The sequence below is a fragment of the Athene noctua genome, chromosome 3 (genome assembly GCF_965140245.1).
Source record: "Athene noctua chromosome 3, bAthNoc1.hap1.1, whole genome shotgun sequence".
In the NCBI taxonomy this organism is placed as follows: Eukaryota; Metazoa; Chordata; class Aves; order Strigiformes; family Strigidae; genus Athene; species Athene noctua.
The window spans coordinates 58,189,461-58,252,435 of NC_134039.1; the positions used below are offsets into that span (position 1 = coordinate 58,189,461).

Here is a 62,975-nt window from a genome sequence, read left to right on the forward strand (position 1 = left end):
GTTGTTCCTGGAACTCTGGAAGTGTTCAAGGCCAGGCTGGATGGAGCTTTGAGCAAACCCGATCTGGGGGAAGGTGTCCCTGCCCATGACGGGGGGGGGTTGGAATTAGATGATCTCAAGTCCCTTCCAACTCAAACCATTCTCTGATTCTATGAAGTTTGCCACCAGAGGGAGTCGTGGGAATACGGTACATGTGGTTGTATTGGCACAGGAAAGGTCATTAGATATTTTAGCGATAAGGCTCAACGATCAAAGTTTTCTCTTTGGCCACAGGTAATTTTCTACCAATTCAACATGTAAAGAAAATCAGCTTTAAGGTTTGGCTTTTGTCTAAAACTGCCTGGCTGCAAAATTCGCTTGTTAAAAATGCTCCCTTGATGCTTCATATTCAACCTTCATAATTTGTACAAAGTATGATCTTGCTCAATAAAACAAAATTGCTAAGTAAGCCACCCAAATTTAATGCTTGAAAATACAACTCTGGGACTGAAAATCAAGACATGCTTTAAATATAATGTACACTTTCACTGAATTAGTATAAAAATTGTGGTAATCTGAAATTTTCCTGGCAAGAGTTTTGCTAGTGATAAAGCAGATTACATCTGATTGCTGTAATGGCTCTGCATTGCTGATAGCAGAATGAGCTAGAGAGCATCATGTAACAAATACTTTGGCTCTAGTGGTGAGTAGAGGGTGGAAGAAATACAGTGTTGTTATCATAGAATTATTATTTTGACTAGATAGAATGTTTAAAGAGGTATAGGATCTATTCCAAATAATACTGAAGTCCTTTGAACTGCCAGTATGGTTTAAAAGAGCCTTATAACAAGCAAGAACAGAAGCTGATACGATCTGATGCTTCAGCAAGAAAAAGAGAAGTCTGTCCATTTAGTGCCTTCTTTGGTCTTACTTACTATGCTTTAACTCCCAGTATTTCTGATATGTCATTTAATATGGAGATGCATGTACACCTCTCCCTGAAGTAACTAACCTATTAAAATTTTAGGAACCTATTCATCACTCATTAAAAAACAGCTTCCCATAGCTGCACAGGGTTAAATGATGTATGTCAGAAATACGAAGAAACAGCAGACCAAAAAAGAACTCAAATAGCTGAGAAATAGCAATTTCAAGACCTGAGGGTGCCCACAAATACCCCATAATGCTATGTGGCAGGTAAGGGGTGATATTAGGTTATTTTATATACATATATATATATATATTTGCCTCTGCTTTTCCCTGCCTGCTGCCTATTCCCCCTTCCTACTAACCCACTCACTGCTGATTCTCTGTAGCACTTACACAATTTTTCTGCAGCTCTCTGCCAAACTAAAGTTCATTTTAAGGCTAGAGTATGTCACAGAGTTGGTGCTGCTGAGTCTTTATGTATTCTTTTTCAGTGTGGGTGAATACTTTATAAGCTTACAGATTTCCTGACTTTCAGGAATTATGACATTTTTCCTTCTACAGAACAAACATCCTTATGATCTTACAGTAAATTTGAGGTGTAGAACTTGAAAAACACAAACCAAATCATGAGGATCTTGCTTTTTGTCTTCCTTTCCATATCTAGCAGAATGGAGCTGCTCTGGTAGCAACCTAGTAACTCTTTCACTTTGAATTATGGCACATGCAGAATACCACCTGTTCATAAACACAAATATAGCAATTAAGTAAAAAAATATTTATAAAATTTTAGTTTTTACGACCTTCATACTTGCAGGAAAAATTTAAAAATAATTAGAAAAAAATAATTTTAAAAGGAACAATTGAATATATAATTTGGCTCAACTAGGTTATTGTTAGTATTTCAGACTATTGATACTACTCTCATTCATTTTTCTGGGGCATGAACATGGAGTTTCTTGTAAGGATCCATGGAGGGAATTTCATCACAGTTTGCAGGAGTAGTAGTGAATATAGTTTGCTGCTGATCCTATACTATAACTCAAGCAAACTTTGTAGGTGTTGCTTTTCTTGCACTTTGTACTGGAGAACAGCAGATTCTGCAAAGATTCATTGATCCTGTTGTACATTCTTCTCTTTCCTGCATTTTGTGCTTTGCTCCAACAAACTGTCATGGGATTCATCTATATATCACAGCTCCCTAGTGTTTGTGGGGGCTTTTATAGGACATATGTAATGGAGCTGCAGTATTGTGCCTTCCGGAGCTCTAGAACACAGATATAATTGTGGAGGGAAGGAAAATAACTTGACTTTTCTTTAAAATCACATTGAATAGTGTTTACATGGCTCCATAATGCAATGTTAAATACACTTATTGCCCTTACCTGCCCCTTTGAAAATGAAGAGGTATAGTCACATCATTTTAAATTGTCCACATGGAAACTTGTGGCCTATTTCAATTCACAGGCTCAAAATAGATGTTGAAAGTTGCAGCTGAGCAGGTATTTAAATGATTATTTTACTTTAAATTGATCAGAAAGGTTTTTCATCAAACAACTTCTGACTATAGTTTTATTCATTTTCAAGTGTTAGTAGAACACGTTTCTCCAATTTTATCAGAGAATGTCTTTAAATTGATTAAATTTAATTAAGTACAAGTGAAGAAAGTGGCTCATTTTTATTATATAAAATTCTTAGTTTTACTATCATTTTAATTCACTCTAGACTTCAAAGATAGAGTATCCATTTGAATATGATATTTTTTATATATAACACTTTATAATGTCTTTATATAAAATATTAAGTGTTCCAATATTAAAAAATCATATTACTTCAGCACAAATACAATTTTGATTTTACATTTTTATCCCTGTTTGTTTCGAGTGATACAGTGTGAAATATTAAATTTTTTCACAGAAATGAACATTCTATTTTCTTACAGGTTGTATTTTACTTGTTTGAAAAATGCCACTAAAATCCATTTAAGCCTGAAAATACTCCATGTCATGAACAAGAAGTTGATAATGACATGCTTGGTGCCTTGTTAGCTTGAAGATAGTGAATCAGATTCTGTAAAATGCTTAGTTTTATAAGTGATCCTTAAAAACATGACTAGGCCACTTTGTCTTTAGTAATATTTTAGCCAACAGAAGAATTCTGCGTATTAAAATATTGCTCCTAAAGCTATTTATTTCCCTAAGTCAAATGGGAAATGTAAAGATTAGGGGTTTTTTGTATGTTTCCTTCTAATTTAGCAAGAAAAACAATATGAAAGATGGGCCATCTTCAGAGCTGATGAAAAAACCCTGAGATATCAGGGAAGAACATGGCTTTTTTAAGAAAAGAAGAATATTAAGTAGCCTTTGAGCTGCACTGCAATGTGACATTTTTACAAGGAACTAATTTGGAAAAAAGTAAAGAGCAGATACTCAGAAGAGACTCAGAAGAGTGCAGCTATTATGCTTTCCTATCAGCTGGAAAATGTGATAACTTGTTATTCTTATCCACAAGAAAGTATCCCTTAGTAGAATCAAATGCCAGCAAAACAGATATTGTCTGCTGAGCCTGTCTTCTTAATTCTCCCCCTTTATTTTCAGTAGCATTTATTGTTCCTAAGGCCTTGCTTCTAATCTCCTTGGAAAATTAACCAAGATGTTAACAGCTGAGAAAAGATACGAATTCTCATAGGAGGAGATATGAACACAGTCATAGATCCACTCATGAGCAGCTCTTGGATACTAAAGAGCAATTTCCACAGGCAATGAGGTGAATACCAGTACGTCGAACATTTTATGCAAGAAAAGCCTCTGCAGTATTACAGAAGTATTTCTACCCAAAAGGCCACCTGAAAAAATATCCATAAAGATGTTTATAATGCATTCATTATTGGTGTGTTCTATGGGAGCTGGATTTTGTGCAGCTCTGAACATCCACAGGAGCCACCCTCATTTCTAGCAGGTCTGTTGGGGTACGCAGACACCCATGGAGAGCTGGTGACTTCCCCCAGACCCTGAGCTGCTGCACTGAAATGCTGCTGTCACCCCTGAGTGAGGCTCATCTGGATCATACCTGCTGGGAGAAGGACCTGAGAGAAGGGCAGACTGGACCTGCACAGACATCCCTGTGTAACCCCCAGCCTGGTGGGGAAGCAGAAGTGCTTGCATACATGGTACAATTCATGTCTCTCACAAGCACTGCCCATTGCAATACCTTCCTTCACATTGACTGAAGTCATATAGGTGTGTAATGCATATATGGCAGCTGCACAGGATGCCCTGAAAAAGCATGCCCATTTCATCACTATTAAAAGGCAGACCAGTTTTTTGGGATTCATGGCTGCTATGTGAAACCACGGGTTTTGATTCTCATTCAGGGATGCTGTAAGGAGAAATCCCACTGGAATTCATTTGAAAACTGGGTAAATGTGAGAAGAATCAGGCTCATTTTATGCAGTTATTTCCTGAATGTAGATAAATGCAGATCACCTCATGCTCTTTATAAATTGCATTATTCAGCTGATGACCCACTCCCTTGTGGAAAGCTGCAGTCTGCTGAAGTGAGTAGAGATACAGTCTCAGCTGTTTTAATTTGCCTTGCACCTGTCCACTCACATAGATATTAAAGGACAAAGTTTTACAAACCTAAACCTATTCTTGATGGCTTAAGTAAGAAAACAGCCCTTGGGTCTATTTGCCTAACTGAAGTAGCAACATCTTCTGCCTGCACACCTTGAGAGCCTTATATCAGAGATATTGCCATCCCTCTTGGAATGAAAACCGTTTTCTGGTTAGGTACCAGCAGGGTTACTAATGGCTACATTTCTTCCCTTTGTTTGCTTGTTTTGTGTCATCTCCATTGTGCACTGTCTGAGCAATGAGCTGTGAAACTGCGTTTGTTCATAAAATGAAACCCAAGTGATTTGGTCCCAATGCAGCAGAAATTCAGACATTTGCCTTTACCTGTAAAAGAAGCTTTGTCCCAAGAGTTACAAAGCTGTATTGGGTTCGTGTGGCAAGGTTTTGGTAGCAGGGGACTAGGGGGGCTACAGTGGTGGCTTCTGTGAGAAGCTGCTAGAAGCTTCCCCTATGTCCAACAGAGAAAATGCCAGCTGGCGACAAGATGGACCCACTGCTGGCCAAGGCCTATCCCAGCAGTGGTAGCGTCTTTGTAATAACATTTGAGAAGGGAGAAAAAAAACCTGTGCAGCAGTGATCAGAAGAGAGGTGTGAGAATATCTGAGAGAATCAACCGTGCAGACACGCAGGTCAGTGAGGAAGGAGGGGGAGTTGTTGCTCCAGGCTCTGGAGCAGAGATTCCCCTGCAGCCCGCGGTGCAGCCCGTGGTGAGGCAGCTGTGCCCTGCAGCCCGTGGAGGCCCATGGTGGGGCAGATCTCCACCTGCAGCCCATGGAGGACCCCACGCCAGGGCAGGTGGATGCCCGAAGGAGGCTGTGACCCCGTGGGAAGCCCACGCTGGAGCAGGCTCCTGGCAGGACCTGTGGCCCCGTGGGAGGGAACCACACTGGAGCAACTAATGAAGAACTTGCAGCCCATGGGAAGGACTCTTGCTGGAGAATTTCATGGAGGACTGTCTCTTGTGAAAGGGACCCCACACTGGAGCAGGAGAAGAGTGTGAGGAGTCCTGCCCCTGAGGAGGAAGGAGCAAAAGAAACAACATGAGATGAATTGACCACAACTCCTGTTCCCTGTCCCCCTGTGCTGATGGGGAGCAGATATGGAAATTTGGAGTAAAGTCAAGCACAGGAAGAAGAGAGTGGTGGGGGGACGTGTTTTAACACTGTTTTTTTCTCATTAATGTACTCTGTTTTGATTGGTAATAAATTAAATTAATTTTACCCAAGTCAAGTCTGTTTTATATGTGATGGCAATTGGTGAGTGATCTCTCCCTGTCCTCCTCTCAACCCACGAGCCTTTGGTTATATTTTCTCTCCCCTGTTCAGCTGAGGAGGGGCAATTATAGAGTGGCTTTACTGGGCACCTGACAACCCACCACAAAGGCAAGATAAAAATAAATGGCAAACAAATAGCAAGAGCCAAATATATGGAATCCAAGTGTGGTCTACAGTAGGGATTTGTAAAACTTTATTTGTTTGAAAAAACAAACAAGCAAATGAAGAAAAGAGAAGATAGTCCCTGAATTCTGTGATGCACCTCTAAGTGCAAACAACAAACCCCTTTCCATTGGTATTGTCATACAGCAACAGCTCAAAATCCAGAAACAGCTTGTTGTCCGCACTAGGAAAAAAAAAAAAAAAGACAGAACCACAATTAACAGAGCCTGGGAGTAGAATTGGTCAATATTTTCGTCAAGGTGAGCACACTGACAAATCAGAAGCCTCCCAGACTTGGCATAATGCAGGCTAATAAACTACAGCCAGTTAACTCTCCAAGAAGCCAACTGGAATATGCATTAAATACAAGGATTTGAAAACAAATCTCCCAGCATCTTTTCAGGACAAGGCTTTTCTTCCAGTCTCACTTCCAATACAGATCCCTTTGTAGGGGCTTCTCTGAGTTCCCTAGGAAGCTTCCTGCTTTCCACCACCCCTGAGTTTACCATCATTTCTGCTCCTTTTAAGCATCTCATGGATTGTGTTGACTCCCTCCTACCTGCCTCAGTCTGCAAACCAAAAGCTTTCTCCAACTGAGCAAGCAGAGCTGAGTTTGAGGAAAGCAGCTTCTTTCCATCTTTCCCTCTCTTCTGCTGGTTCCACCTCACCATCTGTGGTACTTTCCCCTCTGCCATAGAGCCACTGGATTCTTTTATATAAAACATACACTTTACTGCACCATTTACTATAAAGAAACACAGATCAAACATCACAGAGGGCAGAAAACAGGGCAGGGGAGCCCTATGCATAGTTGTGAACAGCCAAGCATCCTGCCTCTATGGAGGAAGGTAGTATGGAGGCAGTTAAAGTGAACTGGCATTTGAAGGAAAAACTACTTCCCTTTTTCTCCCTTGCCCAGCCACACTTCTCAGCTGGATGCACAAAATATTTTAGCCTGGGGGAGACATATGAAAAAAAGGAGAAAGATTATGGAGACATCATGCTGATGGAATATAAAGGTTAAGACTGAAATAGGTTTCTAATCCAAATATTTAGCCCTTTTAATTTTCTGACAAAATTTTGTATTTTAGCCCGAGTGTTTTTCAGGGCAAGCCTTGAACAAGTTTGCTGTTTGATCTACAAAGACAAAGGCTAAGCCATGTAAAAGCCTTTCGTGTCATCTCAGATATCCACCAAATGCTGTGCTCTTCCAGGATCACCAAGCAAAGACACGCAGTAGTTGTGGCAATCTCATGCAGATGGCTAACTCTCATGCATGATGCTCCTGCATCATTCTTGTTTGGAGAGTAGATAAGTGTTTGGGAATATGTCCCCCTGCAGAAGAATTCTTCCAGGAAAGGCACAACTTGGTTCATGTCAGAACTGTGTTTTGGTGTAAGGCTAGTTGGAAGCTTACCCTTTATATACATTTTGTGAATGAAGACAAGCACAAGGCTATATATGTAAAGTTAGGTGTCAAAAAACAGGACCTCTGAGTACAAATTATGCAAATGACCCAGTTTTCCTAATCACCAGGGACCTATACTCTGATTGCCTCTGGTGTATTATCTAGTAAACAATCCATGGGAAAAACATTTGACCAGTACCTTAATTAGACCACTTGTATTTAGGTGAATTTTGGCAGGCATTCAGCTTGAATAATTTTTTTGCAAAGTTCTAAGCTTGCCAAGGTGATATTTAGTGAGGAACATTTCATCAGGTCTAACACTTTCTAAACTCTCAGAGAAGTTTCTCCCTTATTTTGTTGGAAGCTGCCTTGGGTAGAGTGGAACTTTGGATAAGATGTTAGTGCTGTTAGCTTGAGACCCAGGAGAACCAATTTCAATTTTCAGCTCCACCATAATCTTCCCACATGACAGCTCATTGTTTCTGCTTCAGTTCATCATTTTTATTACTTTTGAAACAGAGCTGAATAACTTTCTAGATTTATTTTCAGACCATGAGTTGCTCAGCTCAGTCTAGGAGTCATTAAATGAAACTGAATGGCCTAAAAATATGGGAGGATAGAATGGGAAGGTTTTGTGTCTCTGGGAAATAGGGATGACACTATTTCCTTACTTAGAGCTGTAAAACATACTGAGATATCAGTAGCTTGGCCATTAAAGTACAATAGCTAAAAATAGTTTGGTTAAACATCTGATACAACAACAACAACAAATTCTTTTAAAATGAAAATCTTTAGTATTTGCTATGGAAAAGAGAAAATTTCCAATTTTTCCAATTTTTGGAAATACCATGTCAATGGGTATAGAGTTCCTAAGACATCGAAGTTCATGCTTATATAAAAATACACACAGTGAATAATTGCAGAAGATTGGTCCAAATTTTATTGTAAGAAACCTCACTTTTAATACACTTGTGTGGACTTAACAATTTTACAATGTAACCAGGTAACTAAGAAAATAGCCACTGAAGTTGTAAAAAATCCCAAGAATTTGTAATCTTAGTGAATCAATGACAAATCATCCATCCATCCATCCATCCATCCATCCATCCATCCATCCATCCATCCATCTCCTAGTTTAAAAATAAGGCTGACATTTCATATGGAAGAATTATGGAGCACAAATTAATCTTAAACATGTTTAAGATTACAAACATCTCTGTGTAATAAAATGGAGGTTTAAAGGCATTGTGAGACATAGTCTTTGGTTGTTTACATAATTTCAATGACTTTACATGAATATATTAACTTTTATGTGGGCTTAATACAAATCACAAATCTGTAGCAAGTTTTAACTGTTTGAAATTTTGGAATTAATTAATTAATAAGTAATTAATCTGCAGTTGTGACCTGTCCAGTTACACTGTAATGGAAGAACATTATGTAATCATAAATTACAACAGAAACCAAATTCTGGGACTGGTCTGACTTCCATATTTTGAGCATGACTGAAGTTTTCTGTCTTACCTTGCATCATCAACAATGTAACTCTTCCAGGAGCCATCTCAGGAGGAAATTGAGTTAAAGTTCTTCATTAACACGTCGTTCACCTTACGGAGGATGGAATGAAAACCTATTACATCCTTTTTTGGGTCTTATTTTACTTCTGAAAAGACTCTGCACTCCCTATTCATCTATACAGGTGTCCTTCTGAGCCACGTCTCACAAGTTAATTTCTCACTAGGGGTGGAAATTAATATTTCATATTTGTATTTTTGGTTGTGTCCTAGGAACCAGTCAACAGTGATCTGCAACACTTAAGAAAACCAAAACAAACCAAACAAAAGAAACCATACAACATGATTTGGTTAAAAAAAAAAATGACTCACTAAAACATGAGGTACTTGCTTGAAGCAGGAGAAAATTGTTAAAATAAGTTTCATAGGTGTTCCGAAAATAGGTTAACAGTTATATACAATCATGTAGACAAGAGGTATGGAAAAAATTGCCTACTCTGCTGAGTCAAAATAACAGGGCTGTCTTACTTTTCCTAATATTCCATTAATGTTAACAGATAGCGGTTAAATCAGTCCACAGATATGACAAGCTCCACACCTAATACCAAAGTTCTACAGAATTTAATTTGGACTATATTTACAGACTTTTTTTAACTAAATGCATGGAATTTTGAATGATTTACCATAGTCCATTACATTCCAAAAGTGTTTAGAATCACTTAGTTGGACTGTTATCAATGGTTCTCTTGGTCTCTAATTATACAGTTCTACAGGACTTGACAGACCTTGTCAATGACAAAAAACAGCCTCACTGACACTGAAAATGCAACAGTCTCTATGAAATAACATGGTCTTATTAATGTTTGTTCCAGAACAGCATCCAGATGCTGTCATTAGTCATGATGGACTTTTACTTAGAGTGCAATGAAGAAACACAATATGGTGCAAAGACAAAGAGTAAAATTAATATTCTTCATGGCAAAATTGTGATTTTACTTACAACTTTCATCATGATATACTTACAATTGAACTTGAGTTTACCGACTTACCTTCAGGCTTTTGCAGAGTCCCACCAAGCTAGTAGTATGACCCTACACAGGATTTCTACAGTAGGTAGCAGCACGAGGTATAAGACAAAATAGTGAAATAGATGTAACTAGCAAGATGATGTAATCATTCTTAAACTCTTAAATAACAGTTGTTGTTAGATTCTTAGATTCTTAAAAGCATACTCTTAAAAAAATATAAAAAGTGCATAAATCCATCTCTTTTTAGGTCGACACTCATATGTGCTTTAATTTCAGTCTGTGTTTGAATCCTCTTGGGTCCAATAAAATCTATCACACTGATGCTTTCCTAGGCAGAAGTCTGCAAGTGCATGAGGGCAGATGCAAGCCAAAATACAGGAATGTGCTGCTATCAGAATTTAAGTTTAATTTTCATGGCAAAATATTATCAAGCAAATAAAACAAGTAGACAGCTGTAATGCCTATTGCCTACCCTTCATAACCAATATGATGCATTATTTCTTCTTTATTTTCCCAAACACAAATAAATTAATATTATTAATAGAAGCAGTAATACGTACACACAGAACTTCTCACCTTCAAAACAGTTTCATGAATATGAATTAAACTAAAAAGAAATATGCCCTTTGAAAATATCATGAAACATGGTCTTTACCTCTTTTGACATATTTTATAACTTCATACTGTCACATCTTGGGGAGTTCGGTAAATTGTTGGCATTAACATCTTGACAAAGTACTTGTCTATAGAAATTTCATATACTTTGGTAAAGGAAAAAAAAGAACTGAGATTTTGCAAGCTGTATCCTACTCTATGATACAACAGTTTTGCATCTGAAAATTTTAGTGAAAATTAAGAAAAATGAGATGGTGAGTACTAACATATATTTCTTTTGACACTGTAAGTGTAATTTCTGGAGTTCATGCTAATATTTTTTTTCCATGATCTCTAAGGTAGCATGACTTTCAATCACCCAGGCAATTCTACAGGTCTTAAGTATCACTTAATAGGAGTTTTATTGAATGAAATAAAGGTTGTTCTCCCTCTCTCAATATTTAAGACAAATTAATGGTTAAAATCAACACATATAAAAATTGGTTATTTTCTTTCAACACTGGGCAGATACTAATCAGGAGGGGAAATAGATGAGGTCTGGTGCCTAGGACCTCCAAGTATATGAGGCCATGTTTTCCATTTTATATATGAGAAAAAACACATGGACGGAGAAATGTGGAGAGGGGCTCAGGGAAGAAACCAGCCATCATGTGTCCGAGTTGAGCAAGCAGAATATGACATATTCAGAATTAGCGGTTGTTTCTGAAAATGTTGACTCATTTTCAAAAGTGTGTGTTTTCCTTCTCTATACAGAGCATACTGTAAGATGATTCTATTCCTAGACAAACAGATGCCAGTAACTTAATTTATTCTTCTTAGATTTCACATCTTATACTGTGTTTGTGAAAGTTGTGCCCAGTTCTCCGTGCTGTTTTTGCTACTGCTGTAGATACTCTAAAAATAACATATGTGAGTGTGATATTTTTAGTGATCAATTTAAATTACCTTGTCATTGGTTGCAATCACATTAATCATGTTGAAAGTTTTTGGGTGCTCAAATAAATGTATGTTCCTCCATAGGAGCACTGTTATAATTTAATATAAACATCCTTTTAATACAGGCCTTAGTTTTAATGAGAGAAATGTAATATATCATTTGTGTGTGAGACTGAGGTGAATTTTTGGAAAAGATTAACGTCTATTATTTTTCTCAAGTGAGGATGACAGAATAAAAAATAATATGAAACTGTAGTAGTCTAGAGAAAGACAAAAAAAGTTTGCTGTGGACAAAAGCACCAATGAGAGTTACAAATCTTGCACCCTGAGATCATTGTCTGTATTTCCTATCTTCATCTCTACTGGGAACTGGCCATTTTAGGAGGGACAGAGGTTGGGACATGTTCTATGTTATTGGCAGGGCTTCAACAAAACCTGGGTAAAATATAGCTTTTGTCCCCCAGTGGAAGCCCACAGAGAATAGTTACACAGCTGTCGCTTGCCATCACTGGGAGAATCAATCCCCCACCAAGGAGAGCTGCTTGCATGGGGATGTAATTTGCATATAAGCACTGCTCCCATGGGTAAATTGCCATTATGTAAAATAAACCTTCACAAAGGTCTTCCTTATGTTATTCACATAGCACAATATGTATTAATAAAAACTCTCTGTTTAACAAAGGGATCTGTCTGTAGCCCAGCTCTTTGCTACATTGCCATAAGCTTCGAATTTAATGGAGGATTCCCAAGTTAACAGTGTTTTCTTATTTAAGGACAAGGTGGTCATTTTCTGTCTTGAAAATGTCTCACACTAAATTCCTATCCCATCAGTTAAGAGATACTTTTTGACATCTTTAAGCCACTGATATAATAATTTCTGACAGCATCAGTGTACTTTAGCCATTGCATCCTGGAATGCTACTACTTCTGAAAATGTAAAAAATGGCCATGATTTTTTACAGTACATTGGAGGTAAATAACCATATATATTTATTTTAAAGGCATTTTAAGAGTTTAGAAATGCTGGTTGTACTTCAGCATCTTTTGTTGTGAAAAAGCAAGCTGTTATTTCTGCCACTTGCTGAGAACTGCTGTCTTAATGATACAGACCTGTGCTTTGTGTCAGATTCCTGAGCCTCACACAGATTAGGCTGAAAACATTCACATCCTTTTCAGAATTTGGAAAACCTGTCTGTCTCAAAATTATCATAGTTTGTGCTATTAAAAAAATATCATAGCAAGGAGATTGCATGCTGCTCTGCTTGTTTTGTTTAATGCAACATAAAGGCTATCCTTAAAAATACTTTGTAAAACCTTGCAGAGGGACAGGATTTTTTTTCACTGCCAGTATCTTGTCTAAATAGGAGCACTCCAACCATACATTTTTTGTTGTTGTACATAGAAATTTTTTTTTCACTATCTGGACTCATTTAATTAACTCCTTTTTTTAATGAGTGAAGATATCAAATAAGTAAACATGGTTAATGAAACCCAGTATGACAACACTCCCATCAAGGAAACGAAAATCTGTGCATCAAGGAAAGTTGAGGCATTTGTTAGGAGCTGGTAATCATCATGGCTCCTTGCTCATAGAAGCTCTATGAATTTGTAATCTACCAATATAAAATCGCAATTCAAATATTTCCTTGCTTTGTATCACCGTGCACAATCCCTTGTATAAATGCTGAGTAAACAGCAAATTTACACCCCATTTACTTGCTGCACTACCTTAGACATCAGAAAAGGCTTTAGTTAATAACAGCACTCCTATAAAATATGTTGTAGGGGATCACCTTCCTCTATGAAATCCACTGCACTCTGGTGCAGTATATTTTTTTTTCCATATTATTCATCTCGTCCAACACATTCACCCATCCCACTCCTTGTAAAATATCTTTTAAATCAAATCACAGTTCCCAGAAATGTATTTGCAAAGTCTCCTAAAACATTTCTTCCAGGAGTGAAAACTGTATCTTACCAAATTTCATCAGCATAGCACTGCCTGTAATTCTACAAGTCTAAATAATTAAATGAACTCTTGAAAGAAAAATGTACCCTGTTTATTGTGGCAATCTGAAAGTCTGAGTGTTAAAAGGTACTTCTTACTACAAACTGATCACAAAAGTTATTGGAAATCGAGCTGCTTTACTCATGAGCTCTATAACAATCTTCAAGGGGAAATTGTGACAATGCCTGTGGTGACATTATAGCGCTTTCAGTACTGTAGTTCATGAGTAAGGCCTCCAGGCTATCTGAAGTGAAGGACTATAATTCAGCAATATGTGAGGTGTTTTTATGAATACAATAAAACATGAAGCTTGTCCCAGACCTTTTCTCTCTGTAAAATATTCTGGACAGGGCTCCGGTCATCCCCCTCTCTCCCAATTGTCACCGTGTTTCTGATCCTCCTAATCTCTACTTACTATTTTGTGAAGGTTAGCCAAGGATGTGGATTAGAAATATTGTTGATTATTTTCTATGCCTTCTAAAATGAAAGCTACTTTTTTCTTTATTTTTTTCTTCTCTCCAAAATACATAAACAGAACACCTAGACATTTCTCTTGTATGGTTACAGCTAATCTAGAAGCCATCACCGTGCCTTTGCATTCCAGAGTATTCAGCTGAAAGTACCGTGAAGTTCCAAAATCTGACTCTTCTTCCCAGAGCAAATAGTCCAAAACCACAGTGAAACTAGTAAATATATAAATATAACAAACTTGCCTTTATATCATCTATAAACAAATAATTCTAATAGATTTAAGAGGCATAATAATGTTTATTTATGGGTGGGGTTTTTTTTTGTTTTTTTTTTTTTTTTTGAATGATGGATCTGTGTTGTCACTACCATAGTGGGATTATTTTTGTTTTGGTTTTAATTATTTCTTGCATTTAGAATGACCTTGAACTGGATTAAGTCTTATTGATCTGTAATTCTTGGGTTCACCCTTCAAATGTCTTCTTAAAAGAGCAGTAAAACACTTGCTCTACTCTAATCCTCCAATAAAGATTTTAGCAACAGATTATACACCTCTGTTTGCATCTCCTCTTCTTAAACATTCACCTCGATTTTTGTCAATAAAATCAGATCTCAGAAATACTTAACAAGTAAGACAATTATTTTGATCAGAACTTTGGAGCTGGGGAAATAGAAGGATGGGGTGGTGAAGTGACTGTCTCAAAATCAGCCAGGTGACCAGTGAGAGGACTGCCATGTTCCTTTTGACTTTTCACTACAAATTCATTCTGGATTGTGTGACTACTTTTTCCTTAATTTATTAATTTATTTTAGTGCTGTTTTGGACAAATGACTTTAATACTGTCTAATCTATAAGAACGAGGAGGTGCTTCCGTTTTCTCTCTGATGAACTGCAATGTAAAAAAGTATAACTTCTCAGCAACACCTGTAGGCTTCTCAATAGTTTTCTTTCAAAGTCTTTCAGTCTAGCTCATTTTTCCCCAAAGTATGACCCATCAGATGGATCCAGCCTGCCTAACAGTTTTCCTGCAGCCTCTTTTCCAAGCATCCGCAGGCATGAACAAGGAGTGGGATGGTGGTTGAATTCACGGTTTTGCCAGCCTGTGACGTGTTCCCTGCCTCCTTCGTTCCCTCTCTCCACAGCCGCTTCATCAACACATGACTACATGTGCCTATATCACATGGCAAAAATGATATCATGTCCCATTAAATTAGGCATGTGTTTCTGCTTCTAGGATTGTACTGGCGAAGTGGCTAGATGTCTTGATGTTCTTCTCCCGTGATACCGGTGCCTGTTGATGTTAGTTTGTATGGTGCCTCCTTTACCTTTTACATACAGGGTACAGTACTTACTGCTCCACTGTTAGCAAGGTGCCTCACATGAGAGATGTCTTACCAGATTTGCAAGGTAAATCTGATATGAAAATGTTTGCTTGGCTGCCTTCATAGAAAATAATAAATAAAAGTATTAAGCCAGATCTCTCATTTAGATTAATATTCCTGTCTGGTTCAGAGAACATGGCTTGTCCTTCTGTTCTTCCAGCAAAGTCCTACTGCATGCAAAAGCAATTCCATACCCATATCAGGCTTTCACTCTGCCAGTCTTTTTACTCAGTACCTCACTTAGGCACACTCTGAAAGTTTAAAACTTGTTTAAATATTTTCCTTTTGATGTGTTTATTTTAGTCTGAAAGTAGGAAAATGAACATTTTTATTAGATGGCCTACTTTAAAAAATAGCTTATTTTAAAAGAAGCCGTGACGCATTTTTCATATAATCCTTACTCCCTTCCTAAATATTCCTGTTTCTTGGAAAGATTCTCATTCCCTTAGTTCCGCTTACCTCTTTACTTGCAAGTTGCTGGAACCAGGGAGAACTGTGTACTGAACTGGGAAACCCAAAAGACTCACTTTCGCAAATCACTTCTGTAAAGACGGATGGGTTTAGATGTGCATTGAAGTACTTCCTGAATTTCATTTCACTGAGAATTTTGTTTTCAAAAGAGACTATCAGATCTTTTCTTTATATACCAACCTTTGTTGTAATTTACTATAGCTGTTCCCATTCCATCAATAAAAGTAAAATGATAATTTTAAGGTTAAAACAGATTTGAGATTCAGTATATCTAGATCTTTTTCTCATTCTAACAAGGATTTTCCCTGGGACTTTGCTATAAATCACTTGTAAGTACGTCTGTATCCAAACCACAGGCAACTATTGCCAGGAATACACGATACCTTAGTAAATGGCAGACTTTCTTCTTATGGCCTCATTTTACCCACATATAAAAAGGAGATAACATATTTTCTGGAATACTGACGTGTTTAATTTGCCATTCTCTGGGGAGAACTTTTGGAGCCTCCAGAAAATGTTATAGCAATGCTATAGAAATGTGGAATTATTATTTTTCAGAATAATCATCCTTGCTTATAAAGTTGCATGGAATTTAGTAGATTTGAAATGACAAATGTTCCACATTGTGTGTTAGAAAACATACTTTAGAGCTAAGAAGGACTTGGTGAAATAGTATTGCTAATAGTAATTTTGTAGTGTTTTCAAAGCAAAATTATAGTTGATCTATTCATTGGAATGGCTGAGCAAGCCTAAAGAACAATTATAACTTTTTCTTAAATTCTGTATCACTTTTCCTATGAGAATGATGGAACCATGTTGAGATTTTTGGAGTCCATAAGGCCTTTTGGGAACAATTCTAATAAAGATTTCTCATAGAAAAATACACAGATGGAAAGGTTTGTTATGATCGCAGTTGGATGAAAACCATCCTAGGGATTGCAAATGGCAGCTGGCAGAAAATATGCAAATTATTTTTCTGATGTAGTATTTTTGGAAATAAATTTGTTATGAGCTATTAATTTTTATAGAGACTTCTTCCTTACTGTTTATTTAAGTTGCTTTTTTTAAAAGTCATAAAATAACAAAATAATATATATATGTAGGGGCTGAAGTCACTGTCATCTTGAATGGAGATGGGACTTCGTATGTTCTTTTATATCTCTGAAGTAACTGAAAGGGAAAATGAAAGTAGAAATGTTCCTTGATGGAAGTAATTACTACTTTAATGGTGTACACATGGAATAATGTCAAAGATCGTTTAATGGTGAGTTATCACTTCAGACCCTTGAAATCAGTAGGAAACATTGGCAAGCTACATTGAAATCTGTTATACTGAGAGATTATTACCAACTGTGAAAAAAACATTTTTTTTTCTTTCTGTCCCTAAAACGTAACAAAGAAATTGCAATACTTGATGAGAAGAGATCCCAAGTCTGAAAACAGCCTCACTAAAAGAAAAAGATGACAGTGATGATGGAGGTTACATCTATAGGAGGCAGCATTTAGGACCATCTCTTTAAGATGTGACCATCTGTTAAATACACAAAATGTGAGAAAAACAGGAAAACTGACATTTCTAGCAACTGACATCATTAAAGAAATACACATCATGGCATGAAAAGCTAATGAATTCATGTCTATTATCCTCAGATGTTTATCACAGTTCTATAAATAAATTACTCTCAAGTAAAAATTTACTTGGCCTTTTGGCTGAGGTGTTATAGAATCATAGAATAGTTTAGGTTGGAAAAGACCTTAAGATCATTGAGTCCAACTGTTAACCTAACACTGCCAAGTCCACCACTAAACCATGTCCCTAAGTGCCGCATTTATCTGTCTTTTAAATACCTTCAGGGATGGTGACTCAACCACTTCCCTGGACAGCCTGTTCCAATGCCTGACAATCCTTTTGGTGAAGAAAATTTTCCTAATATCCAATCTAAACCTCCTCTGGCAAATCTTGAGGCCATTTGTTGTTGTCCTATCATTTGTTACTTAGGAGAAGAGACTGACAACCACCTTGCTACAACCTCTTTTCAGGTAGTTCTAGAGAGCGATAAGGTCTCCCCTCAGCCTCCTCTTCTCCAGACTAAACACCCCCAGTTCCCTCAGCCGCTCCTCGTACGACCTGTGCTCCAGACCCTGCACCAGCTTCGTTGCCCTTCTCTGGACACGCTCGAGTCATTCAATGTCCTTTTTGTAGTGAGGGACCCAAAACTGAACACAGGAACTGAGGTGCAGCCTCACCAGGGCTGAGTAGAGGGGTAAGATCCCTTCCCTGTCCCTGCTGGCCACGCTATTGCTGACACAAGCCAGGATGCCATTGGCCTTCTTGGCCACCTGGTCACACTGTCAGTTCAAATTCAGCTGGCTGTTGAACAGCCAGCCCCAGGTCTTTTTCTGATGAGCAGATCTCCAGTCACTCCTCCCCAAGTCTGTAGCATTGCATTGGGTTGTTATGACTCAAGTGTAGCACCCGGCACTTAGTCTTGTTGAATCTCATACAATTGGCCTTGGCCCATCAATCCAGCCTGTCCAGGTCTCTCTGCAGAGCCTCCCTACCCTCAAGCAGATCAGCACTCCTGACCAACTTGGTGTTGTCTGCAAACTGACTGAGGGTGCACTCGATCCCCTTGTCCAGATCATTGATAAAGATATTAAACAGAACTACCCCAACACTGAGCCCTGGGGACCACCGCTAGCTGCCAGCTGGATTTAACACCATTCGTCACAACTCTTTGGGCCCAGCCATCCAGTTTTTTACCCCACAAAATGTACGTCTATTCAAGCCATGAGCAACCAGTTTCTCCAGGAGAATGCTGCGCGAAACGGTGTCAAAGGCTTTACAGAAGTCTAGGTAGACAACATTCACAGCCTTTCCCTCATCTACTAAGTGGATCACCTTGTCGTAGAAGGAGATCAGGTTTGTCAGGCAGGACCTGCATTTTATAAACCCATGATGACTGGGCCTGATCATCTGGTTGTCCTGTATGTGCCACATGATGGCACTCAGGATGATCTGCTCTATGACATTCCCTGGCATTGAGGTCAGACTGACAGGCCTGTAGTTCCCTGGATCCTCCTTCTGGTCCTTTCTGTAGATGAGTGTCACATTTGCTAACTTCCAGTCAACTGGGGCCTCCCTGGTTAGCCAGGACTGCTGATAAATGGTGGAAAGTGGCTTGGCGAGCACTTCCACCAGGTCCCTTGGTACCCCTGGGTGGATCCCATACGGCCCCATAGACTTGTGTGTCGGGGTGTAGCAGGTCACTAATCATTTCCTCTTGGATTATGGGGGCTTCATTCTTCTCCGTGTCCTTGTTTTCCAGCTCAGGGGGCTGAGGACCCAAAGAACAACTGATCTTACTATAAAAGACTGAGACAAAGGCATTAAGTACCTGAACCTTTTCCTCGTCCTTTGTCACTATGTTTCCTCCCACATCCAGTAAAGGATGGAGACCCTCCTTAGCCCTCCTTTTGTTGCTAATATATTTATAGAAACTTTTTTTTTTTCTTTTATGGCAGTAGTTAAATTAAGTCCTAGTTGGGCTTTGACCCTTCTAATTTTTTCCTTGCATAACCTCACAACATCCTTGTAGTTCTCCTGAGCGGCCTGCCCCTTCTTCCAAAGCTCATAAACTCTCCTTTTTTTACTGAGTTCCAGCCAAAACTCTCTGTTCAGGCAGGCTGGTCTTCCCTGCCAGCTTGTCTTTCGGCACATGGGGATGGCCTGCTCCTGTGCCTGTAAGATTTCCTTCTTGAAGAATGTCCAGCCTTCCTGGACTCCTTTGCCCTTCAGGACTGCCTCCCAAGGGACTCTCAACAGGCCAAAGTCTGTCCTCTGGAAGTCCAAAGTAGCAGTTCTGCTGACCCCCCTCTTTAGTTCCCCAAGAATTGAAAACTCTATCATGTTGTGATCGCTATGCCAAGACAGTCTCCAACCATCACATCACCCACAAGTCCTTCTCTGTTCACAAACAACAGGTTCAGTGGGGCACCTTCCCTAGTTGGCTCACTCACCAGCTGTGTCAGGAAGTTGTCTTCCACACACTCCAGAAACCTCCTAGACCGTTTCCTCTCTGTTGTATTGTAACTTCAGCAGACATCTGGTAAGTTGAAGTTCCCCACAAGAACAAGGGCTAGAGACTGTGAGACTCCTCCCAGATGCTTATAGAATATTTTGTCTGCCTCTTCATCTCAGCTGTGTTGTCTGTAACAGACTCTCACCATATTTGCCTTGTTGGCCTTCCCCCTGATTCCTACCCATAAACACTTATCGTCACCATTGTCAAGCTCTAGACAGTCAAAACATTCCCTAACATACAGGGCTACCCCACTGCCTCTCCTTCCTTGCCTATCCCTTCTGAAGAATTTATAGCCAACCACTGCATCACTTCAGTTGTGTGAGTCATTCCATCATGTTTCCATGATGTCAACTATTTCCTGCTGCACAATGGCTTCCAGCTCCTCCTGTTTGTTGCCCATGCTGAGTGCATTGGTGTCCAGGTATAGACAGTATAGACTTTACTAGGAGGCTGGACACGTGAATCTGAAGGACTAGGACTGCCTCAGCCTAGGCAGTAAGAAGTGCAACACCATCAGCATCACAGTCACTGGGTAAAATACATAGTCTTTGCAGAATTAATCACAAATCTGTTCTCTTGACTAACTCTGGCCGTAACAATATAGTTCACAGAATGGAAGAACCGCAGCATGGTTGAGGTTGGATGGGACCTCTGGAGATCATCTTGTCCAACCTCCCTGCTCAAGCAGAGCCACATAAAGCAGGTTCCACAGGACTGTGTCCAGATGGCTTTTGCATATGGAGAATCCATAATCTCCTTGAGAAACCTGTGCTGGCCCTCAGTCACCTTTGCATAAGGTGATGTTCAGCCCGTGGCTCCTGTGTTTCAGTTTGTGCCCATTGACTCTGGTTCTGTCACTGGCCACCACTAAGAAGAGCCTGGCTCTGTCCTCTTTACATCCTCCTTTCAGATATTTATATACATTGATGAAAATCCCCACATGCCATCTCTTCTAGGCTAAACAGTCCTAGATCTTCCAGCCTTTCCTCATAGGAGAGATGCTGCAGTTCCTCAGTCAATATCATGGCCCTTTGTTGGACTACGTACAGTATGTCCATGTCTCTCTTGTACTGAGGAGCCCAGAACTGGACACAGTACTCCACAAGTGGCCCTACCAGTGCTGAGTAGAAGAGAAGGATCATCTCCCTCAACCTGTTGGCAACACTCCTCCTAATGCAGCCAAGGATACCATTAGGCCTTGCCACAATGTCACATTGTTGGGCCATGGCCAACTTGGTGTCCACCAGGACTCACAGGTCCTTTTCTGCTTTCCAGCTCATCAGCCCCCAGCATGTATTTGTGTTTGCAGTTGCTCCTCCCCAGGTGCAGGATTTTTCACTTCCCCTTGTTGAACTTCAGGAGGTTCCTGTCAGCCCATTTCTCCAACTTCTCAAGGTCCCTCTAGATGGCAACACAACCCTCCGGTGTATCAACCACACCTAGTTTGTATCATCAGCAAACTTGCTGAGGGTACATTCTATTTCATCATCCAGATCATATTGAATGGGATTTTACACAACATTAACCCCTGGGGTACACTGCTAGCTATTGGCCTTCAGCAAGACTTCATAGCATGAACCTCCACCCTCTGGACCTAGCTGTATAGACAGTTTTAAAACCATCTGACTGTCTGCTCATCCAGCCCATCAGCTTCTCTATGAAGATATGAGACACAGCCTTACTGAGATCCAGGTAGACAATAATGACTGCTCTCCCCTCATCTACCAAGTCAGTCATTTCATCGTAGAAGGATATCCTGTTGGTCAAGCATGACTTCCCCTTTGTGAATCCATGCTTAATTTTGCCTATACACTCTACCTTTGGTCCCACCACTCTTGCAGTTCTTCCTGCACTGTTATGACAGGGAATTTTAATAAATCCTTTATTCTAAAAATGCTTATGGCCATGATCTCAGGCATTTTCCTAAGAAGACACATGTTGTAACCTGAAGTGAATCAAAGTATCAGTAAACAAGTTTGATAATTACTATTAACACTGATGTAATTAGACAGATTTTAAGATATTAATAAACTATTAGAAAGGCATTATACTTCCATCCATATATAGAAATACTATATATTATGTTTAATTCAATATGCTCTTTTTACATATATTTTTTTTGTTAATGCTATGTAAGTGGGATTTGCAGGAACCCTGAGAAGTCTGGGAACCCTGAAGGAAGAATGTGTACAAAGCTATGCTGAACCACACCTGGAAAACTGTGCAGGTGACTTAAAGTAATCCTTCAACATTTAATTTAATAGTGTGCATTGGGCATCAGCTGAAACTCCATTTCCAAATAAAACTGAGTGTTCTGATACAAATGATGACTTTTGGACTAATGTTTGAAGTACTTGCAGTCAATTTGCCTGTGCAATCTACTCCATTTCCAAGCTAAACCCTCCATTAGAATATTCAGTTTATGTAATAGTTTGTATTACTTTCAGAAAGGACAGCAAGATATTTTTAGGACTGTGAATTGAAATTATGGGATGCCAGTCTTTCAGATTTCATTTAGACAGACTGTGCTATCTTCCATGTAATCATTGTTTCAAAGCCCAAATTTCTTTTGTCATAGGAGCTGCTGTAATTTCCCCCACCAAGATCTCAGTATGAATGACTGTATGATGTGTAGTACAATATATTATTAGAATTAACATATTATTAATGTTGGGTACTGTGAGGTATCATGAATGTGTGCAAATTTGTTCAGGTCAGTGTCAGACCATATGCACAGGATCCTAGTGATTCCTGCTTCAGGTAAGTCTTACCTATAAACTCTGCTAGGTTGATTCCAGGTTTTACAGTTATTTTGCATAAAGGAATGATAACTTGCGGGCTAGTACAAAACAAAAAGAAGATATTGTGTTATTTATCAGCATTTATTTAACTGTGGCATAGTCTATATGCTTCTTGATGAACAAACCAAGAATCTGTAATGTTTTGCTGGAGAAAAATGTGAACTTTATGTAGGCCAAACAGGATCATCTTAATGACAGCTATTTGCATTGCTTTTAATAAGATTTATTCTTAGTGGCTTGTAGCAGAGAATGAAAGAAACATCTCAGCTTGTTCAACAAGATGTTCCCTAAATAAGTTCACAGGGTTATATGTAATAATGGTATTGTATAGGCAGCACTGTGAAACAAGGCTAAATTTAATGGCACAGCCAAGAAGAATCATGGAGGAACTGCTTTAGTCCTTTTGAATATAAGCAAACATTTTGTTCCTGAAAAGAAATCCTCATATAATTTTTGCCTGAGGCAAGACAAAGAGAAATATAGACTATATAAAACGTGTTCTCTTGTGAGGAGCAGATTACAGCATCTATGGTGGGAGTGGAGAGGAACGGTTCTGCCCCAATGGCAGTGACAGCCTCCTGCTGCTCCTTCTCCACAGAGACAAAAAATGGGATTGGGGAACATAAGAGACAAAAATTTTACTCTAACTGATTAAATTGATGATACCTAAGACTTGCCCTCTGAATACTAGTTAAGATTGCAGTTCTACAGATCTTTCTGGGTAAGCTGTCTGGTGGAAATGCACATGATCAGGAGATGTCTTGGCACAAGAGCCATACAGAAGCTGCTCTGTTAACCTATGCAGTGAAGGCGAGCTGGTGATGCAAAAAACCTCCACTATCAACATACAAAGCACAATATAGAAAATGTGCAATTTAATAGTAACAGTTTTTCAGACGTCATTTCATGCTTGCTACGTACCCACATGTAGGCTGAAGTCTTTGCATAACTTAGGCCAACGTCTTTAAGTTGTGTCAAAAAGCAGATGCTACTTATGAGCTTCACACTGGGGATGTGTAGGCTGCATAGTAAAACAGCTAACCAGATAGCCTTAACTACAAAACCTTGCTAATTTGTGAACTATCATCCCCTTTTACCCTTTTCTTATGTTTTATATGCTTTATGCTTATGCATTTGTAAAGATAAAGGAGATCAAGCCAAACATTTAACACAGTATCATATGGTGTAATGTTATTACTAGCTAAAATAAATTGAAATTATGTCATTGAAGAAACTATACCAGAGAACTAAAGCTATCTGAAAGCATTTTGGTGTAAATTCCTCCAGCTGTCTCTATAATCTGACCACAAAATACTGCAAATATTGAACCATGCTAATTGAACAGAAATATGATCCGCATTACACTTGCTTTTCAACAACTGAATAACTGATGAGTATTTGTATTGAATGGATACATTTAATTGAAAGAGACACCAATATGAAATACAAGCCTTCAAGAGGAACTAACTCTATGGCTTAAGTTACTGTAAGACGTGACTGGAAGCTGACTGACTTTGAATTCCCCAGAGGAAGTTTTATTTCTGAAGCAGTTTTAACAACTGTATCACTGAAGTGTAGTAATAATCAAGAATGATGTTTTCATAGATTATCTCCTATTGTTTGATAACTAGGCAAAGTGTTAAAAAATTTCATGCCTTAATAAGGAGCTACTGAAGAAGTACAGGACTATTAAGAAATATTCAGAGATGTTACATAAATACTCTGTAGTCCCCAACTATTCTGTAGTTTTATTCACCATAAAAAATGCTTAAGTGGATAGTTTTGAGTTACCTTCATAAAAGGTAGAAGAAAATACTAAAGGAGGGCAGGCTACTGACCAGACCTAACATGTCAGATGTTTGGGCTATGGCCCAGAATGTCAGAGACTGTGATGACACCAGATATTTTGCACAAAGAAACCAATTTTTCAAAGTCACAGAAAGAAATAATGTTGGCGCTTCTTTTTCTTATCTGATGATAAGGAAGGATACAACTTGTAGAGTGCAAGTCGGGAAGTTATTGCTTGGGCTAGTAAAAATGCCCCTTGTTTAATTAAAACAGAAGTCTTGTTGATAAACAGGGCCCTTTAGCCCTGCCTTTTAATTTATCAAGAGAGAATGGGACTAAACTATGAATGAGAATAGTAACACTGTTATAGGAATGTGGATGACTTGCTTGATTGAACACTGACAGACTAATCAGTGAAATTCTGCAAATTATCTGAAAGACTACACCTTTGCATCAGTTTCATCTAGTAAGTTAAAAAAAATACTTTTTTTTTTTCACCTAGTATTTACCTCAATAATAACTTGGTTAAGTGCTTCTCAAAAGAGTAGGTAACTGAGTCTAAAATGCTCTGAATGACTAAAATGCATGATCTGTACTTGTATTTCACCCAACAGAAAGCCCAGCAGTTACACCAGTCAAATTATACCAGTCAGATTAGACTATTGAAGAGGGAGAAATTCATTACACCAAGAAACTATGCTTCTATACAGTAGATACTATTGTAAAGGAGCCTCAGTGGACTAAAGACATGAATCACTCATACTTCATGGTGAAGAGCATGAATGGCCTCTTAGAATGAGTAAGACTCTTTGAGTTGGCCTGAAAGCTAAAAATATTACCTGTATTTCAACCTTTAGATAGAGTGCCAAAAGAGCTCAGAGTACTGTCTGACTTCCAATGAAAAGGGATTTTCTTTAAAATTATTAACAGAATGTTGTAGGCTTTTACATATGATAGTCTTGCATATATAAATGAAAAAAATGATGCTGCAAGAATTATCAGTTGTTAGTTGGCAGAGGTGGAGGCTCTCTCCCTACAGTAGGAAAATGTTATAAAGCAATAAAACCAGGTTCATCACATGGCACAGAGTACACGCCACCATGAATGTTACTAATGTTGGGGTTGAACCCCACTTAGTAGATAAGGTCATTTTGAACTGATCTGATACCTTTTGAGGAATAAATATCTTGTACACTTCCCTAATATACTCAGAACAGCATAGACAATCCTGTCATTCCACCAGCACAGCAGCTTAACTGGCATGAAGTAAGGACCTGCATCAGAAAATATGATTCCATTTTAGTAGCAAACCCCTTTGCATGGAGTCAGCAGAAACAAACATGAAAGTTTGAGTTTGTAATGAAGTTGTGATAAGACAGAGCTGAGTCATTGCCTCTTGAGAGTATTAATGTTCAGCTCTAACTCAGTCTTCAATTAGCTTTAATTTCTTGTCTTCTTCAAGAATTATTTTAGCTATTGAAGTTCTCTGCTGCATGCTTTAGCTAAAACAGAGATCCCAAGAATGATGAGAAAACTCAGAGAGGTAAGTGATCAGCCAAATGACCTGAATGCTGGGGTTTAAAACTGCTGCTCCTCTTGGATGCCAATCATACTTGCACCACCTCCCCATTACTGCTGCTGCATGTGTACCTACAGTACAGCACCCCTGCATCAGGAATCCTCCCTAATCACAGGCTGTGCCTTTGTGGACAGATGAAGAAATAATATTACAGTTTGACAGGCCTTCTCATCCTTGAGCTTCTGCTCCAGATCATGTTTGTTACTCCTTGAAAATTTTTTCCCCAGTTCAAATGCACACAGCTATGTAAGACTGTACTAATGACAGACCAACTGACAGTAACACAAAATACACTCAATACATCTGGATTGTTTTATACAAGGCCGAACAGGTCATTTATGCACTCTGTCCTTGGACAGGATTAAGCAGCATGTAAATCCAGGATCATTAAGTGGCAGTAGCACTGTCTTGTAACACAGAATAGAAGAAGCAACAGTGAAACCTGGGAGCTCCTTTGGTTTTAACTGTAGAAGCAAGTTGGGACTAGATATAGCACAAAAAGAAGAATCTAAAAGAAAGGTATGATAAGATCTAATGCCATTTAGCGTGACAGTGGCATAAAAAATGTAGGACGGAAGACATCTGTGATGTCTCTTTGTGTGTATATTACTAAGGATACCTCTCAAAAGCTTGCCAGTAAACATATACTCACATTTTCAAGAGTTGTAAGGATGCCTGTAAAAAAACCTACCTGTTTCATCTTATCTGCGAAAATGGTTCATTTTTAATGATAATATTTTAAATAATGAATCACTTTCAGAGCTGAGAACAAAGGCATTTTTGATTTGGTTATTCATTCTCTTTGTTTACAGAGGCCATGTAGGAATTCAAATTAATTTAAAGTGGCTGTCTTTTAAGATAGAAAAATGTAAACAACACATATAAAATCATTCCACTTATGGCTTAAAAAGACATATCCCATATCAAAGTAATACTAATTCTATATTTCTGCAGCTATCTTATTTTTTGCCTTCAGACATTAGCCTGAGAAAAAATTAGATTTGTTTTCCCAGTATGATTTGAAAGGAAATATTAAGTAGTCGATTTATCAGGAAATTTAAGGTATTGTTTCCAAACAGACTCCTTTTGCTTGAAACAAATTTATTTCAGGAACAGAAAAATGCATATTAGTCATCAGAAGCTGTTTATAGATGAGTTTAAAGTGCTATCAACTAAATGATTCTCATCATGTAGACTAAATTCCAAACCAATAATGCAGAAGGGAATTAGTGGAGGATGGATTAAATAGCCAGAGGTAACTGAAAATGAGGAAAAGTAACAATTTTCATTTGGCTTATGATATAAATCCAATATAACGGTTTGTATTTTCTAACTTGGTGTGATCCAAAACTTACTTTTGATACAGAGGCCAAAATTTAAAAAATTACTGCTTATTTTAGATATGTATTTCATGGGAGCCAAGTCAGATCCCGAATACATCAGGTTTTTAAACTTGGAAATAATCCTGACTTCAGTTGTTACTGTATCAGTGCAGCCTCCTAGTGCGAAGAGGGAAAGCTGATTTTGTTGTGTTTTTTTAAAATGGGTGATACAAGAAAGCTATGCTTGGGCTGAGGGTGGATATACTCTGCGCTGGAACTCCAGGTCCCTCTCCCTCAAACCTCAAGGGATCTGCTATGCTATTCAGCAGTTTCCTTCCAGCCTCTGCATCCAGATTTCTACCCCTTTGGCACAGATTGCCAAGAGTCTTTTTCTGAGACTTAGCACTCACCAATGTTCTTCTAAAGGTGGAGCAAGTCTCATGGTTTCCTTTTAAACCAACCGCTGTCTTCTGTAAAACCAGTCTAATAGTTATCATGCCTGCTCAGGAAGAAAGTTTTAGTCTCTCTTCAGCCTCAGTGATACTAGTCCCTACATTGAACAAAGGCAAAGCTGGAGGAAACTCCTCATCCTTCTTGCTCCGTATTGATCACACATCAGCCAGAACTAGATGGAAAGCAACACACTCTCCCTACCTCACCCACCTCTGACAGCCACTGCCAAGACCAGAGATCAGAACCAGGACTCCTCCCACTGCAGCTGTAATAATGTGTTTAGTAATGAACTAAACTCTGCTGCTGCTCTGTGTTAAGCTTGACCTAAACTTACATAACGGAGTGGGCCTGAGGACATGGACAAGTCATCTGTGAGTCTTGACTGAGTAAGGGCATGAGATAAAAGTAAATTTTTCACTCCAGACAGCATGGTTGAAGTTTGAATATCGCATAATATTAGTATCACTGATTATTTTTTATGATCCTCAGAAACAAGAAAATGTAGATGTTGATAAATTTACTGTGCCACTACTGTTGTGGGGGGTTGACCCTGACTAGACACCAGGTACCCACCAAAGCTGCTCTATCACTCCCCCTCTTCAACTGGACAGGGGGAGAAAAAAATATAACAAAAGGCTCATGGGTCAAGACAAGGACAGGGAGAGATCATTCAGTTACCTTCATGGTCAAAACAGACTCAACGTGGGGAAATTAGTTTAATTTATTACCAATCAAGTCAAAGTAGGATAATGAGAAATAAAAACAAATCTTAAAACCACCTTCCCTCCACTCCTCTCTTCTCAGGCTTAAATTGACTCCTGATTTTCTTTCCCTCCTCCCCACCAGCAGTGCAGGGGGACAGTGAATGGGGGTTGTGGTCAGTTCATCACAGCTTGTCTCTGCCACTCCTTCCTCCTCAGGGGGAGGACTCCTCACACTCTTCCCCTGCTCCAGCATGGGATACCTCCCATGGGAGACAGTCTTCCAGGAACTTCCCCAACGTGAGTCCTTCCCATGGGCTGCATGAACCGCTCCAGCATGGTTCCCTCCCAGGGGGTGCAGTCCTTCAGGCACAGACTGCCCCAGCGAGGGTCCCCCACAGGGTCACAAGTCCTGCCAGCAAACCTGCTCCAGCGTGGGCTCCTCTCTCCACGGGGCCACAAGTCCTGCCAGGAGCCTGCTCCAGCGTGGGCTTCCCACGGGGTCACAGCCTCCTTGGGGCATCCACCTGCCCTGGCGTGGGGTCCTCCATGGGCTGCAGGTGGAGATCTGCCCCACCATGGGCCTCCACGGGCTGCAGGGCACAGCTGCCTCACCACGGGCTGCACCGCGGGCTGCAGGGGAATCTCTGCACCTCCTCCTCCTTTTTCACTGACCTTGGTGTCTGCAGAGTTGATTCTTTCATATATTCTCACTCCTCTCTCTGGCTGCAACCGCTGCTGCACAGGTCTTTTTTTCCCCCTTCTTAAATATGTTATCCTAGAGGCGCTACCATCGTCACTGATGGGCTCGGCCTTGGCCAGCAGTGGGTCCATCTTGGAGCCGGCTGGCATTGGCTCTGTCAGACATAGGGGAAGGTTCTAGCAGCTTCTCACAGAAGCCACCCCTGTAATCCCTCCACTACCAATACCTTCCCATGCAAACCCAATACACTTAAGGAGCCAGGCATTGCCTTGAGGGCTGCACCACTGAGATGAAGTGATTCAGTTCCACCGAAGTCCCATGTTAGTGCCCACGTGCTTTGTGGGGCTGCACACTAGCACCTTCCCAAGTCACACAGAACGCTTGTGCAAGTTTTGTGGGTGTGCGTTCAGCAGAAAGTTGAACCTACCTCTGTGCCCTAGACTAACACCCCAAAATACACATCCCTTTACTTAAATTCTGTGTTCAGCAGTTGCTTGTTAAAACATTAGGATTCCCACTTTTTTTCTACTGTTTTTTTGTACTGAGCAAAAAGCTACATTACCTAGACAGTACTGCTGTAAATTTATAGCTTGCAGAGCTTGTCGAAATCCTTTGGGATAAAAGGTCCTCTGTAAATGCAGGTATTTTATTAGTATGCAAGGGAAAATATACAGAAGTACTAAGTAAATATCTGCAGGGTGCTAAGCAAAGGTTAACTATCACTGCCAGTCAAACTAGGACAGTGACAAATGGCCTGAAAGAGATACTTTCAGGGCAATAGCAGATGCTTTAAAGCTGGATGAAGCATTGAAAACAGACACTTGAATCCTGCTGTTTTATCGGGCCTTTCTTACGTATGTGAGTGAAGCCACCAAGAGGGTGATATGCTTATTCCTCCCTCAGAATTCTCATGGTAAAAGAGCATCAAACATTTACAACAAAAGTTTGTACTAATGGCAGGGGAAAGTGGAGCCAAAGACCTATACGCAAAAGAGAACTCATTAAAGATTTCTGAGATTATGAGAGTGTTTGCCAGCAGAGGTAAAGCTGAGAACTGTGAGAGTTTTGTAGCCTGTAAATTATAATTGTCTTCTGTGGTTTTGCCATCTAATGTTTCTCTTCGAAAATGTATTGGCTGCAAGTAAATTAGGTAAGGATACAGCATCTAGTATTGTGACAGTGTTTTCTTGTGGAGGCCAAACCTCTCTCATCAAATAAAGGCTTTGGCAGAATTGCTATTATATTTAACGAACCAGAAAATAATATATGGCCAGGTTAATATTCTTCAAAAAACTTCTATTATAGGCCACAGCTAGGGGAAAGGACATTGTATTAGTGACATGTGGCAGGAGGTCAATTACTGTGCAAAATCATTTCACCAGGTAATATTTAGTGCTCAAAACTTCATCTGGCCTGCACTGATTGGAAGGCAGCCTGTATGTGAAAGTCTCCAGAAAATGCTGGGTTGTTTGCAGTGGGTTACTGCATCACAAATGTTATCTTTTGCATTTTTGCCATTTCCAAGCTAACAAACAGTGATGGCTTTGCCCTTTTAGATACAATAATGTGTTGTCCAAACCTCAACAACACCCTTCCTAGGGACTAAGTTATTTTAATGGAGAAATTTAATTAAGATTTTCCCCCATCCTCATTTTTGCAAGCTGGTGCACTCCTAGACTTATTGATGAAATATTATGGAAAAATGCAGTTTCCTTAGGAATGCTTGCTTAACTAGACACGTGAAATATTAATGTTTTAGGACATTTTGTTCTAATGAGATTAGAAGATAATTCTGCTCAAACAAATGATTAAAGCAGGGTATGATAAACATACAGTTCAGATAAGCACCAAGACTCTAAAATTATTATCTAATCTGACCTTTTCTGTTTCTTTTGTTCACCTGGCACTGCATAGCAGCGATAGCAATGAGGGGCCAAGTCATGGGATCCTTTCTTTAATTTAGACTGTCCTTATTAGCTCTTGCAACTTCAGAACTACTCACTCCAACAGGGCCCCAGCAAAAGACACTGCATTCCTAACCCTTCCTGTAAACACACCAACCCACCAAGGCGTTTTGGTAGAGTTGCCCTTCTGCTGACCTATACCAGGCAGATCTTTCAGTTGAATATATGTTTTTTTCGCAGGATGGGATTAAGCAATAGCCTCAAACAAAACAGTTCCTCTAGCCTTTCAGGCTTAATAGTCTTTTCACAAATTTCTTTTAAGTGCTGCTGTGGGCTTCTCTAAATCTTGATCAGTTTTTCAACACTTATCCAGCCAGAAATTGGTCACAGTATTCTGGTGGCAGTCACATCCGTATCAAATGTGCAAGTGAGACAGTCTCTTTACTCCTCTTCCACATGGCTTTGTTTAAATACTGAAGGATTTCATTTGGCCCCTTCAGCCACACTTGTGCACTGGGAACTGGTGTCTGGCTGATTACCAGGACAGTAAGTCATCATTGGAGTGATTGCTCATTAGTACAGAGCTCCTGAGCTGAGCCAATAAACGGAACAGAAATGCATACTGTTTGCTTGTGCCTGCTCAAAAGCACAATACAAATTCTATCAGTGACCTGTCAGCCTCATTGTTTATTGCTCCCACTATCCCTATTAACTTTCTCAATCATGATTTTTTTTCTTACACGTCACTGATGAAAAAATGAAGCTATCCAAGGACAAGAACAAATCCTTGAAGTCTGCAATAAAAAATTTTCTATTTGATGAGGATGCAGAGTCTACAGTTTCATGCTGTTTGTTACTTAGATCTCAGTAGCTTTAATCAGTTATTTTTGTACCCTGTTTCTTAACCAGAAAGTTGTACAAGTCTAGGTCAAATGATGTACCAAAGTGTAGGAATGTTACATCTCCAATATTGCTTTTCACAATTACATTTGTAATTTAGTCAGAAGTACTGAAGTATAGGTCAATTAAAACACTTCTTCATTGAGATTACTCATTCATTAACCCTGTCATGAATCCTATCCTTGGAAATAATTATTGTCAAGTTTTTCTAGATGTTCCTTTTTCTATCCTGATACTGATACCAGGCTAATCAGTTTGTAACTTGAGTAAACCCCTAGAAGTATTCACCCAGCATAAACTCTTTTTGCACACAGTGGTTCAAGATTACCAGTAGATATTAGAGTTTATCAGATAGGCTATAACCAAGGACACACACCTCTTAGCAAAGAGCTATAATCACTAGGCTATAACGTCAAATTCCTTTATGCTTACTTTCAGTTTTATCAGTCTTACAGCACTGTTTAAACAATGACTCCACTTAAACAGATTATTCCATAGTCTCATCCTGGTGCATGGGATGAAGAAACTGAAGGATTGATTTCACTCAAACCAGGGAGGGATTGAAAGATCAGATCTCTAATCATCCCCAGAGCCCTGTTTTAAAAGAGTCAGCCTTCCTCAGGAGAGGATTTTGTGCTCTGGATCTTGATAGGACAGCAACGCCTCTCAAGTCAGGAGATCAGAAGAGTGTTTCTGTGTCCGTGGTCACTTACCAGTGAGCAATTTGGTCACTTTGTAGGCTTTCTTGGTTGCCCTCTGGGTAGGTACCTTCTTCCCATTAATTTGATATACTCTCTAATATATGTTGCCACTCCTCTGAAACAACGAGTATGAAAGAGTTGGCTTACCTTTAGGCATTCCAGAGCCTAAATTATGGTCATCTTGATAGACGTTTGGGTTCTCTACTTGATGTTATTGAAGTCAAGGGTAAAAAAATCATTCACCTTGCTGGCAGTGTGCCTAGATGATAGTTCACATGCTCAACTGTATGTTGATTTCACTAATAACAGAGGACCTATGACAAATAAGGACTTGCTTTTAGCCTATACTGGATAAATATTCAAATAACTGTTCCCTTTTTTCTAAATAATGCCATTATATTTCTAAAGAAAAATAGTAAATTGTTCTAAATTGAGTTGAGATATTATTAATGTTTCATCTCATACTTCCTAGTAAAATGAAAGTAGAATTTAATAACTATACTGTAAATTGTACTTAATTTTGGTGTGTTGGGGATCTCAAGATTAAATTCAGTGTGGCCAATTCAATTAGATATACTGTAGACCTTGGTGAAGATGCCAGCTTCTTGAGAACATAGTTATTAATCACTCTGAGCCACACCATGTCCTCTGAGTTAGCTAAATACATACACAGGGCTGGACTTAAACTGATATCCTTGAGGACAAGGCCTTCTGCTCCTTTAATGACTAGACAATGATAAAATGCTGTCAGTGAGAGAGCTTAACTTCAGACAAATTTGACTATCCAAACCTAGAAAGGAATGCTTTAAAGATTTCGTACCTGAAGGTACTTAAACTAGAAAAAAACGTGAATATCTCAAGTAAAGCTGGCATCCACCAAAGTGTGGCTGGATTACAGAGATAATTGTCTAAACAATGGGAAAAAACAAAGTAAGTCTTGCAGTGATTTCTGATCACTGGTTTCTACTTTGGCAATCATCTTACCTGGAAGGACACTCAGAAATAAGAAGTTTAAACATTTTCCAGTGTATCTGTACACCAAATATGAAATGCTGTGCATAGTGAGCATGGGAGGTGAAAAGTTCTTCACCTTGGAAGGAGAAGAGCTCCCATTTAGAGTTTTAAGATTAATTATTAATGAAAAAGTGAAATAAGTAAACTTCTGAACGCTGTATAGAAAATTGAGATTTTCTAATAAAACATTGAAGCAAAAACAAACACCTGAGGTCTCTCTGAGCTATTTCTATTTTAGAACAGGGACCAATCTGCTTCATAAGTCATCTTCCAAAACCAGACCTAATCCATGGCCCTAAATTCAGATCCTATCTCCTACCTAACCAGGACATGAGCTGCACAAACTATGTATTCCAACTTGTATTCTGTGAAGAGGAAATTTTTGAATTCCAGCTTCTGTGTCATAAATTTTACAAAATAAAGTACTTGGGAAATTCATAGGTTGTTAAGGGAAAAACAGCTTTTAAGATTCTTTTTGATACACGTATAAACAGATCAGCGAAGCTGACCCATGTTATCCATTTGGATCTGAAGTGAAATTAAAACATGTTATTAAACTTGCTCATCTGCACTAAGGATGAAACCTGCTAATTATTACTAGCTCTATTATATACTGCAGTGTTGGCATCAGTATTTCATAACTAGTCTCATAGGGTAAAATGTATAATCATTTCTCTTTCTTCACTACTTGCACAGCAGTCATCTGCCTAAAACACTTAGATGAATTTAAATCTTGTAGTGCCAAGCTAGTTTTTACTCCCTGAGCAATAGAGAGAGGACAGTAGAATTTCTGTGTAAGTGCATAGTTTGGATATACTTTCCCATATATGTATCAGTCCTGCAAACATTTATGTATACAATTAATTGCTTGCAGCTAAACAATTGTTTATCTCACTGAGGCTAAGACTACTAATGTTCTTACTTGACATTTTTACATTTTTAGCACTCTAAATTCATTCTAATTTCCCATTATTTCTAGAGTTTACTTTGCTGTGTGCTTATTATTAGCAGGACAGAAAAAAAAAAAAAGTTATGTAACTTTTCTTCCCTTCTTTATTACAGAATCACACAGAATCACAAAATCATCAAGGTTGGAAAAGACCTTGAAGATCATCCAGTCCAACCATTGACCTAAAACTGACAGTTCCCAACTACACCATATCCCTCAGCGCTATGTCAGCCCGACTCTTAAACACCTCCATGGATGGGGACTCCAACACTTCCCTGGGAAGCCCATTCCAACGCCTAACAACCCGTTCTGTAAAGAAATGCTTCCTAATATCCAGTCTAAACCTTCCCTGGCACAACTTGAGGCCATTACCTCTTGTCCTATCTCTTATTACTTGGTTAAAGAGACTCATCCCCAGCTCTCTGCAACCTCCTTTCAGGGAGCTGTAGAGGGTGATGAGGTCTCCCCTCAGCCTCCTCTTCTCCAGACTAAACACCCCCAGTTCCCTCAGCCGCTCCCCGTACCACCTGTGCTCCAGACCCCGCACCAGCTTCGTTGCCCTTCTCTGGACACGCTCGAGTCATTCAATGTCCTTTTTGTAGTGAGGGGCCCAAAACTGAACACAGGAATCGAGGGGCGGCCTCACCAGTGCCGAGTACAGGGGTCAGATCCCTTCCCTGTCCCTGCTGGCCACGCTATTGCTGACACAAGCCAGGATGCCATTGGCCTTCTTGGCCACCTGGGCACACTGCTGGCTCCTGTTCAGGCGGCTGTCAATCAACCCCCCCAGGTCCCTCTCTGACTGGCAGCTCTCCAGCCACTCCTCCCCAAGCCTGTAGCGCTGCTGGGGGTTGTTGTGGCCCAAGGGCAGCCCCCGGCATTTGGCCTTATGGAAACTCACACAGCTGGCCTCAGCCCATGGCTCCAGCCTGTCCAGGTCTCTCTGCAGAGCCTCCCTACCCTCGAGCAGATCAACACTCCCACCCAACTGGGTGTCATCTGCAAACTGACTGAGGGTGCACTCGATCCCCTCGTCCAGATCGTCAATAAAGATGTTAAACAGGAGTGGCCCCAAAACCGAGCCCTGGGGGACACCATTCGTGACTGGCCGCCAACCGGATTTAACTCCGTTCACCACAACTCTTTGGGCCCGGCCATCCAGACAGTTTTTTACCCAGCAAAGCGTGTGCCCATCCAAGCTGTGAGCAGCCAGTTTCACCAGGAGAATGCTGTGGGAAATGGTGTCAAAGGCCTTGCTAAAGTCAAGGTAGACAACATCCACAGCCTTTCCCTCATCCAATAAGCAGGTCGCCCTGTCGTAGAAGGAGATCAGGTTTGTCAGGCAGGACCTGCCTTTCATAAACCCATGCTGACTGGGCCTGAGCATCTGGTTGTCCCACAGGTGTTGTGGGATGGTACTCAGGATGAGCTGCTCCATCAGCTTCCCGGGCACTGAAGTCAAGCTGACAGGCCTGTAATTTCCCGGATCATCCTTCTGACTCTTCTTATAGATGGGTGTCACATGGGCCAATTTCCAATCTGTCAGGACCTCCCCGGTCAGCCAGGACTGCTGGTAAATGATGGAAAGTGGCTTGGCGAGCACCCCAGCCAGCTCCTTCAGCACCCTCGGGTGTATCCCATCTGGTCCCATAGACTTGTGTGTGTCTCTGTGATGCAGTAGGTCACTGACTGTCTCCTCCTGGATTGTGTGTGTGCGGGGTCATTCTCCCAGTCTGTCTTCTGGCTGAGGAGGCTGGATTCCCTCAATATAGCTAATCTTATTATTAAAGTCTGATGCAAAGAAGGCATTAAGCACCTCAGCCTTCTCCTCATCACTTGTTACCATGTTTCCTCCTGTGTCTACCAGGAGAGGGAGACTCTACCTGGTCTTTCTTTTGCTGTAGACATACTTAAAGAAACATTTGTTATCCTTGACTGCTGAAGCCAGATTAATTACTAGCTGGGCTTTAGACCTCCTGATTTCCACCCTGCATGGCCTCACAGCATCTTTGTAACCACTGTGAGTGGCTAGCCCCTTCTTCCAAAGGCCATGAACTCTCCTTTTCTCTCTGAGTTGCCGCCAAAGCTCCCTGTTCAGCCAGGGGGGCCTTCTCTGACACTAGCTTCTCTTACAGCACCTGGGGACAGCCTGCTCCTGTACCATTAAGACTTCCTTCTTAAGAAGAACAAAACGTTTATGATACGTTTTGGCTTCATTCAGTGCACCCCCAAACCATTGGGAAGCTCTCACAGGCTTAGGTACTAGACCAAGCCCTGAGTGAATCATTCAGGAGTTCGGTTTCTATGATCAGGTATTCATATGCCAGAAAACGACTGCTTCCCTTTTCTTGCCATTTCTGTTTGTTGCAATCCATTCCCCTCAGTCTACTGGTATTCAGATAACCTTTCTTTCAACTACAGTAACACAAGTCATTTATTCCCAAGCCATTATTTCAGTTATTTTCAAACACTGGCAGATACTATCCTGACAATATTGAATTGCACTATGAATTCCTGTCAGAAGGAAGAGTCCCAGGCACTGGTACAGGCTGGGGTCTTACTATCTGGAAAGCTGCTTTGTAGAAAAGGCTCTTGGGATCCTGGTGGACCCCAAATTGAACATGGGCCAGCAATAAGCCCCTGTGGCAAAGAAGGCCAACAGTGTCCGGGGCTGCTCTAGGAGGAGCATTGCCAGCAAGTTGAGGGAAGTGAGCCTTCCCTTCTACTCACCACTGGTGAGATACAGCTGGAGTGCTGCACTCCCCAGTACAAAAGAGACATGGACATACTGGAGAGAATCCGACGAAGCTCCACAAAGATAATTAAGGGCTTGGACCACCTGGGATATGGGGAGAGGTTGAGAGAGATGGGACTGCTTATGTAGGGATCTTATCAGTGTGTATGAATGCCTGATTGGGGGAGTAAAGAAGATGGAGTCAGACCCTTCTCAGTGACAAGATGAGAGGCAATGGGCACAAACTGAAAAGCAGGAAATACCACTTAAAAATAAGAAAAAACTTCTTTATTATGAGGGTGGTCAAACACTGGAACAGGTTGCCTGAACAGACTGTGGACCCTCCATCCTCGTAAGCACTCAAAACTTGACTGGACTGTGGCCTTCCACAATCTCCTCTAGCTGACCCTCCTCTGAGCAGGTGTTTGGACTAGATGATCTCCAGAGGTCTCTTCTAATCTCAGATTTTTCGTCATTCACTTTAATAGAAAAATACTGAGTGGAGAAGGTACTGGAATGTGGTTCTTGCATACTTGAATCCAATTCTGTGCACGCGTATTACTGAGAATAATATCTGCTATCAGAAATATCAGCAATGATGAGTTGTTACTGGTTATAGGCTGTATTTGCAAGATTATGCCCTTTGTAAATTCAGGAAATTCACTTCTACCAAGCCCATGCTTTCAATTAAGGGTTGTGGGTTGTTTAACAGAGCTTAGTACAGGACTGCATTCTATATACACTTCACTGGTTAGACAGGTTTGATGGAAGGAGGGAATCAATAATTTAAGTTCTTTTAAAAATATGCATAAGTACATCACAGAGAATATAAAAACTTCAGGGGAAAGGTGATATTATTATTTAATGCCTTGTTGATGAGGTTTATTTTGGTAAGCTCCTGACAGCACAAGGTAACATATCATCGTTGCGTTGACACAAACACTATCAAAATGTGAAAGGATGCATAGCCGAAAAAGATATGCATCTAAAATAGATTTTGGAGACAGCAAATTATTTCTTTCCTTCCCAATAGCGTGTTGATTTTTCTTTGTTAGAATGCTGCCTACACCTTTAAGCAAAATTAAAAAGCATTTTTGTTATTGTATGTCTTTCTTTCCAGGTCTGTTTAAAATTCTCAATTTCTTCTGCCTTCCATTCAATGCTGAAAAATATTTGTTGGTATTTGCGATGAGGATGAATGTCTTTAGATTTCCCCTGCTTTTGCAGTATAGCTGCTTTCATTACTCATTGCACTGTGTGCACTGTGCTATTCATATTCACATTGGAGACCAAGGCCTTTTTCTATTTTTCTCCTTTATTGTCCTTTGTTTGGTTTGCGAAGAGAGTGATTCAGAAAGCTCCAGAGGGCAGTGTTGTGCTGAAAGCTTCGGTTCTCTGGGCTCTGCCAGGATACTTTGTGGGCACCAGGAAGCTCAATGTTATTTACTCACATGCAGCTTTGCTTAAATTCTTGTCTTAATTCCACAATGGCCTTGGATATACACATTTTATGACTGGGGTCCTTGCAACAAACAAATTAACTGTGCTCATGCACATAATACGATCTTCAAGGTTTTTCAAATGCTGAGTTAGATGGAGTCAATTAAAACCAGTCATCTTAAATTATACTGTGCCAGATTCACCAAGCAGGCTCAATGAGTTGGAATATTAATTTCCCTGCTTATGTCACATGCGGGAAAAGGAGGAAAGAAATCATCCCCACGAGGGTGCAAGGCAATGCTGTTCTCCTTCTCCCTCAGGAGTTCTGCGAAGGAGCAGTAGTTTTCGGTTCCAATTAAGGCCTTTCAGGAGCACACTGAAGAGAGGCCGTGGGAGAAGTATCAAATCACATCCTCCTTCAAGTACAGGTTCCCATACCTTCCCTCTGCCTTGTCTTGCTCTCGATGGGGTGTGCACCAGTATTGCTAGCTGTCCTGGAAAAAACAGGATCACCAGGTCCAATCGCCATTGACCCCCATATTCCTTGAGAACTTTCTGGCTGCATTTATCTCATTTTTCAAGCACGTTCACATTTCCCCCTAAACCAGACATCTTGACTGTGTTTAAACTGACCTCCCAATACACAGAATGGCTACTGCTGAATGGTTACATTCCAGCAGCCTTTCAAACCACCATACTGTCCCACCCAGACCCACACACCTACCTGCCCATGCATTTCTTCTGCTCCTTGCCCCAAGACCCCTATGTTTCTCGTAGTCTGTGCACATCACCTCTGTTCCCTGAGCATCCACACTGCTCCCAGGTACCATGCCTCCTGACACTATAATTTCTGTCATCTGTACATCCTCCTCTTTCACACTGAAATCCAATGTCCATCTCCTTCCTGCTGCAGTTCCTCCCTTTGCTCACCCTGCACTGCCCATGGTTTATTCTTTCCTTGGTTGTCCGAAACAACTCTTCCTGCTTAGTGTGCTGCTTGGGTTAAAGGCATGAGCAATGACAACAAAGGTATGAGTATCCTGACTAGTCAACCAGTCAGCTAAGGACATGCCCATGCCACCACAGATACTGGGTAAAGAAGAAAGTGCTCACCCCCTCAGACTGTAGAAATCACCTTGTAAGCTGTATGTGGCTTACAGCCATAGCTTGAACTGTTCAGATGTAAGCCTGCATTCAGGAGGCTTTCAAGCAGCTTTTTTAAACATGCCCTTTGAGCAGTAGCAATGGGATAGGCATAACTATAGCATGACCTGAACCCACCAGAGGTATCCCAGAGTACCAGCCTGTTTGGATTCTTTGCTACATGATATCTGTAGGAAGGTACTATGAGAGGTGAGCTGAAGCAAGGACCTATGATAGACAGAACAAAGGTCATGGAGCATTTTGCACTTTAAGTTGCTCTTGAGCATCCATAGCACTGAACAATAGACTAAAGACCAGATGCTGCAGATGTTTATAGAGTTAAGCAGTCCTGACATGGTAAACCTAAGTTTTCACCTGGGAATGAACTCTGCCCTCCCACAATGAGACACTTGGAAGCAAGCACAGGGGCATCAAAGGGAGCTAGCTCAGGACATGAATTAGTATTAGCTGAATTTTCATTGAACAGGGACAAATATGGCTGAGTTCTGCAGTTGTGTCTCAAGGCTCTAGTAACTTGAAAAGGACAAAGGAACAAACTGACAAAGAGTGGGGCAGTACTCGTGCAGAGGAAGTGGTGATAGGACAATTGCCACAGAAATACCTATACCTCTCGTAGCAAAACATTGTAAGTCTGCATTTACGTTCTTCAAGTGAGTGCTGGCAGAAGTTTCTGCCTGATGGCACTAAATTACATGTGAATTCTGAGGATCTACTGGAAGGCAGGGTCACTTGTACCCACACTGGTGACATGGGCGTTCCATGGATACCCACAAGAGCCTTACTGACCAGAGCAGCTACTGACAGGCTGTTCAGAAGTGCCCACAAGTGAAGCAGTTTTTCAACATGGTCATGAGACTGTGAGAAATACATCACTCTTTAAACTGCTCATACAGCAGAGGGAAGCTTTGCTATTAGCTCTTTTAATAAACATATACCTAGATTCGTGACTTGAAGACAGTGATACGCTCCATGCAGAGAAAAGGGAGTGGAGAAGAAAATATTGCCATCTGCTTGTGTAGAAGTTTAAATTCATGCACCAGCTCTCCTGCATAGTGAAAGAATCAGTCTTTTTTTTTGTTACATTCAGTCTTGATAGTGAGTTAGTGTTCTCACAAAGAGACCTGAAGAAAGACTGAAAGAGTGTTCATCATCAAGCCTCAGGCTCTGATTTAGATGCCTACATTGAAAACCTCCAGAATTCAGAGAACCTTTCTCCAAACCCATCAGTCAAACTATCAATCTGTTTGTTGAAGCTCCACTGACAGTCAAGGGAACCTAGATTGCTCATACAGACCCCCAAGGGACACACCTAGTCTCCACAGTCCTACCATTCCCATAGGGTCATTACATATTACCTGGGTTTTGCAGGTTTGGATCTAACATTGTATTGGTATGATCAGGTTTCAAATTTAAATTTCAAATATTAAGGTGTTAAAATAACATTGCTAAAATCCACCTAACTGATGACAGCATTGCTGCCTGACAGAATCTTAAAAAAAAATAAAAATCAGGTATCAATACTTGTTTTTATTTATAATACGTTGTGGTAACCTAGATATGGAATCGCCCAGACAACTGTGACTTAATCATGTGTAACTGCCAGCTTGCATTTCTGCAGGCACATCTACCCTGACAAAGGCTTTTAATATTTAAAATCATGCAGATTATCTATTCAGCCCTCAGAAAACTCATTGTGATGAATTCAGTATCTCAGTTTCAGGCACTTCTGCTGACACCTTTCTTCAGGCTATGGAGAGACTTTACTAATTGTACTAAAAATCCTGTGCAAACATTTAAAAAATATTATTTAGTACTCAGTAAAATATTCTTTTATTTGAGTATGTTACCATCTATCAATGTTGTCATGAGTCTCTAGATCTCAGAAGTGGGTTTTTTGCTCTCCTTTTAAAATGTATTTTTATTCTAAGAGCCTCTGTTTATGCAAATTTATCAGTCATGTCTACTCAGAAATGCTTATATCATATCTGAGGTCAGGAATTCAGCTGTATTTAAATTATATGCCAGATGGATGGGCAATGCATACATTTCAGCTCTTTGACAACTTAATGAACGTATCTCTTGGCAAGATGAGGTTATCTGAACATCCCAAATCATCTGTCACAGTTGTCTCCAAACTTTCGGGTTGCAGCCTACTGTCAGCAATGAAAGCTGACCACCACAACGTCTCATCAACCTTTAACTGAAAAAACTCGTAACAATTATTTGCTTGCCTAGGGCAGCTGTGGGCATCTTACCATGGCCTTGTCAATTACAGGGGGTAAATCCTGATTTATAACGAGTTTCAGAAATCTAGAAACATTATATAATAAAGTCTCTCATCCTTCAAGTTATATTATTAGCCATTTTATTCAACTGGCAAGCTATGCAGAAAAAAGGTTTTCAACCCACATTTTCAAGACGACCATTAATCTGGGTAACTTATTTTTGGAAGACTATCTGGAAATACTGTTAGTCCTAATCTTGAAGACTGGTGAGGAAATAGAACTTTTCTTCACAGAATATTTTCAGCTTCTCAGGAAGGAAAAGTCTGAGAAGTGGAAGTTCAAATTTCCTCCAGAAGGCCAAGACTTGGCAAAACAAGTTAAATAGATCATATTTTTGGTTGCTTTTACTACCTATACACCTACTACATTGATATAAGCTATATTTATAGGTGCTACATTCCCTTGGAAATTGATTCACTAGTGTCTTAAACTGGGAACCCAAAATGCCCTTGAATTGCCTAAAATTAGTGGATAGCTGAAAAGCTGGCCTATACAAATCACCCAAGGTCACCCATGTAATTATGTTAGTGGCAAAGCTGCAATGAGAACCTGGAAGTTACTGGCTTTCATCCTAACGGTCACTTCACCAGACCAAGATACCACCATTATGGGAGATAATGATAATAAAACACTGCAGTGCTCTCAAATTGCACAGAAACTGCACTTTCACTGTTCTGAAAAGCTATCATTCTGTCTGAAAGTTATCAAAATTGCTGGGCCAACATACTCTAAATACATAGTGTCACAAAGAACATGTAGTTTTTCTTAGTAGAGTAACATTACAAAAAGAGCAAAAATGTTAAAATGGAAAGAATGATAAATAATGGATACTTTTCAGTCTTTCTTCAAGCTCCTACTGAACTCAGATGTAATACAGGCTACAGGACACTGAGACCACAGTTGCTCAGACCTCGCTAATGTTGGAATCCCTTGGCATTGCTTCCTTTTGCCATGGGTTAGCATAACGCCATTGATAAGCAGAACCTCTAATAGACAACAGCAACCTGTTCCTGTCTGGGCAACCCTCACTGTCGGTTCTTGCCATCCTCCTGCAAGACAACTGCTCATCACTTCTCTCTCACCCTCCCTTTCTCTGACATTCCCCTTTCTTGTTCCTGTCATCCTTTCCATTTTTCCCAGAGTCCTCCATCTCCTGGAATCTCAGATTCACATCTCCCCACTTTACCCCAAGGACATTCATCCAAATTTGGTCTTTCTGTCAGCCTTCCCTTCGGCTACCCCCACCTCCCACTACCCTTTCCAGTCTCAAGTCCTGTCTCCCAACCACTCCTTTGCTGGTTTCATCACCTTCTTCTGTCCTCTGTCTCCTATAACAATTCAGGTATTATGCAGTCTCTTCCTTAATTGGGAGAACAAAAAAAAAATGAAAGGGAGGGGGGTCTGTATCCCACTTATTCTGGCAACTATTCTGTCATCTTGTTCTACTTCTCCTTTTTAAGCTCACTGACTGCAATTACTACCTGGAGTCAATCTCCCTGGCTTTCACCAATTGTTTTCATAGAACCTTACTTTCAACATGACCTCTAATAACCTCTTTCTATCTAATGCTGTGAATCACTACTTATTTTCTGTTCTTCCCTCAGTTTCAATGCGAATTCATTCTGCTCTTCTTGGCCTATCATCTTTCTTTCTTTATCAAGAGGTTCCAATCTGCTCATGTTGACAGGCTATCACTGACAATTATCACTGGCAATTAGATTTTCAGGAAACAGCCTTTGTACTTTCTCCCAAGCTGCTCTTCTCTTCTGAGAATCCATCCCCTTGTTATTTTTCAATTATTTTAAAACTTTCCTTTTCAATCATCTTTCTCCCTCTGAAAAAAAAAAAAAAAAAAGCCTGAATATGTTGGGATCTCCATGCCCATCATGCTCACCAACACCATCTCATAATTTCCTTGGAATCTCAATTATTTGTACCCATCTTGTGTTATCTTTTAATTGTTTGCTTTTAGACAGAGGTTGCATTTTCACAGAACCTAATACAAAGGGGTACTTGTCTATAAGGAGGCTATTAAGCAACATGGTTGTACAAATACAGATTACAACAGGAATTTAGATTTCATTGATGTAAGAGCAAAATATGAAGACCTTGACATAAAGAAACAGAACTGAAAATCTTAAGAATGTGAACTGGGCCTTAAAACCTCATTTCTTAGACATGTTGAGCATACATGAGTGCAGTGTACACATCAATTGTATGGCATACATCCATTGTTTTTACAAATTAAGGTTTATACATAGAATCCTGTCTTCACTGAATGCAACAGGCATTTTATTACTAATTTCAGTATGGTCAAGGCTTTTCCATCTGAGTCTTATCATATGCACTTTTTCAATACTTGCAAGGAAGCAGTCAAGTAGAATATAGATAACAATAACATTTCATAGTTATATTCAGTGACTAGAAATTATCTTGACAGCTTGGTTTCTAATTCTGTATTAGCTTTGAATGCTAAGTTTGACAATACCCAGGTACCAAAGTCAATGACTTAAGAAAACATTGACTGGTTTTTTGTGGTAACTAGTTTTACACAGTCTCTTCTGAATTTTACATGAATAAAATATTTAGCAACCAGCAATTGTCCTTAGATGGCATAACTTAGATGTCAATACCACCCAAAGTATCCACATTTGCCAAACCCATCTTGCATGAAATGGAATGAGGATATTTACATAAGGAAAATGTCAAAGCAGGAAATTAACCCTTTCAGGGGTTTCATATAATCAAATATTGCAATAATTTTTATTGTATCATCATTTATTTAACTGATGCCAAAGGAAATATTCCCACAGATACTGTGTTTACCAGTTAGACTGGTGGTCTTCCTGTTTGGGAGGGGACAATGAGCTTTTTGGTCATACTGCCTTTAAATTATAATACTAAGAAGCAAATTTAACATGACATTTTAATATAAAAGATACAAAAATGAATTGTTGTTTCCAATACAAAAGGATACAACAAATCTCAGCTTTTGTGACAATGTGCCTCTTAGAGGAAGCTCATCAATACAGAAGAGTCTCCACAAACAATGGTGTGTCTTTCTGGAGATGTACATTAGAAAGAGAGACTGAATGCTGACTGAGGCAGACCATTTGAGCCCCTTGTGTGCATGTATGCTAACTATGCTGAAATACAAGAGTGTCTGAGAGATGTGGTAAAACTGTGAGGGGTTTCCACACTTATCTCCATCCTTACGAAATTGCTCACACCAAGACTGGGCTGAAAAGGATTTGCTCAACCTTTTTATTCCCTTTACATGTATTTATTTCCACCTATTAAGAACAGAAACTACTCACAGAAAACACTGAAAGAAAAACAAGTTTCAAAAATTTGACTGTGACCAAATAATCCATCTGAAATAAATCCCTGGGCTGTTGAATTTAGTGAATATTACTACAATGCAAGGTGCTTGGTGCAGTAACCAGCCTATGTGTGCTGCTTCCAGTCTGCTCCTATGTAAAGAAGTGGGGATAAGGACTCATCCACAGCACTACACTCCACTTTACTGCAGATGCCCTTACCACCACTTGGGAACTTACAAGAAGATTTACAGATGAGTCGAAAAGTATTACTTACAACTGTTAGCATAGGAAGCTACCACTAAATGGCCCTCACCTTCTTTGCATCTGATTTTATACTCGCTAATCATACTCTAGTGTGTGATACTCCACGCCCTCCACCAGGGCTTGAGCTGTCCTTACTTGGTATCAACTACACTACATTATTTTGGAGAGTCTGAGAAAAGTCTCTCTCTATGTGTATACACTCCCTCTTGAAACCAATCAAAAGATTGCTTTTGCACATAGACTATGATGGTGATTACATTTAAAATCCTGCTATGCCACGCTCTCACTGAGAACTAGTCAAGTAAAAAACAAACAGTTACATAAATTATCAAGATCTTATAGTCTTTATTATACAAGTTTCCACAAAAGAGAGGGAAATTCTTCCTTGAGTAGGGATTGCAGGAACTGAGCCAAAGTTACAAGGATTACATATCAAATGGTACACTACTTTCTCTTTTTCTTTTTTGCTTTATGCCCATCTTGCTATAGCTATGACTGAATATGTTAATCAAAATCCTATAGAACTGTACTCATTTGTGTGTGTTTACTTTCTATTTAAATAATCAACTCACAAAAGGAGCATTTCTCCTTTGCGCTAGATGTCTTACAATGTAATTTAAAGTTGCAGTTACTGAAATATTCTATTCTAGAAGTCCCACCATAACCAATTCTATTGCCCAGTGGTTACCATAAATTATACAGGAGCTGAATACACATCTTCAGTCTTCAAGATGTCCAAACAGTCCCGCAGTCAGAGAAATCAAACGTTCCCTGCAGTGTGCCCTAATAATCTGCATTTAGCATTTTGGATCAAGTAATAGGAGAAATTTCAAAGCTTAAGGGGCTTGACAGAGAATTCAGAGAAACATAAAATTGTAGAGTGCCTTAATTTCAAAAACAGAATTTGTGTGTCTGTAACACAGGACATGTTTATGGAAATGAGCACGCACATACACTGATATATGTCTCCATGATCAGTGCAAAGCTACAAATCCATTTTATTATCAAATTTTTTTTTTAAAGAATAAACAAACTTGATTAAGCATGAAATCAAATGCTCAACTGGTAATAGGTGGGATGGAACGGAGTAGCTGAGATGGCATGCATTTTCCAAAAATACCCCAAATCAAGAATAAATCAGATCTTCTCAGTCACTTTTGAGGGGCCAACAGGGCATGTAATATCAACAAGCTCACAAAAAACCTTTACTTCTGGGCCTTTGTTTCTTCTGTTACTTCTGTTTTGAGAAGACAAGCTTGTATCACCTCTCTGTAGCCTATGAAAGTTGCCTGGGCATTTCTTATCTCTGGTCACTGCTGAATTTCACCCACAGTCCTACTGAAACTCAACATAAAGTGGGTCACAGGCCTGTGGTTGGCCAATTCCATGGGAGGTGCTTTCACTAGGGGACAGCAGTAGGACTTTATCTGACTCATAAACAAGGGTGAAAACTTTGTTGTATCCTCCAACCTGCTGCCTAGAGTAGTCATCAAGTATCTGTACCATCCTCTTAAACTATCTCAAGGACCTGATCCACTGAGATTGTTATAGTGCAAAACTTTCTATTTTTAGCAATTTCTTCAATTTGTGTAAGGATGTTAGCATGAGAATTGTATCTACACCACATATTGTTATAGTGCAAAACTTTTTATTTTTAGCAATTTCTTCAATTTGTGTAAGGATGTTAGCATGAGAATTGTATCTACACCACATATACACTCTGGCAAAAAGTAGGCAAACTTATAGATTATAACCAGGCAGAAAGTGTAATACATATATGATAACCTTCTTCACTGCAAAGATAACCTTAACAGATGTATTTCTGGCTATTCTTTCTCTCCCCTCCAACACACTTGTTTTTCAGTTTGCCTTAGCATTCCTAAAATGGAAAATTTAACATTCCATGAAAATGAAAGAAAGAATATACTGGAAGCATGTGATTGTGGTTTTTTGGTTTTTGCATCAAAAGTGATTATTTACATTCTTCAACCATGAACTTTGTGGGCTTATTTAAAATGTGACTACAACAATGTCACATATAGGTAGCATAATAATTGAAATTGAAATGAATCATTTCATACTTGGGATTTTTAACTCCACACTACAACAGAACTTGCCTTAGCCAACCAATGAAAGGATGAAAAAAATATACATCTTTAACTAGATAGCTCTTTTATAAAGGTGAAGTAGAATTTCCGTGAATTAGCACAAGGATAATTTTGAATAATTTCTGAGACAGTAATTTGCCTAATAATTGGAGAAGTTTTGTTTTAGCTAATGCAGTTAGCTGAAGATTACATCAGATGAATTCTGGTTTTATATCTCTTGTGCTTATTAAATACAAAACATAGTACAAAAACTGTGATGTGAAGAGTAAGTCTCGCACTGGGCTGCATCAGCCAACTCACTGTTTAAAGGTATTGTGCTTTAAATGCATCAAGTACATAAAATCACTAAGTACTGAAAATGACAGTAATTGTTTTGTTATCTAAATTTTATGAAACATGAATGACTGCAATTATTTTATTTCAAATGGCGGAAGATTGTTGTTACTTATTTCCTTTTAAGACTATTAAAAAATCTAACATTTACTGTGGCACTCCTTTGATCATCATATACTTATGTAATTACACAGTTCAGACAAACAAAAACCACCACAAAAACTCTTTGCTATTTATAACAAGCAATCTTTAAAATTCACCCTTCTTTTTCCACGCTGGCTAGTTAAAGACTTTATCCATTTAAATGGACAACTTCACCACATTTTTTTTCTAAATATAAAGCATGGGCTGTTTTCAGGCCACTCAGGGAAAGTCATGGTGTGTAATATCAAACTCTTTGATTTCTTGCTGGATGCAAAATGTCATTCTGTCCTGTTGCTAATGGTCATGGCCAGAGACTGCTTATGATCATTACTGATTTAGATCACTGACTCTTCCACACTCAAAACGACTTCAGTAAACAAATGCAGAGAACATATATTGAATTTTAGTTTTGAAGAGCAGTATCTCAGACTGAGCCTCCTCTTTTCTCTGAAAAGTCAATCAGATTAGTAGTGTGCACTTATACTGCTCTCAATGAATATAAACTAGAAGGAAGTTGTCTATGTGGTATGCAGAATTGTACAGTCAACTCTTGGTTGTCTGTGGGTGTGTAACCCAGGTTGCAGATTAGCAGTGCTATGCTAAAACAAAGCAGAAAAAAAGGAAAAACACCCACCATTTTTCTTTGAATTTCTGATCTCACTTTTTGCTTCAGCTTAACTTCATTCCTCGATAAATGTAATAAACACAGGAAGTTCTTATCTAATGTGCATACGCTTTGTATTACCTATGTTTTAGCTTTATGCGGGTTAGTCTACTCCATTTCTATTTTCAATAATTGAGAGTTGACTGCGTAACTATGAAAGAGCCCAGCAACCCACAGTTTTATTCAACATGTGCCAAAAAAACAATTGTTTGTCAAAATACCTCTCTAATTCACTTCAAAAATCATCAGAATTCCCTTTTATATTATTTTTTTAACACATGACTAATAACAGCTTGCTGCAATACTGGACTCCTATTGATATAAGTAAAATGTTCACATGCTTGAAAGGCAAAGCAAAGACAATACAAGTGAACAAACTCAATGGGCTTACAGGGAGATAGATACGCTGAACAACTCTGCCCTCAAGGCCTAGAGACTAACGGAAAGCCATTTTATAATAAGATTTTGTAGTTGTACCAAAAACCTTGCATTAATTGGCTAACTATACATTTTACTCATTTAGAGGGTCATTAGCACTAAATACGCTTTAAAAAAATCATATGCTCTTGAGCAATGCAACAGTAACAAGTGATTTCTTTATGAAGGAGTTGGGAGAGGGGAAATTGTTTCCTGCTGCTCCCTCTCCATTCTTATTTTTCTCTGCATAACCTAAACAGCATCTACTTCATGACTAAAGCCAAAAGACAGAGATACCCAGAGATATCCCAAGGGTCATGGAATGATGACTCAATGAACTACAAAGGCAGCTGGAAGGAACTTGCTGGCAGTCTCTCTCTGTGTGCAGGAAAGAAATGCAGGCACTGACAAATCTTGGAAAGTAGCTGCAGGACCTTATCTACTGGGGAGGAAGGATGGCTGAGACACCTCTTAAGGAGCTGGAGAAATATAAGACTCAGTATATGAAACATTTAATCTTGAAGAAGGGTTAATGGACAGGCTGCCAAAGGGCCAGTGGGACAACAGAGGGAAGGAAAGCAACAGGGGCAGACAGACTTTTTTCCAGGGAATCTGTTCTTACTCTTTTTTTCTGCCACCAGGAAAATTAATAGTAACTTCACATTACCCATGAGCATTAAAAATCAATGCAGATATAAAATAGTGTGATATTCTTTTCTGTTCTGAAAAGAGTAACCTACTGGCCCTGTATTCCACCTTTGGCAACAGCTTAATCCCTGTACTAAAATGAAAGCAAAAGGCTTTTCATACTGTGACACAACAGTGCACTGCATTGGAGTAAACCTTCTCGCTCCTTTGAATTTATACTTGAATACATTAGGTTTGATATGATGACGAGGATCAAAATTTGACACTGATGATAAAAACTGCAAGCACTGCTTTAATTCATGTATATATATAATTCTTGCAGGAATCTCTCTAAACTACTTGACATCCTGTATCAGTGAGTTCCACTGAGTAACAACTTTGCATAAAACATTTCCTCATATGTTGCCATTTAATTTCACTGAACATCCACTCGTTCTTTTAACACTGGAGAAAATAAAATTAAATACTTCTGTCACAAGACTTCTTGCTGGAACAACTATAAAAATTCACTTAAAAAAAAGTACCTCTCCTCTGTCAGGTAGTAACACAGTTGCGTATTCTTCAGCTACCCAAAGGAATTATATTCATATCAAAAGAAAAACATTTAGCAAAATATTTGCTTTCAGACTTGTTTACTGTTTATTATTTTAATTTACATCAGTTACTGCTTGCAAAACTTCCAGGGAAATAATTTTAATTTTTTTTTTCTTTTCCCACTGCATAGTAAATACATCCTTCTTAGTATTTCAGAAGCATAGTACTATAGAAATGTTAGGGCCTGCTTCTGCTCCAAATGAAGTTAATGGGAAAACACCAACTGACTTTATTAGGAGTTAGTCAGGCCCCAAAGTTGCAGCTTTTGAAATTTCATAGTTGAAAATTTTCTGGCTAATCTTCAGAACTGATTACTTCTACAGCTATAACACTATTTACAACTTTATTTATACGTACTTCTTTATTACAATATGTAATATCAATGTTCCTTGTAAAGGTTACTATTTTATAGAAATTAGACTGAAGTTATTGCCAATCAACCTTTTAATAAACTTAAGTGGGATAACTTTCAGAATTTTTCTCAACATACGATTCAGTTTTTATTCACTCTTGCTATCTCTGACAACTGCTTAACTAACTTAATTTCAAAGCCTTTTTCAGTGTAATAAAAAAGTCCTTTTGGTAGAGTTTATTGGTCCCGTTTCAAATTACGTTCTGAAACATTCTTGTACTGATGAGGACTCATTTTAGCAATTTTTCTGTTTCAACACAGTATATAAAGCCATGCCTCTCAACCAATCAACCTCAGTATAAAAGTGTAAGTGAGGTCAAACAGATTGCTCACCAAATCTTTGATCAAGTTGTCTGATCACATATAGCCACAACTCTCTGAATTGTTGCATATGTTGTATAATGTTATCATACAAATTTAAGCATTTCCATTATTGACTGCTGCTTGTGTAAGTATATATTAACTTGCTGGTCATAAAACTACAACAAAAGACAAGATATACCAATACTGAATTAAGACCTCTAGTCTTGTCTCTCCAAAATTAAGAAAAATCCATGTTCTTTATGACTGACCAACTCATGATGTTGTGCTTCAAATATACACATTTTCCAAAATTAAACAGTGAAGTTAACGTCAAATACTGTGTTGTAACTTTAAATATAACTGATATATTAGAACAGATAGATGGGTAATTATGATAAACTACACAATAGTGCTACTGTAGATAATATCATTTATCAATCCTGTGGTCCCCATCATTCATGCATTTACAGTTTGGGAATACAGTGACTGCAAAGGATAATAATTCATAATGGCTACATTCTCAGTACTTCATGCTAGCTCACTAGACAAAATAAAAAAGGTTAATTGTATAACTGGAAAAATGTAAAATTTTATTCCAAGAAAATTAACAAGCTACACAGGTAAATTTGGCAAATGCAACTTTATATTGAAATCCACACATCTGTATCTTAAAGAAGGAAAGACTCACAGACTAATGTATTTCTAAAATACTAAGAAATCATATTATATGTTTTCACAAGTTAAAACTTAAATTATTTAAAACAACCAATACACCAAAATGTGCAGAAAATATAAACAAGACTGTGCCTTCAGTAGAATAAATGCTTCACAAATTGTGCAAGATATCATACTAAGGCTGCGGTCTCCCCATGACAGCTGTCTTAAAATATAAACATACATCAACTGCCTGTGTTTCTCAGAACAAACTAGAAAGGGCGGCACACCTAGAAAAAAATCATATCATCCCAGTGATGTGCATACTGATTTTGGGAACCATAGGAGTAAAAAAGGAAACAAGAGGACTAAGTGATCTTTCATGCACTCCCAAATGACTGACCAGAGTTATTGATTCAATTTTCCTTGCTTATTTGCTTCAATGCTAAACAAAATGGAAGATACTAGATAACCCTTTAAGGCAACATGTGTTTATTCTGTATAATTATAACTGTTCAGTTATGACTGGATATTATCATTAACGTTGCCTAACAGACTGATATCTAGCTTTTTAAAAAATATAAATAAGAATCTATTAAACTTTATACCAAATCAGCAAAAACCACAGAATACAGTTAGATGTTAGTAATTTCACTGTTAAGGAAAATGGTATTTAGAAAGAGTAATATATTTGGGAAAGAAAGAAAGAAAAAAAAAAAGTAAAGTCTAAATCTGAACAAAAATACTGCTTTGGAATGCTCCCCAAAACTTACTCACAAGGCAAACAGATTTGTAAGTGTGATAATCCAATAATGCATGGCACATCTTTAATCAGTTACAGTACTTGAGTCCCCAGTTTTCAGTCTTTGCAAAACAATAATTGTATGAAATGTTTTAAAGGTCTTCAGATGTCTAAAATTAGTTTTATCAACACATTAACCTCATATCAACTTAATTTATTAAGATGTCCAATGCTAATCTTTTTGATGGTCTTATTTATGTAGTGATATACACAGCATTTAGCACTGATACTTAGCACCTGCTACTTTCATAATCTAGATTTCAACCACATAAAGGAATTCAGGGCAGTAGTTCAGTCCTTTGTTCTTAATTACAAACCTTCAGCAGTGGTCAGCAGGAACATGATTAGGTTTAAAATAGGATTAGAGGTGAGCTATTGCAAAGACTGCAGAATGTTGCCCAAATCCTTACAACTGCTGACATCCCATTCTTGATTTTCTCCTCAAGACATGGCTACAGGCCACAATTGCTTAGCAGAGGATGGTAGTGTTTCACAAGGCTAAAGATTTACAGATGCTCCCTCATATAACACAGTAAGGTTCCCTTGGTAACCTGGATTTTCTGCAGTAAAGAAGGGTTGTGCTGAAACAGCGCCTCAGCTCCCTGTTGGAGAAAATGCAGACAAAAGGATTGATTCCAGCTTGGGCAAAACTCATCCAGACAGCGGCTGTTAGAAATCCCCCTGGTACTACAGGCCCTCTTGCAAAAACTCTCCAGTAACAGGCTACCAAATAGGGACCCCACAAGGTCAGAAAGAGGAATGTCATGATGTAGAACATTCTGCTGATTCTCTTCTCCATTTTGAACTCATCTAAAACCAGTAGCCTTCTCCTGCCTGTGGTGTTCGCGTTTTGCCTGATTCCCAACAAGGTTGGAGGTGTGGGACCCCTTCCAAATCCAGCCAGCCAATTAGCAGCTGCTTGACCACTCGCTCCAGGACCATGAAAAGTCCAGTTCTGGCTCACTGCTGCAACAAACTGGACTGGCTTCATTTTCCTGCGATCGTGAACAAAAAATATCAGCTTGAGGTAGACAAGCTGTGTGGCTAGGAGGATAAGGGCAAGAAGAAGCATAAATCCCAAGGAATCATTAGCCCTGAAGGAACGATGCTGGAAAGTGCATTGGTCTTCCTCCCTAATAAACGAGTAGGTGCCCACATCTAAAACTGGGGGGAAAGCCATGGCTACAGAGAGAGTCCACACCATACAGATAACGGCCAAACAAGTCCAGAAGGTCAGCCTTTTCGTATAAAAACGGTGGTGGGCAATAGCTAAGTATCTGGTGACGCTTATGCAGAATAACATGAAAGCAGTGTGAAAGCAGGACAAAACCCCCAAAAAGGCAATCACTTTGCATGTAAGAGTCCCATACGTCCAAGTAGAGCCATTTTTTACAGAGGTGAAAACAAATGGGAAACAAATTGCAGATCTGAGGATATCTGAGCAGCAAAGATCCAACAGGAAGTAGTAAGGAGCTCTATGCAAGGTCTTATCTTTGACTAGCAAAATGGAGATCAGAAGGTTACCCACCACACTGACTCCTATTATGAAACCCAGTGAAGTCAGTTTCAGAAAAGCTGTTAAAGGAGAGAGATTTTGTAAAATGTTGTCAGCTGCATGGCTGTAGTTCGCCATAGATGGATGGATGATATGTATATTGCCTCAGTCAAGTCTCATGATCTATATATAAGAACAAGGAAAAAATAGATCCATACATCTTACTGAAAATGTAATCCACAAACAGAACTGATCTTGTGTCTAGTCATACAGTACATCCTCTTCTTTCTGATTTGTCATGCCATCAAAATATCTGAAAAAAAATCGAGCTATCAGTTCTTAAGTTAACAAGAAATGATGTCAGAAAGTGCTAACAAAGATGTTAATTTATGGAGAACCAAATGAAGTTGTAAATTTGAGTACTATTGTTTGTTTTTAAAAATCATGAGGCTTTTTTTTTATACTTACTGTTTAGCATGATCGATTATTGGCATTTCACAATTTGGCTTGTTACAGTTTCAGAACTGACCGGTGCCTCTTATATTTGGTAGCATACATAATTTTACAGTTAAAGCCTCAGAGATTTTATGAATCAAAAGATTCCCAGTTTGCAAGCCCAAGAGCTAATCACTTACATCTTTTTTAAAAATCCCCAAAGACTGCTGATATTTTGACATTACCTACATTTATTTTATGGCTACAGTATTTATCAATGTTTTAGAGGCAAGCTACTGTGTTGATACGGATCACACCCAAAGAAACCCTGCAGAATTTATGTTTTTTAACCCAAGTCACCAAAGCACATTAATCACACTGTGTTAGTTCATGCACATTGTAAGAGAAACAATATTCATTATCCCCCTCCCTTCCTCCTATAAACCATAATTTTATCATTTAGGCTTTCAAATAAACAGGTATGCCAGACAGTCGATAGCACTATGCTTTAGGGTCTTCCCGCCCCCCCCCCCCCCCCCCCCCCCGGCTTTAATGCAAATCTTTAAAGCCTCAACATAATTCATAATAAGCAACGGTCAGTGTAAATACTGAGCAAAAGCAGGCAACACACCCAAAATAAAATGCCCATCTTTTCGGGAGAGCTGGTTTTGGTTATGCTTAAATAAACATTTTTTGTTGTTGTTGTTAGCTAATTAGGGCTCTTCAATTCCCGCTATTCCTCACAGTGAATCGTACCGGAAAACATTTCATGCAATAAGATAAAATAAATTAAAGAACTGTCTGCTGCTGCTGGGTTTTTTCTGTTGATTTGTTCTTTTTTTTTTTTTTTTTTCTCCCTCTAGAGCCAGGGACAGGAGCCACAGCAGGCATGATCAGGCTCCTTCGTTATTCACACGAAGTGTTTCCTATGCCACCTCGGGTGCACAAAGGATATTCCCACTGAATCCCAGCAAAATCCTTTCATTCTTACCGTCCACAAAAGAGCCTGATTGCTGCTGTGTAAACAGAGGCTGATCAGATCATGGCATCGTTTTAAAACCATGAAATCAGGCTCCCCCTCCCCCCTCCCGCCAGCCCCGCCGCTTCCCCTCCTCTGTGGAGCTGTCCCCGCCGCGCGGCCGGCCCTGCCGCCGCACACACACACTCACACGCTCGCACGGACACCGGCGGAGACACCCGCTCCCCGCCACGCACGGCCATGCAGGGCTGGACTGCGCCGCGCTGCAAGGGAGCCGGGTGCCGCTGCCTGGCAGCCGCATCTGCCGGAGCCATGCGAGAGCCTCCCGCGGCGGGGAGCTCGGGAGAGCGGAAGAGGCATTGTCTGCGAACACTTCCATCATGCAGCTTCTTTAGAAATCACCCCCCCCAGACCCGCTTCCTGAGGGGGGGAGCCCTCCCCACACGCACCTGCAGCTGCGGCAGCCCTCGGCACCCCCAGACTCCCCCAGCCCCTCTCCTCCTACCTGTTGGTGCCGGAGATCCCCACATGCCAGAGCTGCTCCTTCCCGCCGACCGAGGGCTGCTTTATCCTGGCGGTCTCTTTTACAACCTTTTTTTATTTTCCTCTGCCGTCTTTCATTCTTCTTTCTCTCAATACCTTCCTTTTGCTTCTTTTTTTTTTTTTTTTTTTTTTTCCTCCTGGGTGTGTGGTTGGTTTTTTTTTTTTTTTTGCCTCGGTACCTTGACTGAATCCAGTCAGTGGCTCGGCCGGCGCATGCTCACTGCGCCTCCTCCCTGCGCGCCGAGCCCCGTCCTCCCCTGTCGCAGCGGCACAATCTCTCCCAGTAACGCAGCAGCGGCGGCCGCCTCAATGGGGGCAAGGCAGCCTCGGTGGCGGCGGCAGCACCTGCTGCCGGCTCAGAGAGGCCAAGGCAGCCTCCGCGGCAGCAGCGGTGTCGTCAGTGGTGGGCAGGCAGCCTCCGCGGCAGCAGCCTCCTCCGTGAGGGGACGGCAGCCCCGGCACCACCACCACCACCGGCAGCGGCGGCGGCGGCGGCGGCGGCAGCCTCCTCAGTGAGGGGAAGGCAGCCTCCGCGGCAGCACGTTCCCATCGCGATGCATAGTCGAGCTGGATTTATTGGCGAGCCTGGGCGAGCTAGTTTGAGGAAAGGGAGGGGGAGGAATTAGGTCCTGCGCTCCTTGTTTATGCCTTTGAACTCCCCCTCCCGCCCCCTTCGCTTAAAATGGGGGCTAGGAAGCGGCCGCCGCGGTGCACGTCGCAGCCCGTCAGCCGAGGGACCGGGCGGTTTCTTCAGCTGCCGCTGCTCGGATCCTCCCGCTCGTGGCTCTCTTCCGTTCCTCCCGACTGCCCCCCGATGAATTCCTTCTTCCTAACCCCTGAGACAGGGAGGGCTCCTTAAAAAGTACCGCGGTTCGGGGAGGCCGTATTTGCCGCGGGGCCGTTAGGACACCGCACCTTCCCCCTGGCCCCGCTGCCTCCCGCCTCGCAGCCGGCAAAGCGGCTCCTCCACGCTCAGCGCGAAGCCGCCGCGGAACCGTCAGCGCGCGGCATGGCGGCAGTGATGGATGTTAGTGTCAGCCCGTTCCGCCCGTGGCAGGGCCGGCGTTCCCCCTCAACGCGTAAGGCGGGCGCGGTGGCAGCGGCCGCCGCCGCGCGGAGCGCCCCAGCGGTAACCCGCCGGGGATCGATACCGAGCCGTCCCGATGATGTCATACGGGCCGGCGGGCCAAGCGGCGGCGCCGAGAGGCGGCCCGTGGCCTCGGCCGCCGCAGGGGCCTGTCGCCAGCCTCCGCGCCCGCTGGCCCCCGCGCCCGCTGGCCCCGGCCCTTGCGGGCTGCCATCGCCGTCACGGCGGGAGGGGACGGGAGGGGCTTGGATAAAGCTGGGGAGAGCACGTCCGTCCGCCCTCCCGGCTCTTCAGTCTTTATGGTAAAGTTTATCGGGGAGAAGCGGGAGAGTAAAGAGAGGCTTGTCCCAAAAGTAATTCCTTTTGACTGCAAGGCAGTGGAGGAACAGCTTATTTGGGGTCGAGCCATTTGGATTCTGAGGAACTTCTTCACTGGGAGCTTCCACTCAAGTCAGAATAAATTCTCTGGGGGATAGATTTATGGGGCTGATTCATAATGTGTGTCACATCTTTGAGACCGTTATTAGACTACAGGCATTTTTAAAGGCTGTTGTCAAAGTTTGGGTTCTTTTTTGGCACTTTCTAAAATAGCTTCAGTAACTGCCAGATCAAGCCCAAAGGTCTGCAGCCACCGGAAAACACAGTTATTTAAAACAAAAATCACACCGTTTCAAGCATGTGACCTGCTTCAAATAAAATTCATTCCTGAGCAGAAAACTCACACACTGCTCAGGTACCACTTTTTTTTTTTTTTTTCTGCGAATGTACTTATGATGACTGTGTTGGTGCTCATCTTCGGGGTTAGCTTCACTTTATTGGCATTTTGGGTGGCTATTAAAGTTACTACTTCAAGCTGCACTTTTCATGTCATAAGTTACCTAAGCTAAGCAGACCTTTCCAGCTATCCCTTTTTGCTGTTAAATGTATGTTCCCACAGTGACGTAAACAGTGACTTTTAAAGTCATTGTTAATGTTAAAAAGGACAAGGAAGTGCCTACCTACTAAACCAGCAAGAGCAGGCACTTTAATGGTCTGTCTAACATAGCAAAGAATTCTCTGAACGCCATGGAAATTAAACACTTAAAATGCCAGATTAAGAAGCAAATTTATGATATGTGGTACAGGATGGCTACAGTATGTTCATGGTCAGGGCCTATTCTTACACTCTGATGTATGATTTTTTGTCAATAGTAAACAATACAAGACCATCATCATCATTGTAAAAAAGGTCCAGTGCAGTAGTTTTTAACTCTTTTTGTCTGTGCTTTCTTTTATAGATGTTGCAGAAGTATATTCCTATATAGCATTTAAGAACTTGGTTTTCTTTTAGACCTGCCACAGACTGCTTAGAAGTAATCTGTGGATTTCAGAATTCATTCAGTGTTCCATTTGTAATCATATGTGTAATCTGAGAAACAGTGCTCTAATTTTATTGAACAAAATGTAGACACCTAAACTGAAGTGATGTATAAATACGCTAGATTAGTGAGAAAAAGGTGCTTGAGGGAGCCGATCATCTCCTTCTGAATCACAAGTTTAAAATACATCAGATGTATTGCCCTCTGTTCTCTTTTAGGGTAGTGTTAGGCAAGAGAAACCCTTGTTACAAGGGGAGAGATTTCTGGTGGAGTGTGACATAATCCAGTGTTAAACTGTTGGACCAGGACCAGGTCACATCCCCCATGGAGGGAAAGCAAATCCTGGAGTCATGGGATTGGGAACCTGGGAGGTGAAGGCAGATGTCGGTTAAAGATGGCTCCAGGAAGCATGAACCAGGAAATGAATATGGACCTGGAAAAGGAGAAGAGCTATGGAAGTACAGGTAAAGAGATCTGTGCTAACTAGTTCTTCGGAACAGCTGGACTAGTGATATGAAAGGTTCTGAAAAAAGTATGAGTCAGTCTTTGTTGCAAGGTGAGCAGATTAGGCTAGCCAACCAGAATTTCTTGGGGCTTTGCCACAAGGCAGGATCCTGAACCCTGAATAAATTGCCCACTACACAATGTAAGGGGGGCAACACTAAGGGCAACAGGAAGGAGGTTCAGAAAACCCAGAGAACCTGAGTGCTATATAAGCATGTCAGAGGAAAGAAGTGAAGAAGTGATTACTCTCAGGAAAGGAAGTATCTTTCCTTGCCTTTTTTTTTTTTTTTTTACTTAAGTATCTAGGTCTGCTTTTCCCCAAGAAGGAAGGGTAAAGGGAGACAGTGTAAGTGCAAGAGCATTTATATACCCTATTAGAGCTAGCAGCAGACTGTTTAGAGCTTTTCCTAGAAAATGAGAGAGCCAAGATTATTTCCCTCCTTTTCTGATTTAGGTCAAAGATGTGTATCGTCTTCAGGTTTGGGCAACCCCACTGCAAAGTTCTTGACAGTTACGGTACAGAGCTCTTTAATTTTCTCCTGTTAGAGTTATTTAATAATCATGGCCTGGAAAGTGGTGAAGTATTCAGCTTTATTGTTGGTGACTGAGGATCCTGTATTCCAGCTGTAATTTCAATTTAGGTACTGTTTAAGAATGACCAAGGGACTGGATCCAGTGAATTGGACCCACTATGTCCATTACACAGATCAGGATCACCTTACTGCAGAATCCTACTTTGATATCCTTGGCCTTTGGCATCATCTGCAGATGTGGGCAGCTCATTCCTGTGAGGTGGTGGTGATGCTTGAGTGCCCATGGCCAATGTGCCAGGAGCTCAGGCACTGGGGTGGGGGACTGTTGAATGCTATGGCAGAGGAACTTTGTTGGTGTGCAAGCGTTTTGGGTACTCTGTACCTAATTTATTTTGAGGGTATGTGCGCTGGAATCCTGTACCACAGTTGCAAGCCAGGTGAGGATGCTGGGTATGTGATTCTCATTGTTTTGGGCTTTTTTTCCTCAGAATGTGAGAGGTTTTGAGAAAAATTTGACTGAGAAATTTCACTAACAGAGTCTGAGGTAGAGATTGGACTAGAAGACAGGCTAGTTGATGATTAAGTAACTATCATTTGAAAAGATGGGGTGAGATATTGGCCTCACCAAGGTCAGTAACAACTCTCAACAATTTCAGTGGAATGAGGGTTTCAGCGTGGGGCCAGAAATTGTGAATAGCTAAAATATAAAATACTCATGTTGCTGTTCTCTTGATAATTTCAGTAATTACAGTGTTTACTGGCTGTCTTGGAACTCGTATATATGCAACGTCTATCCAATCTGCATAATGCAAACTTGGAAGCACTGTAGGATTTTGTGACATTTCTACAAAATAGGAGAGATACTCTGCAAGGTGTACCCACCTCTGTGCAGAGGCCAGCACAAGATTTATGAATTGTTTGAGAGACCGTGATAGATACTACCAAAGTACATCCTTTTCAGATGGCTCGAGGAATTCTTCCAAGGGAAATTTCTTGCCTGTGCAGTAGATTTGTGCAACTTTAAAATAGTATTTAAGTAGGACTTACGTAATACGGAGACCTGTGTAAGACCCCTGCACAATGGAGAATTTCACCTGCAATATATTTGGTTCCTGTGCTTTGTAAAGTATTTGCAGAGTAAAGACGTGTTGGTAGTGTCTGGCTCCTGGGTTGGTTCTCAGCACAGACATAAATTTCACCCCACACTGAAAATGTCTCTAGTGGTCTCTGTTTCAGTGATGCATGTTTTCACCTACAACAAAATTATATTCATGTGACTATAACAATTTCCATGAATAATAATTGCTCTTTTTTTTGGTGGTTAAATCTTTAGCCGGATCATCAGAAGTTTTATAAATATTTCTCAAAAGCATTTAATTAGGTATTTTATAACTGTTTCATAACTTCCCTTTGAAACTTAAGTTTTGTTCTTAAAAGTTGATCAATGTTACACATTTACAAAGGGATAAATGAAGGTTTAAGGACAAATTCACAGAAGCTTATCTGCTGAGCATATGAAAAAGGTTTTGTCCAAAATGCTTCCAGAGATCCTGTTAGATACTTACCTGTATCCCCAGGCTTCTAAACACCTTTTGCTAGTAGGACTACATTTGAAAGACTAGGCAGGATCTTCCCCCCTCGCCCCCCCCCCGACTAGGTTTCATAGATCCACTGTTAAATCAGTGTTGCGGTGTTCAGTTATTGTGCAATTTAAGTAGTGTGGACATGTAATTACTTGACTCACTTGCATATCAGGTCGTTAGAAATGCAAATGACCTAACTGTGGCCATGAATAATTACCAGTGTTAAATTGCACTGCTAATTACTTGTGCCTGCAAAAAGATAAGCTACATTTTTAAATTGCTGGACTTCATAAATGGCCTTTTTATATATATGATTTAAAGAGAGAGAGAGGTAAAGAAAGGTTCATATGTGGTCTTTGTTGTTTGTGCGCCATATGTATATTGTCCTGTACTGGAGAATTACCAAATTGCTTGTTTTCACAGCCAAGATTGAGTCATAACACATAACTTGAAAAAGATAGTGATGCAGATTGATGATTGAGCTCCACAGAAGGAATAAAAAAAGGAACTACATAGTATCTAGAAGTAGTTCCAAGTAGATACATTTGTTGAGATTATATTTTCTAATGGTTGAGAATATTTCTTTAATATTGCCATCTTGGATCCCTTATATATAAAACACGTTATATTCAAAATTTTATCTTTGAGTAAATTGTTTAGCTCAAGTTTTGGTTTTTTTTGTGTTGTGGGTTGTTTGGGGTTTTTTTAAATAACAGAGGGTAAGCACTATCTTGTATGTCTCTATAACAAATCTTTTAATGTCAATAATTCTGAACTTGCAGTCTTGTTAGTGGGAAGTATTGAAATTCTTATTCCATCAACCATTTTCAGTTAATATGGGCAGAACTGTAGAGATGCCTCAGTACCGGGGTCCACGGTGAGGTCCTGAGCTGCTGACCTCAAAAGGACACTTGCAGTTCTTCCCTGCACTCCTGGGGAGGAGAAAGAGCCTCTTGTCAGAACATCAAAAGAATGTGGACCAGACTTACTGAAGTTCCTGCTATATCCAGTCTCTCCACTCTCTTTCTATGCCAGAAAATCTGTTGGTATTTTGGAAACTGAATGTTGAATAGGAGGAAAGACTTTCTTCTTTCTCCGTTACAAAAAATAGAATACCCTTCCTTACAAATCTTGTAGATGGGATTTGTTGAAGATGTGCACAGATACTGGGAATGGTTTTACAGAAGTAATTTGTTTATTTAATGTATTTTCATCTGCATTTAATTAATCCTGTTAATTGTACATATTTTAGTATAAGATATATTACAATATGTCTTTCAACTACTGTAAATACATTCCATTCACTGATTTGTTTTTCTGTGCATGACATATGGTAATGTGAATACATCATAGTGGTACAATTCAGCAACCCAAAACAGTTGAAAGGAGCGATGCTGAGCACTGTTAGGAATTTCTGACTATATCACCACAGGTGAAAGGCATGTATTTACATGAGGCTTG

The 62,975-nt window shown here is 40.0% G+C and overlaps 1 protein-coding gene across 3 annotated transcripts; it reads right to left on the reverse strand.

Annotated features, from left to right (window-relative positions):
* Nucleotides 1–8,584: 8,584 nt before the first annotated feature.
* GPR85 (G protein-coupled receptor 85) lies at nucleotides 8,585–56,557 on the reverse strand. 3 transcript variants are annotated; one of them, XR_012633429.1, is made up of 3 exons: nucleotides 56,412–56,557; nucleotides 54,711–54,805; nucleotides 8,585–8,992 (listed from the first exon to the last, which is right to left on the reverse strand). XR_012633429.1 is itself a non-coding variant. In XM_074903117.1 (2 exons), the coding sequence occupies exon 2, from the start codon at nucleotides 54,628–54,630 to the stop codon at nucleotides 53,518–53,520; it is 1,113 nt and encodes a 370-aa protein (XP_074759218.1). In that variant the 5' UTR covers nucleotides 54,631–54,780; nucleotides 56,412–56,557; the 3' UTR covers nucleotides 44,350–53,517. The 3 variants fall into 3 exon arrangements, 2 of the variants coding, with proteins under 2 accessions (XP_074759218.1, XP_074759217.1); XM_074903117.1 differs by lacking the exon at nucleotides 8,585–8,992 and having other exon boundaries at nucleotides 44,350–54,780; XM_074903116.1 differs by lacking the exon at nucleotides 8,585–8,992 and having other exon boundaries at nucleotides 44,350–54,805.
* Between the last annotated feature and the right edge of the window lie 6,418 nt (nucleotides 56,558–62,975).

Bases quoted from the DNA above. Each gene is read 5' to 3' on its own strand.
- GPR85 (XM_074903117.1), bottom strand. From the start codon at position 54,630: ATGGCGAACTACAGCCATGCAGCTGACAACATTTTACAAAATCTCTCT.